The sequence below is a fragment of the Rissa tridactyla genome, chromosome 2 (assembly GCF_028500815.1).
Source record: "Rissa tridactyla isolate bRisTri1 chromosome 2, bRisTri1.patW.cur.20221130, whole genome shotgun sequence".
NCBI lineage: Eukaryota > Metazoa > Chordata > Aves > Charadriiformes > Laridae > Rissa > Rissa tridactyla.
The window spans coordinates 137415681-137487769 of NC_071467.1; the positions used below are offsets into that span (position 1 = coordinate 137415681).

General features: G+C 40.6%; 1 protein-coding gene across 1 annotated transcript; it reads right to left on the reverse strand.

Annotated features, from left to right (window-relative positions):
* Positions 1 to 2144: 2144 nt before the first annotated feature.
* Positions 2145 to 53513, reverse strand: SCIN (scinderin). The gene is made up of 16 exons (XM_054192800.1): positions 53307 to 53513; positions 47450 to 47604; positions 45805 to 45966; positions 34137 to 34286; positions 18609 to 18701; positions 15643 to 15775; positions 13821 to 13909; positions 13394 to 13609; positions 12064 to 12185; positions 11789 to 11879; positions 9176 to 9346; positions 8672 to 8849; positions 8065 to 8186; positions 6242 to 6319; positions 4870 to 4930; positions 2145 to 3915 (listed from the first exon to the last, which is right to left on the reverse strand). The coding sequence occupies exons 1-16, from the start codon at positions 53503 to 53505 to the stop codon at positions 3782 to 3784; spliced, it is 2154 nt and encodes a 717-aa protein (XP_054048775.1). The 5' UTR covers positions 53506 to 53513; the 3' UTR covers positions 2145 to 3781.
* Between the last annotated feature and the right edge of the window lie 18576 nt (positions 53514 to 72089).

Below are 72089 nucleotides of genomic sequence, written 5' to 3' on the forward strand. Positions count from 1 at the left end.
GTAATGAGACATTAAGGACGTGTAGTGGATGAAAGATCTGATTGTGTTTCTAACGAAATCAGAAGTTTCCTTGATTTTAGCAGCAAAAGTCCTAGCCATAAGAAGGGAAAAGTGTATTATTTCTTTATCTATACACAAATTTTTTGTCTTTAAAAAGGAAAAATGTGCTGAGTTGGAAAGTCAGCACATTAAAATATTAGCTAACTCGGCTTTTATGAGATAATAATTTAGTTGTCTTACATACTTACATTTGGTTACATTAAGCCATAAAGGCACAACTTCAGTGGGATGCTTAAGGAAGCATTTGCAGGCTTAGGAAGCATTCTAAGGCAAAGTTTGCAGATTTTTCCCAAGATTTCCTTTAGAGAAGTGGAGTCTGGAGAGCAACTGCAGTCCATGGAAAATAATAAGCTTGTTTTGTTGGGTTTTTTTTTTTCCTTTTTAGATCTGGTAAAAATGAAGACTACAACAAGATCGCAAGATTTCTAACAGTTGTTCCAGTAGCCTGTAGAGGTGCCTGAGCACGCATCCTGTTGTAGTCCAGTGAGCAATATATTTGCTTTATGATTCTTTAGTTCTTCTCTGAGGGTTAGTACCATGATCTCACTGTCTGCCATCTTTATGATTTTCTTCTTATTGCCCATGTGAATCTGAACTGGGGAGAGATCAAACTGTTCAATTGAATTTAGCTGCATTTAACACTCATTTACAGGAGATCTGATGCTATAGACCACCATGTGCTATGGTCAAAATGGGTATTTAGAGCAGCGATTCCGGAGGCTGGCTCCTCTCCTGCATACAATCTGTAGTTATAGTCTAATATTATGGTATTTTATGTAAACTAGCAATACTGTGTATAGTATTATGATGTCCTATTGGCTCTAAGGATTCCTAACGTTATCTTTCTGTTGCAATGAAATTCTATAAAACAAAGATGAAAAATGATGCTGTATTTACAACCAATAGAACATATGACTACTTGCTGTTTGGTAGCATAATGAAACTGCTAAGTCAGGGTCTAATTTTGCCATAACGAATAGACTGAAAATACTATTACTATTTGATAATAACGCAAGATATAGCTTCTTGACTGAACTTGACTGTGCTGCAAACATCTGCATATTTTTTTCTATTCTGAAAATAAGGCAGATGGGTTTGGTACGCGTATTCATAGTTATGTGCTTAAATATTTTCTTGAAAACAGCCTAATGTTTAATATTTCCAAGCACTTACAGTCCATCCTGTCTGTCCTCCCTCCCTCTCTCTCTTCTTCAGAGAGAGAAAGAAATACGTCTTTGTGCGTACTGCACATATACTTATGAAAAATAAACTTCCTCGCTAGCAAGTAAACCCAAGAACAATGTTGCTAGCAGCTGTCGTGCTTATAAAGCCCAGTTGAGAACACTGCTCAGTTATGAGCTCTCAATGCTCTTCTCAACATCAGAAATCAACGTGCCAGGACAATGTATTGTAAACCCAAATGCCCGGGCCAGGAGACCACAAAAGCTCCTCTGTCTTCTGCGAGGGAACTGAAAAGAAGCTTTCATAGCGCTGCAGAATACGCTTGTAGACTGTGCCGCGTTCATAGCCCTCAGCGTTCTGGAAGATGTTTATGTACAAGGAGGGCAAATCTTGTCTAATCCTTGGTTAAGAAGCTACTATAACTGTTATTTTTAAAAATGAGAAGAATCATATGTATGTGTCAAAGACAACCACCAGATAATTACAGGCTGCTCAATGGCTGGATGAAGTGCAGTAGCTCAGGGACTGCAAAGGTCTTTGTGCTCCTTCCAGCAGGAGAAGGACATGTTACCTACCCTCACAAATAAAAAGCAAGACCTATCCTTTAAAAGCATACACCTATTTCCTCCTGCTTTATAAAAGAGTGATTTCTATAGTAAATCATTTTTGCAAGCAGGGAGTTACAAAGCCAAAGATTTTGATAACGACAATGGTAGTTGTTCTTAAAGGTGAAATCATAAGCTAATAAGCACCCAGTTCTTCAGTTTTCACTTAGGTTTGCAACTTTAAGGTTGTTGGGAAGCGTTAGCTCTCCTTTGGGTAAAATGGCACCAAAGTAATAAAAAACCCCAGTCTTCTCATTGCATTGTCCATCTGAAAAGGAAGGTATGCAGTGGGTCTTTTAGGACGTTTTGCTAGACATCAGTGGAAGCACTGAGCAACGGTATGTCAGAGAGAGGAAGATCAGCTCGGCATACAGACTACTGGTTTTTGTAATTTTATTTTAAATGAAATTGCATTCAGATACAGCCCAGATATATTAGCAGAGATTTAAACAAATGTTTAAAGCTAACAGACTCCCGTAATTAATCTCTTAGCTTCACAGTTCTTTTGTCATTGATATGGATTATGAGCTCAGACTAAGTTCACTCTTTTGCATTACTCAGATTCAAAATCGCAAACGTGTTAAAAAAATACAAAAATGTCTAAAATTTCGCTTTCCAACCTAACTTCTAAGAATAATGGAACAGTCGAAATGCCTTCATTAAAAAGCCATGTTGAGATGAATTACAGCTGTACAAATTGTGTTTTAAAACAAGCATTATAGGATAATTGTTCAAAGCAGCGCTAAAGATTTGAAGCAGATTTTCCCACTGCCCTTACGTAGACTTTTCTGGCTAAGCTACAAATAAAAAACACTTTCAAAATGTACTCTTATATTCACCAGAATAAAAAAAATCCCAAATAACTATGTCTGAGAGAAAAGAGAAGGCCATATTCTACAGTGCGTACTCACACTCCCAAATTCTCAGGATGTGGAATGCTACTGATACAAGGGGTTTCCTTGCGCTTGACGTACTTGATATTTGACTAAGACCTGCATAGAAAATGAGTAGAAACACGTCCTGCAGCTGACAAGGTGAGCAGTCCACATGCTGGAAAAGAATTGAGTACCGCTGAGTAAGGCAACCGAGACAAAGCATGGCTTAAGTGCCATGTGGTTAAGGCAGAGTTAAGTATTTTTGAAGCTGTTACTTCTTCTGCTTCCACTTAAAAGCACTAGTGCACTAGAATGTGTCTAAGAGCTTTGGTTAAAAAGACCTGGAGCTGGAGGCTGGTTCACAGAGATAAATCTAAAGAAATCCGTTACAATGAGCTAGACAGTCCCTCAAAAAAAACCATATTCTTAAAACTCTACAGTCCTAAGCTCCAAATGCATGTACTAAGAAGACAAACATGTTAAGCACAGCTTTCTCAAAATGCCCATCCCTTACTTGCCCCCTGCAAGACACAGATCCCACTCTGCATCAGGGATCATCTGAAACTGTACATGAGTGAGTGTGGCAATATTTTGGCCTAGTAAGTAAATCATATCCTGTCCTACCCTCGCAACAGATGTAAAATTAGTCCTTTACCAGGTCAAATTCTGCACAGTATTATGCTGACCTTAATCTAAAGGAATTTCTTTGGCATTAGTTTGGATTTTTAATTGAATGCAGAATTTGGCCCATTTTAATACATTAAAATAAACTGATGCACAGCTTCTGTTTGAAGAATCAATAGATTAAGCGAAGTATTGGCAGCACTTCCCATATTTACTACATGAAAAGGCCCGCTCACCCTATTTGACCAGTTTATGATTATCATTTATCCTTTCCAGTGCTAAGAATTTCTAGGTTATTCTCAAAAATATATCAAACCTTGGGAAACTGTAACAACAGATGCATCATATTGTTGCATAAGCTTATGCTTAAAAATACTAGGAAGTAGCTGGGCTCTGATCATTCTTTGGCTTGAAGCTGAAGCCTCCTTGGATTAATCAGTTCTTCCATTTGTTGGAGTCCCAAGCCAGGAACCAGCCTGTGAATGTCGGGGGTTCGTGCCCCTGCTTCACGATTACAATGGGGGTCCCCTTATCTCTGCCGGAAGGATCCGTTTCAATATAGCGTTTGGCTGAAACCAGAAAGGAAATAAAACATGTAATATATTAGTTCATTCCTTTGGTATAAAAAATACATTAAAAGCCCCAGTGAAAGAGCCCAGGGCTACTATAATACAGTATTCAATTAAATTATTTCAAAGGCAATGAAATGATCAGGTAGTTGCTGATTTCTCCCAGCTGCCAGTGAAAGAATTTTCCACGAGGTTAAAAGAGAGGGATTGTTTCTCTCATCAGTTCATTCCACACAGCTGGGTTTGGCTCTTGAACAGGAGGAAGCATTTGCTGGTGCTGTGCAAAGGGACAAGCTTCATTCCCATTTTTCCCATGTAAAAGACAGTATAGTTGCCCTTGAGACCACAATGTGACATCAGTACACATCGGAAATGCAGCTAGGTAAAATCCTAGCTGATCTAGGGCCACTCCTGCAAGCATTTTTAGCAAAAACTTTGTCAGAACGGCTCAGCTATGTGAACTCACACCAGAGATTACGTGAATTTTCAAGAAGGTGCACTCCATGTAGGTTGTCTTGTTTTGTTCTGCAATTGGAATTTCCTCCTCCAAATTTAACTCAGTGAAGGGTGTCAGTGTAAGGACTTGAGGATTTCTTGGCATTCCTTTGACTATATACATTAGCGTGGGGTGCAGCTCAGAAGGTATCTCCTTTTAAATTCCACCTCTTTTGAGTGCAGTTTTTTTTCACAGAGCTCTCCTATATGCTCCTTAAAAAGCTCTGCAGCCTGGTTGAATAATTTTACTCTTCATAAATTTAGAGATAAGAAAGATACAATGAGCTTTAAATCACATTTAAAGGAGAAAATAATCTTCAGGATTAAATCCCTGATAAGTTCAACAACCCTTTTAGACACTGTAAACATAACTAGATTTCTTCTATATCATCTTTTTTACTTCTTTAATTACTGTTGACGCTATTCCTCTTAGAATTCTGCCAAATCGATTTGATTTACCAGATTTAATGGATTCCCGTCGCTCAGTTTCATTAGCTTCCTTCCCAATCCAGACAAAAACCTGCAAACAGAGGTGAGAAAGATTTAGCTCCCATGCTTTTATAAGGATGTTGTGTACAGCAGGTAAAATACAAAATAGTTAATTCCACTAGGAGAAAGAATACACACTATGAAAAGACTGCAGACATGCACAGCTCTCTCAAACCAGAACTGATGATTTTTATTTTTTCCCTTGCAAGAGACTGTAGCTCTATCCTCTGAAATCTCACCGCTCTCGTGACACTGGAAGGCCAAACCTTTACGCGCTCTGATGAAAGGAACTCAAATTACCTTTTGAATGGATATCTTTTACAAGTTACCGTGGAAATTGCTCTTTAGGTGCAGGTAAAGACACTGATCAGGAGCTGTCTCCAGTTTGAGCTCTGCGTGTGCATCAACACTTGTGCCCTGTGACTGATGCTACCCAGGGTAATGGCTGGAGAAGCCACTGAATAACCCAATATCCAGAGCCTTGATCTGCAATCCCCACTCTTTCTTTTCTCTCAAGGATCTTCTTGGAAACCAGTTACATTTCCCAAGGCTTCTTTCCTTCTTACCTGAGTCCATATGTCACAACCGCTTTCCACCCACCTTCCCCCATCACTCCTTCCCACACGGACCTTGGACGTTCCTTTTCATTTCCAAAAACCTCAGCCTTCTTTCCTTTAGAGTTAGGCTGAAGAAGGCAAGTAAAACATGTGATCTGTGGCCTCCTCCCCCTTTCCCTCCAAGGGAAGAGGAAGGGTAGAGAGATATTCTGTGAGAAACAGATGCACCCTCCACACCTGCAGTAAGTTTGCCTGTCATCCAAAAAGCTTTCAACGTTTTCAGTTTTTGGTGAACCTGGGAAAATGACGGAGGTTGTTTCTGTCACCCTCCACCCAGTTCTTCTGAAAAAATATCTGTGTATGAGTCTAGTATTTGTCCTCTTCTCTAGGAAGAATTTTTATGGGTGCTGCTGTTACATGGATTTTGTGGCTTCTGAATACCTTTTATGGAATAAATGTTTGGGGTTTTTTTAATTAATAAATTTTAGTGATAAATTCAAGAACATTATTGAGAGCCTTTCAGAACACTGCTGGGGCTTTTATCGTGCAACCTCCATTGGTTTTAATGGGAAGTGCCTGCTGTTGTCTCACATTATGCTTGGAAATTCAATCATGTAGCACACCATATAGCTCAAAAAATATAGCTCCCTCTGGTATAATTTAATGAAAACAAAACCTCTTCCATTCTCACAAAGATGATTTTTCCCTCCCATCTTATGATCTAAGTGATTTAGAATAAATTATTTTTGTTACCACAAAAAGCAGTGGTCAAGTACACAGGTTACCTGTTCCCAAGCATCCAGCAACATGACATCATCTTCAGCCAAATCATCCTGAGTGAATTCTCCCGGGACCTCCTCAATCTAAAAAAGGGATATTATGTTATTTTCTTTTTTTTTTTTTTAGTTTTTTCAATTATTTCTTAAGATATTCTGATTTTGGACAGACCAAATATGTTTTAAAAAGAGACAAGTCTAGAAGGTGGTGTGCAATTCTTTTTGCTCCTAAAGGATCAAGGTCCAAACTGATTTGATGAATGTGTCAAGGGTCTTTCACTAAAGGAAACAAATCACATGTCCTATAAAATCAGCTCTCAGTTTGTCAGAATTGCTAGGACATCCTCAGGAGAGGCAGAGGCTTACATTGTAATTGTGACTATTGTAAGTTGGGACTGAGGTCTGCCAGAAGAAAGGCACAGGGAAATTTCCAGAGAGCATGTTGTACCAAGCAAGCTAAATCAAGCAGCTGATATCAGTTGATATATCCACACAGGTTACACTCATTGATAAGGAAAAGAAACTGCTTTGGTTTGCAGTGGGTGAGCTCAGTGATGAAATACACACCCAAGCAAGCTTTCCAGTCACCTGACAATGGGACGTTACAGTTGACGAAGCCATTGAGGATTAGTCCCCAAAGGAAAGGCAGACTGCTTGCTTCTTCCAAGGATGTGCAGGCAGATAGGAAAGGATATCAGATAATCTTATTGTCTATGAGAAGGAGAGGTAATAAGGTATACAGTGGTCAGCCCTCTACTTTTATAGGACTATCAAGGGTTTGGCTAAGCTTGGTCATGTAGGAGTGCTAAAGGAGTGCTAAGCAGACATTGCAAAAGATACTCCTTTCCCCACCCTTTGTTATGGTGGCCAGAAGGTCAGAGTGATCTGACCCACTTCTTCTGGTGAGCTCTAACAGTGGTGATTCTGTTACTAGAGAAATGCTACAGATAAGAGGGGATTTCACAGAATTTGGAGGGAATTTAAAACAAAAACCAAACAAGTGCATAGCTCCCAGCAGACTATTATGGGAGAGGCTGGTTCCTATAACTGTATTTCACAGCAGTGTTTTAGAAGCTTGTTAGAAGAATACCCTTTACTTCTCTCATAGGATTTTAAAGTCCTTATTAAAGGATCTTATTTGTTTTATCTGTCTCCAAATGAGCGGGCTGTGCCTCAAGGAGACTGCAGAGATGGTAGCCAACTATGTCCCCTACCTAAAAATTAGTGCACCCTTGCCAAACGGTGACACAGTGTTGCCCTCCCAGAAAACAGTAAGTAATTAAGCCTGAATCACAGGCTTAATACCCAGTGCACAGGTCTGGGTATTTCTGCTAAGGAAATAAGTCTTCCTACCTCCTTGAGCACGAGCCAATACCTTAGAGGTATAATTACATGTCTTAAATCTCTATGGAAAATTTCAGGCTGATAGGGATTTTTGGCAAGGGACATTTCTTTTCCTCACCACCCCTATCAAACACGAAAGGAGCAAGGCACTGACCTGCACTTTCTCAGCAAAATGATAGCAGTCTGGCAATGCTCTGCAAGAACACAATTGCTTTTGACTGGGCAAACACCTTATCTTTTTGCATCTGCAAGCCTCTAGTCCCAGGCTGGAGCAGGCTCTGCGTGTAAACTTCTGCAGTATTAATTCTTCTGTCCATCTTTTGCATTTGGAATTATATAAAGCACCAAACCTCAGCTCTCTAGCTCTCGCCAAGCACGGCTAACTAAGCCAGATCCCCAAATTCACTTAACGTCTGCTGATTCCCAAGGCAAAATATACCAGAAACTATATAATTAAACAGAGGGGAAAGTATCCCTCATATACTCACAATAAATCTGCCAGTCTTATTAGAACAACCATACAGGCGAGGGGGATGATCTTCAGCCTTTGTCAAGAGTTGTGATGAAGTCTGATATTTTTTTTTACCTCCAAGCGCTTTCCAGAATTCCTCTGAAATACACAATATATAATTTATTCACCAGTGGATTTAACATTTGATGTTTTAGCTTGTTAGATACTGTTTCAAGAATCCCCAAACAATATCTTCTTTGCTGTCTCAAAGATGGGTGCGTTTTCTTACAGTTCTTCCTGCAGCTTGTCAAAATAACAATAAAGATATCACTTGCAGACTTAGACAGGGCGATGCACTGTCTTTCCCCCCTCCTAGGCACTCATGATAAAGAAAGGACCGCATTCTTCTGCAGCTCCTGCTACTGACTCGTCCTACAGACTTGCAGGGCATCGCACTGCGTGTGTATCAGCCAGTTCTGGATAGATCTCCATGGTAAAATGTCACCTTGGATTTTCAAAGAGAGAGAGTGAGCATATGCATCTGCCTACAACATATATGATCACGAAACCCCCGCAGGCTGTGTTTCCATGCAGTGCTGTGTGTTCTCAGTTGCCTATTAGCAACCACATGGCTTCATACTAACCTGGTTCCTGGCCTTCATTAATCTTAGCAGTCTGGCACTTAAGAACACTGGCAATGTATTGAGCTCCTTGTTCCTCTTCTTTGTTTGCTCCTTTTCCTACCCAGGTGTAGCCAGAGTTGTTTGGCAGTTTCAGAACAAAGACATCATTGGAGTTCAGTGACATTGCATCAACATCAACCTAGATCGAGAAGGAAATTGTATTATTCTTCGTATTTGCAAATAATGTGGTCACTATTTTGCATTTGGCAGTAGGAAAGACTATTTCATGTGGGTTGCTGACTTCTCGTCTGTTCTTTGTCAGGTGACAGTGTTAGCTATGCATTTTGTTAGAGTCTGAAACATGGTTGTAGCCAGTTATGGCATATTCCCTTTGATTTATTAGATGGGTTGGTCACCTAGAGCAGTGATTTGATTTGGAGTTCTGTGTTCCTACCACACTATGCAAAAGGATTAGTTGGAGAGGCTCGTGGCAGCTATGGCATGTTCCATAGCAAGTGACCTTACCTCTGCAATCCTGGTAATGGCTGCTAGGTTCCTGCGGACTTGGAAGAGTCGCGTGGATGGAGCAGGTTTCTGACCTTCCTTCTTGGATGTCCCATCCTTGTAAACAATAAGTGGTTTGTTTTTGAACAAGCTCAGTAAATGTGCAGGCTCTTTGCCTTGGCTGACTCGGATCTGTACATACGTAAAGAAATGCAATAAAGGAAACAAAAGGAAAGAGGTAGTTATTTTTGGTCTTTGTTGAATGGCATAGGGGAAGTTAGCCAATAATGTTAAGTATGTTAGCAAGAAAGAGAAGTGGCAAGCTGAGAAGATCTAAAAATATAGTTCCAGACACATTGAAGTTAGAGCATTTGTGAGTTTTTTTTGTCAATCATGCTGACACAAAGACAAGACTCAAACTTCTAACATAACGTTTAGCTGATTAAAATGGCTGCTATTTACTGTAATAAGAAAATTACTCTTTTTCAAAAGAACTGTCATTTCATAGAGTTTTATAGAGTGACTTAATTCCCCTGAAAAACTATCTTGGAAGTTTAGGTGCCCTGTGTTTAAGCAGAAGAGAATAGTTATTCATCCTGTTCATTATTTCTATGTGTATTTTATCTGCAAGAAGCTGAAAAAGATGAGCGTAAATTTACCTTGCAGAGGGTAACATGGATGACAAAAATTAACTTCCATTACAGATGCAAAAAATGTTATTGCAATCTCAGAAAAACACTGAGCTATGAAGAACGACTATTTTTAGGTTAACACATGATGAAAGTTATTTGCATACAACTGTTTATTCTTCCTTTATAACAACACCACATGCCAAGGCAGAGGGCTGTGAATCCCGGCCTTTCACTCCCGGAAAGAAAGGGGGAAGAAAAAGGGACTGAGGCATGCTGTGTACCCAGCAGAGGATGAGAAGTGGGGAGCCCCAGCCCTTTGGCCCTGCCCGGTGAGGCTGGGGGCAGCGAGGAGCCGGGGCCCAGGAGGGGCGGCTGCAGCCGGGCAGCCCAGGGTGGCCAGCAGTGGTCGGTCTGGGGCCCGTGCTTTTGCTTGTCTCACCGCTGGATAGACTGGTACAGTCGCCTGATAAGGATACCCTAGGACACGCATACTTGTAAGAGCCAAACTGCGTCAGGGTTTTACAAATACCAAAAAAAACCCAAAACCAAATCCACAAAAAAAACAAACGCGGAAAAAAACCCCACCACAACCTGCTGAGGGAAACATATTCCTGCAAAACAAATAGAGGAACCACTTTTTAACAGTCATTTGTACTGTAGTGCCATCTAGTGCCCACAAAATAGTACATTTAAACCTTTCAAATAACGCTAATACAAACGTTAAGCACAGGTAATATATTCTAGGTAGCTACATGCATACAAATGTACACATATATATGTATGTGTGTATATATACATACATATATATACACATATATATGCGCTAAAAGTACTTTTAAGTATCATGTCCATCACAGTAAGATGGATCACCTTCAGCTTTAATAAAAAAGCTTGTAAAGCACATTGTTATTGCAGTTCTCAGTAGTAATAGTATTGGCCTTAGGTACGACGCAAGACCATATTGTGCTGAACTTGGTCCAAATATAGAACAGGTGTTAGGAATATTTCAAGGAGTAATGACCTAATCCTTCCTTAATATGATTTCAATCATAAATCATAACTGATTAATAGCTGAAAGTGTGGTCTGCCATCTGAATTAACTGTACCTTTGTGGGTGGGGGAAGCCCTTTACTTTCGTAATTAAGGAATGGGAAGCACGGAATTATCTCCCGCTGCCTAGAAAAATCTCTGCCTGTCCCTAGTCATCCTCCAGCTTTAGCCTTTCTGTGAAAAGAAGAGACCTCTCACCTCTCCACCTACCCACCACTCCTCAGTAGTGATGAAAGGAGAGCACACACCCTCGTCATGCTAGGACCGGCTTATCTCCTCACACCTTTTAGCTGCCAATGTCCTGCGCCTTGCCTTGCACATCCCATTTCTGCAAGTGAGGATGTGCATCCTGCTGTCACGGAGCTGCAAGCACTACGTGATGGGAAAACCCAGGTTATGTTCCTCACTAAGGCAAGGACAAGCCAGACCCTGTGGCCCACAGTTCCAGCAGGCTCTCCCGTTCTGGCTGTTGTGTGGCCTTCATGTCTCCCAGGTTTGGCCCTCTAAACGTAAGGTGTCTTGTCTGGGCTAAACATCACAGCTTCCTCTGTAATCAAAAAGAGACGGGGGAGCTCACACAGGGCTATCGCTCTGTCAGACACCTGCTTCAGAGTGAGTTGCCCTGGGAGGATCTTATCTTTCGGCCTCCGCTGACGCGAGTCTGTAAGGCTAGGCAGGACTAAAACCTAATTTTTAGGTGGTGAAATTCGGAGGAAAGAAAAGGCAGTTTTAGGTTGTCTTATATCTGTGTTCTTTTGGACATCTGCATTCAGGAAGGACGATTCAAATGGGAAATCTCTGGTAACTTTAAAAGGAGCCCATGGTGCTTGGCTCGATACGGACCATGTGCATTTGATATTCCCAGTCTTCAAATGCTACCTCCTCCTTTCAGCTCTCATTGACATTTGCATATATTGCATGCTCTGTTGAATTTTATCAGAAAGACACTAACCTGCACGGCCTGATCGTTCAATAACCGATCCAGCTGAACAGTCAGAAATGCAGACGCAGTCAGTTCATCTTTTGTACTATGGGCTCCCTGCCTGAGGAAGACAAGGAGAAAGACAATGGTTAAGTCCAGTTTCAAAATGATCCAGAGCTTACACTGCATGACAAAGGCACAGTAAACAACCTTGCATTTACATGTGGTTCTACTCAAAAGGACATAATATCAGCATAAAATAATAGCCACATGCTGGAGGTCTGTGCAAAGCCGACCACATATACCATGTATAGATGATCTGCCCTTTAGGGTAGGTGTAGAGGATAATGTAGCAGTCACCACCGTAGAACTGTCCGTAGGTCTCGGGTTCCACAGGAACTCTGCCGCTGCTTTCCACACGCCAGATCTGGAAAAACAGAGAAATCACTGGATAATGTTGAACTTCATCCTGACACTCCTCAAGAAACAATTTACTGTGTCATCCCTTGAGTGACCATTGTTTCTGTTCCCAAGTGTTGTGGAATAAAACTAGGAAGGATTCTTTATGAAGTAGATAGATACACCCTGCGCCCACTGAATGAATGAATAACGACCATCAACAAGCCATTCCAGTACACTTTTCTTTGTCTTGATGCTTTAATGACACATGCTCACTTCATAATGCTATGTTGAGCTTACTTTCTTAACGTCTTAAGATGACGATACGACACGAATGGCACAACATTATGATTCATCACAGAACTATCATATCATTTGGGAGAGGCACACTGCAGTCAGATAACACACTGTTAGGCAGATTTCTTCCTATTTGATTCACTACAGCCCAGTTCAGTTAACAACTGCTCCCCAGAAACATGTTGCTAAAATTATACAGCAAAAAATGCTTCGGATCTAAGCTGCTTTGGCACAAGCCTATGGACTATGGACCGTCCCAAGTATGAGGTTAGAAACCCAGAAAGTACACCAGTGAGACTGTAGGTATTTATCCCTCCTTTGTCTTCCAGAATCACAACTTGCAGACCTGCATTCAACAGGCTGTGTCGGTACAATGCCAAACCAGCCCTGTGTAGTCCAAAGATTTTCCTGCAGTGGGATATGGATATATCTAGAAAGACTGTACAGTTAGTCATCTTTTTCTCCTCAAATCCAGGCTACCTGGGAGATACACTAGGGACAAAAAAGGTTCCTCTAGAAAGCAGACTGGCTACATACATAAAGACACAGAATTAATTCCTGACTCCAAGGGCAGGTTTTCCCATTCCAGATTTCAAGCTGATGTGAAGCTTTTCTTTAGGCTAAGGAGCATATTCAAAGTATATCTTTAAAAGGTACTGTGTAAAAGGGGTAATTTTTCAGCTGTTTGATTTCTACTGGTGACTGGTACAACATCTTTCATAAGCACCAAAAAACCACGACCCAGCATACAGCTGACAAAGAGATTCACTTTCCACTTCAAAGTACCTTTTCCAGTGGTAAAAGTAACGCTGCCACTAATGTAGTATTACTCTACACAGCAGTTTAAATTGCAAAACATAGAGTAGCAGCTTATCCTGTTACAAGTGACAGAAAAGAATTAGGTAGGTGGGATATAATCTATTAAAATACAAAAATTACCTCTACTTTCCCTGAACCGTCATCTACCATGTTATGCTGGGCAGCCATTTGTGGAGACTCATGTAACTTGGTAGCATCAAATTCAATCTGCTCAATTTTAGCCACTCTCTCTGTGACATATACTTTGCCGAAGCCATCACTTTGATCTTTATCCTTCCAGTCTTTGAAAAATTGTTTGAAAATTGGCGTTTCACCTCCTTCGGGAAGGACTTGAATCTGAAATGAAACAAGCCACCACATGAGGTGGAAGGAAAAGAAAACTGATAAAGTTATTAAAATAAAAACTTTTCTCAATTATTTCTTAGTGAGACATTGCCCTTATTGTCTTATAAGCCCTTAATTTTTTAAAATTTTTTTTGCTGATTCAAAAACAAAGCCCTTAACAGAACTAATGTTCTCCTGGTATCATCTTATAAATAGACCACACCTGTGTGTTGGCAGGATAATTCATCTGCTGTATGAATTGTTCAGCATTCTTCATGGCAGCTTTTCTCTCTTGTGGGTTAGCATCTTTGCCTGGTTAAAACAGAAGGATAACAATACATGGGAAAGGGCAATGAGCTCACAGAGCCTGCAAAAACAAGATGTCCTTGAGCCAGGTTCTCCTCAACATTGGTCTTGCCTCAGCCTTGAACAAACACAAATGCTGGACATAGCACAGCAATAAGGTGCACACAAAGTTTAAGGCAGGGGAGAGGAGAGGAGGGGAGGGGAGGGGAGAGGGAGAAAAAAGGGGGCATTGATTTTTGCTTAGTATGCGCATTTCTATCAAAAAATGCTGTTCATAATATCTGCTTGGTTCAAGGTACAAGAAGCACCCTGGCTCTTTTCTCTGAATCTTCTCTTACTGGGCTGGTAAATAAAACTGTTGTCCAGAACTGCCTTCACTTCTTCAAGCAGTGTCACAGTCCAAGTAAAAGAAATTCCCATTTCATCTGGCTGGGCTGTGGAATTTACCACCACCCTTCCCCACCCACTGCTCCTTGTTCAGCAGTGCTCAGTGTTCGACATCTCTGAAAGTCTCTGTGGGATGATATTGGATGTCAGGTCTGTGTCCCAGCTGGCTGCAAATGACTATACTCCAAACACCTCTTAATCTAATAAGATGCTCTGATAAGCTATTAATTGTATTCCGTTTTGAATGAGACTATTAACGAAGTAATTCACACTCAGCTTAGTGGTCTGAACATTTCCAGCAGAGATGATAACTGCAGCCTCCCATTGCAAGGGTGAGACTCACAGATTAATGGTTTTTTTTCCACACATTATTGTTACCAACAGTAGGAAAGTCAGGATGCACAGAGGAGCACATAGGACCACATTCAAAGGTTCTAAATAGTATTTTATTTGTTTTATACCTGATCCTGTTGGCTTGATTCTGCTAGGAGCTGGCAGGTAGAGAATGAAAACCAGGAATCAGGGGGTCAGGTAGACCTAGACCTTAGGCAATCTGAGCACAGTGCTCCCAAAAATGCTCTCTTTTAACAGATTTTTCCCTACCCGCAAATTAAGTTTTCAAGCAAAATGCTTACAATGTTTCCCAGACTGACTTCAGCAGTTTGACAACTGCACTGATTAATTATTTGCTATTGCACATGGTAAAAAGAAATGCAAATGCCACAGAATAATTAATACACTGCCTCAGACAAGAAAGCACTCAGCACTGGATGCAATGGCAGCAGAACAATCCAGCTACAAGGTGTCCAGGCCTAATTCCCCAGTAGTGATATTCCCCTGGGAAATGTTCAGTCATCCTGCAAGCACTGATGATACCACAGAGAAGTATTCACAAAAAAAAAAAAAAAGAAGTGCCAAAGTATTTGTGATCTTATGCTTTTAGTTGATGCCTGGCTCACTCACCTTTCAGTTTCACACTTCTGTGGAGTAATGTATAGAAATATAATATCTACCCATTATCAAACCTCCAGAGTCCGGATTTTGTCCCAGAAGATAGTGATTTGATGTCAATATACAAAACTTGTAGGATTCTTTGTGTTTGCTCTATAATTGCGTTTAAGCACCCAGGCTTACAGATGCCTCAAAAATAGACATGGTCCATAGACAGGACTTGGTCTTGAGGCCTTACTCACATGAGCAATCCTTGTCCATTGACCGCACCAAGGAAGATCTGTCTGCAGGGTTCTGTGTCCAGCCAGCATTAAATTCTCGCTAGTGTCCCAAGGGTGTTGTGTGAACTCCTTAGATATGTCTGTGTAGCTTCTGCATTTGCAACAGAAGTGATCTCTTACCTTTCCACACAAAGATCTTCCTTGCAGCACCGTTGTCCAAAATGAAGCACTCCTCAGACAAAAGCATAGCCATGGAGAAGGGGTTTTCCTCTGCTACCACAGACACCTTCATGGATCCACTTGCATCTGACACCTAAGAAAGCAATCATTTCAAATTTAGATCAACTCTGCCTTTTATAACCAAATTCATTTCTGCTCCCAATATTACTAAAAAAGTCAGTCGCCATTCCTATATAAACGGCTGTATAAAACTTGCGTGCTGCTGGAAAGTAAGGTAGGCTAACGATTACTTTTTTTGTTTCATTTCATTTAACATCCAATAGAGGGAGATGTAGTGTTAATTTTAGTGAGGTTTTTGGACCCCTGTCTCACAACTTCTTAAAATAAATCCATTTCTTTTCCACTTTCAATTCAACTGCTCATGCACTGAACACCTCACAGTTAAAAAAATCTGTATTTTCTTCAGCCCCTCCTATACAGTCAGCCGAACTGGCGGAGTCCCTAGGTGTCATCTTCTGCTACCAAGCAACCCTCACTGAAGCCAAAGGTATACATATATGCTGAACAAGAGCATTTGAAATTATAATAAAATAGTCCTACACTTAGATTAACAAGTGAAATACCTACATTTGTAACCTACAGTTCTTTAATTGGAAACTGTAATATAAGACCTATTGGATAATCTCCTATGTAACCTCTGCCACCACTGTACGTTCATGGAGACCTTTAAAACCTTTTAAAATCCACTCCTGCATGGCTGAAGAGACCAGTTATTACTACTGAAAATAAGTTATTCCTATTGTAATAACTTTTCTGGCAATCTTTATTTCCTTTCACAATTAAATATTAATTTTAAATACACCATTATATCTTATATTGTGTATTATGGAAGCAGAAGATGGAAATCACCACTGCATACAACAAATACAAATCAACCATTATACCTATTGTGAAGCCTCACCGTAGACCTGTCTCTTGACTTTGACACTCGCCATTATATTGCAGCAATTTAAGTTTAGCTAACAGAGCTCTGGTAGTAGAACCCATGTACTTAGAGGAATTTATTAGATATCCACAGAATTTTCTGAGAGTTCTTAGGATTCCAAAACTCACTGGAAGCACTTTTCTCTTCTCTAGTATTGTCTTACTACAATGGTCCTGATCATACCCGCAGGCCCTCTTTTTCTTTTTTTCTTCTTTTTTCCCCCCCTCCCCCCTGAACTACTGCTATAAAGATCATAGAATCATAGAATCTTCATGGTTGGAAACGACCTTTGAGATCACCGAGTCCAACCATATGCACACAAAAAAACCCCCTACAATCTCTGTCACTAGAGCATGCCCTGAAGTGCCAAATCTAGACGTTTCTTAAACACCTCTAGGGATGGTGACTCAACCACCTCCCTGGGCAGGCTGTTCCAGGGCCTGACCACTCTTTCAGTAAAGTCATTCTTCCGAATATCTAATCTAAACCTCCCCTGCCGCAGGGGATTAATATGTGCACAATTTTTTGTCAAGAATAGAATGATTAATGGGAACTGAACACAGCACATAGACAACAAGGACTAAATATGGCCTTTTAGCAAGGATCTCACATAGGCTTCTTGTAAACCCCAGCCACACGTGCGGGCAGGGGAAGGATCACGTAACAGGCAGGGAGAGGGGTGGCTCCATCCTGCTGTGGTCTGTGGGATGCAGGAGCTGCGGAGGGAGTGACTGACCCTCTCTCACACTTCACAGCAGCTTCAAAGCTACTGTAGATGGCACCTAAAAGGTCACACATGGGGATCCAGTAGCACTTAGTGCTGTCAGAGTGTTGCCACTTGTTGACCAAACCCTTCTCGTTACGTGACTATAGGGAAGCGTGTCCATTGTATGCCAGTGGAAGATTCTTTTCTACCACACAAGGCAACCTCATTGCGTGAGCCAGAGCACAAAGTGCTGAAGAGAAAGGTCCAGATCTCAATGCTAATGGGGGCTTATAAAAAAAATACTCTTGCAATCTTCAGAAGAAAATATATTTTTTCTCGGGGTGGGGGAGGGAAGAGGGGACAGGGAATAAATGTCTTTTCTAGATTTCATTAAAAAAATCCCCTTTTTCCAAATACTTCCTCACTTCTTTTCTCAAGTGGGAGAATATGAAAGAAAGGGGATCCGTGGGGGGAAAATAAAAAAAAAAAAAAAGAGAAAATACAGGCCTGGAAATACAGTTCTTCAGTTTTTCAGTTCAGTGGCTTCTTCCAATGAAATGAAATGTCTACACATTTCAATTTTAAAACATTTTTTTTTTTATGAGAAAGGATCAAATACAAAAAAACCAGGTCTGTTTTGGCACTGGTAATGAAGAACACATTTTGGACTACTACTAAAACTAATCACAGTCTTTCTGTTGAATAATGTATTCCATAAATGTAATAATAAAATTCCTACTGATTTAAATGCAGTAAAATATTTATCCATTTTGTTTATAGGTAATTTTTCTGACATTGGCATTGTCCTAGTTGGTGATAAGCAGCTGAGGGAGGAGGAAAAGGGTATTGCAAAAGAAAGGAGTTTTCCGCTCAACTTCTATTGGATTTTGATTAGAAAAATATAACATAACTGTCCATCTCTCAAACTCTGCTAAGAATAATTAAATCATATATGACTACTAAACTCTCACTTTTAAAATTCAAGAAGACAGGAAATATAGTTTAAGACCAGTTAATTCTTCTTTGACCTGCACTGAGTGGTTCATAGGCCATGCTTAACTTGTTTTCTGAGTAAATAGGACTGTAATCCCTTTTTTTTTTCCCAAATTACCTGGGCTGTCCTGATTGACATCCTTTAAGAAACTTGTCCATTGGCTGCAAATCAACTAACACAACTGCAGTTTGGTAACTGAAGGCAGAACTCCATATACGAGGGCACTACGTGCTTGAATACTGTTGAGTGTACCTAACTAAAAAAAAATATAAAATACTTACCATATATAGTTTAGCGCTTCTCCTGTTTGTAATATCGGCCAGCTCATCATCATCATCATCACAGTCGGGAAGCGCTGGCTTGCTCCCTAAAACCTGTACAACAATAACAAATTCAATGCAGAGAGAGAGTAGGTGCTGTAGTATAAATACCTAAACGCTGTAACATGTTGTGCCAGTAATCAGTTAGTCAGGATCATCTTTACACGTAACCCAATCTAAATCCAAACTCATGGATGACCTGTTCACGAATATATGGGTAAGTTTAAATAATTGTCAGATCTCCAGCAGCATTAGATCTACACGCTGTCTTTCCTGCAAGGCAACTTGCTGGTCCTCTATAGACTGGGATAGGAAATGCTGTAGAGAAAAAAGCTTCGAAGGATCTGTACACACACACGTACACAGAACAGAGGTTCACAGGGTCCTGCTCTACGTGTGTGTTTATATGTCTGTCTTCCATTTTTCCTCCCAGTAACTTCTAACTGTCAGCAAGCAAGTCGTATAATTTTTGGAATGACGTTACTCTTAAAATGTTTGAAAATACTGAAATTGAAGTAGACAAAGTGAAATATATGGGTGAAATTACCCTTTAAAAATACTCAATTGTCACTATAAAATATCTGATTAAGAGTTAAAAAATCTAAAAATTGACAGGTTCTTAACCATATTTTAAGGAGGAAAAATTAACTAAGGTCTTGAAAAAAACGTATAGGGTGAGAAAAACTTATTCTTGCTCCACCACCAGTATGTCAATTTTAACACTATGGTAGTTTTACATCACAGTAATTTTACACCATGGGTAACCTTATAACAACTATCACTACAAGAAATTTACAGAGATTCATCATGAATAGATAACAGTCAGGTAGCCACTATTAGATCCTAGTGACTCATTCTTAACGATCTTTCCTTAATGATTCATATATGACCAGATCCAAATGTTACATACAGAATTTTATGTATTTCTATGACATTATGTCCCAGAGTGAAGGCAGTAGTAACTGATATGTCAGAGTAACTAAATCTCAACATCAAGTACAAGGGTAGTGCCAGCCTTCTTATTGACACAGTGCATTTGCATGTAGCATGGAGTCACATGCAAAACCACTGTAAATATTTGATAACAGGGAAGCCTGACAAAGCACACAGCTGCAATTTGGAAAAAAAACACTACAATATAGCCTAAATATTTAATATATATCTGCCATCTGTGGACTCTCCTGCCCTGGTAAAGCCCAGTGAAATACTTGGCCTTGTTAAGTGTGATCACTCCAGTTTAATCTGAAATATTTCATTCGTTGAAAAAGTCATGTCCTGAGTGTTTAAGAAAGATGTTACCAATAGCTTTTCAGTAGCTATCAGTCAGCATTTCCTGAATTTATGCTACGTGGCTGCAGATTTACTAATGTATAGGCCAAGCAGGGCTACATTTTCGTAGCAGAGTGCCACCACGGTGGTGAATGGCTAAAAGCAACAGGTGTATGTGGCATATCAGCACAAGCTTCCTGAAAGCGTTTCCCTTCCTAGGTTTTCACACTAACCAGCAGCCTACACACATGCTGTAGACCACCAAGAACAATGTTGTCTTTGTAATGCAAGGGTCAGAAAATTGCCAATTAATAGGCATGCTTCTTTACCCAAACAGACACTGAATAGGTTTGCGGTATTTATAACGTTTGACTTTCAGCAATGATTAAGATGATAAAGAGACTTGCTAATAAAACTTCCAGAAGTCCACACACTAGTTCTCTGCTTAATTAGGTATTTCCAGCAAAAAAAATACACCAAAAAATTACACAAAAATTGTGATTCCTGATACAGTTAAAGTCAGCATTTTCCCTTACTGTGCATATAGAATACCTGTGGCACCACAATTATTTTGCAGCTTCATTGTAAGATGCTAAAAACAATATAAAAATAAACTGCTCTCAAAATTTTCTGCTTGCCCAGGGGTCTTTGAAAACTATGTGAGTGACATGGAATATTTTTAAACAAGGCTAAATAGTGCCTGTTGGTGTACATGAAAGCATCTTGACAGAAGCAGCCTCTCTATTCACAGCACAATGTGTAGGCACTCCACTCTGGTGAAAATTAAACCAAGCAGCCTCTATAATTTAAAAATTGCGCTTTAAAATCGGCCCCAGCACAGTTTAGATTTCTGGCCTGACCTCTCGGTGCCTTAAAAATGCATGTAGAAATGTTTTTCTGAACTAGATAGAGAATTATTGTCAGACTCTCTAAGTCTTATCTCAAGAAATCTCAGTTCATCAGTACTGGCACAGTGAGGGGGGTCAAAACCTCCTTTGTGCAGGTGCAGTTATAGGTACGAGATGAAATGCCCTGGAAAGGGCAGAGACGTTCTGGTTCTGGGGAAATCCATTCACAATTCACTAAACAGCAGCTTGCACAGTAGCTTCTCTGGCCAAAGCTAGTCCTGCGCTTCAGCATAGGCAAGCAGAAAAGGAACATAACTCATTTTTGTAATTCTTCTGCAGTTTCTCAGAGGAGCCCAAAAATAAATGGAGAAGGGTCTTGAGGGTGCTCCCTTCTCCTGCAGTTGAAGTCACAGTTGCTTGTAGATCCTGGTATTTTGAGGACCCTTGATAAGAAGCGAAAATATGTGCTTCTCCTCCCACCAGATAAAAGAATACAGGATTTAGGAGGGCTGTGCAGCCAACACAGCCATTGGAATAAGCCTTGAGATCAATCACTAACAGGTGTGTATAGCTATGTGTGTTTGGATCAAAACCAGAAGATGATACAAGGTTAAAATGACCTGAGGCATGTGAAGACATCAATTGTGAAGAGATACAGCGTGCCCTATAGATACTTCATATATGAAGTGATATATATGAAATACATATAGTCAGTACGCTTTTGTATTGCTGGGAACAACTTATGTCATTCCCAACATGCATTAATTTCAGCCAGTTTGTCTTACAGACTGGAGGATGAGACAGATCATGGAAGGAAAAATTCTGTGCTTAAACAGAAAGCAATTTATGCTGAAAAAAATGTTATGCTCTGTCTGAAAGAAATGCCTTCCAGAGAAGTTTTCTTTCCTCCTTCTAGGGCAAGCTCCCATGCAATGGCTGAGTCCGTATGCAGCCACACATATGGCTGGATGTTATGACAACAGATAATTTTATCAGTAAGATTACAAAATGTGTATTGAACAACAGCTAACTGCTATGCCGGAATTGGGTTGTGTTGTTACTAAGCATATGGCTGGCTGAGTTGCAGCTCTTCAGGGCACCTCATCTTTATACAAATAATTTTCACGCAATACATCAAAAAGAAAACAAATCGTGCCAGTTGAGTCTATAGCCAAAGGCTCCCAAAGCTTTTCAGCAAGGTTCCCCAATAAAATGACTTAAACCAACAGACAGTTCAAAGGACATTGAGTCTTCTGATTCTTATCTACATATACTCTTAGGTTCACACAAGTCCTGTGGTGGCTATATACACAGGACCTCACTCGTCTAATTCTCCCTATACAGACAGTCAGGCTGCCCAAGTGGGTCCTTATGTCTTATGACCCAGAGCCTAGGCTGGCTCTTCTGGGCTGCTCGGAGGTTCCAGACCCCGGCTCACAAACCTGCCAAGAATTCAGACCCACAAATCCACCCTACACACCTGAAAATAGCAATGCTCTCTCGGGGACACAAAACAGCCTAGCCACACTTTTCCCTGGACGTCCAACCATATTGGCAACTTCAAAGCATACCTCTCATAAATACACAGGTGCAGAGACAGGTTTTGAAAACACTTTTAAAATCATTATTATTATTATTATTCTTTACTGCAGTAGAAATAATCTAAAGAATAATTATGGGTCCTGAAAGCAATACCCATGCCCCAACTTCTTCATTCTGTGGGCTTAGCATCTTTCTTTGCAGCTACTGATTTCCAAGCCACAGAGACTCTTCATATCACTTCACCTTATCTGCCACTGACAGATTAAGGTATCAAACCAGCCCTCATTCTCTGTTGCTCCACCACCGAATGATGTTTACCCTCTCCCCAGCATTGCTTCCTACGTGCAGGTTTATCAGAGTCCTGCAGAAAAGCCTGAGCGGCTCCGGCCTCAGCGAAGGCGCACACAGGCGTAGTGCCGCTGTTCTGCAGCGACTGCTCTAACCTCACGGGCTGCGTGAGGTTGTTTAACCACCTGGGGCTTGATCTGCTTCACAGGTACTTCAGAATAAGACATGCCCATAGCTGGCTATGGCAGAGCCTCGCTTGCTTTACGTGGCTGTAGCCTAATGCCAGCTTATTTCTCAATGAGAGCATCAGGCAGATGAGTTAGTGTTGTTTTAGCAAAAGTATTCATTAACTCCATACCTTTAGATCTTGTCTATGGGGGGGTATAACAGGAAGTCAATCTGCATTAATTTTATAAGTTTTGGTTTTTTAAGTTCTGTTAAACCTTTGTGTTAATGCTCTTGGGTTAGCACAAAGATATCATAGTGGGAACCGACAGAACATCAGTTCTTCTACAACCACTGCCCAAGTTCACTCTTATCTTGGGGAAATGCAATGGAGCTTATTCTGCCTGCAAAACCATAATTCTCTTCCATATTCTCATGTGCATGAGCCCTTCTCTGTAAATATCTGCACCCCCTCAGAGAAGTGCAAAATACAGAGACAAAACTTTTACTGACAAGTGAAATTTCTCTCCCTTGCCCTTAAAAAAGAATAAACGAAATCACAGCCAAAAGGTTTCTAATCTGCAGGAATGTGACAAGGTAAATAACTTAAAATAAACTCATCAAAAGACGAAATTTAGCAAACATTGTCTTCATAACTGGAGAAGCCAGCTCTGCAGCATAATATAGTTGATATTGATTTAATAGGAGCAAGAAGTTTAAAGAGTTCAGTGAGGCTGAAAAATCCAACTAGGAAAACAATACTTGAGGAACACATCAGGTGAAGGTTAATTAAGAGAGAAAACCAGTTTTGTACAGTTTAAGTTGTGTACACTAGCACTGTGTTTGTGTTTCTTTGCACTATAAACAGTTTGGGTTAGGTTTCTGGGTCTGAAACTGAGCTATTTGTTGTGGCTGTGATCCCAAGTGTCAGACCTCAAAACCACTCAAATTCCCCTCTTTATATGCTATGAGCAATGGAAAGAAAAACAGGACATTTACATAGCTTAAAGCTGTCTTGTGGGCCTGACATTTTATCACTTCATACTTTTGGAAAACAATCAGTCTCATCATTTACTTTCTTCAACGCTCTGACGTAAGCAAGTATATCCTGCTCCTGCAAACTCAAGGTACACATGTAGGCTGTGACAGAGAATAAACCCTCCGTGCAGGACAATAGGCCTGAACTATTGGCACAGCGTGAACTCATTGGCAGATAAAGGCTTAGATTTTTATTAACCTCCGAAGCCAAGAAAAGTGTTACAAGGAATGTCTCTCTCAAATAAATACTGCCTCAAATATCTACTCCAGTATCCTGAAAAAGGGAAAAATCCAGCAGAGAGAGGAAAGGGTGAACATGACGCAGGCTAGTAACCACCTGGCTGATGCTGGGTACCGGCACAGACATACACCCTGAGGCTCATTGGGAAAAGGTGGCTTTAGGGCTTTGCTGCTTAAGGAACTGGCCACGGTTTCACTTCTAATCATTTTAGCTTACTGGTTCTCCTGCCGCAGCACAATCACTGCAGAGGATGTTCTGCTCCAGACAAAACTGACTTTTGACATTGGTCAGATTATGAATAGCCGAACATGCTTATTTCACTGCTTATTGTAACCTGGAGCTCTTTCCATCAACCTGAGCAAACATTCATTGTCTTATTACACTTAATTTATAAGTGTAATTTAATTTATTACACTTAATTAATACACATAATTACACTTCCATCAGGAAAAAAAAAATAAAAATCCTTTCGCTAAACTGCTCCCAGGTAGTCAGCAGGATTTCTGCCTGAAATTGCCTCTCACTGGCAATGCCAGCAACAACAGATGTCATTACACTCTCACCTTGAGCAGAAGACCTCCCACCTGCCTAAACAGAGATTGAAAATAAGATGGAAACAGCCATAATGCACTAAGCAGCGGACAAAAGGATGTTTTATGTTAACAAATAGTTCTGGTATGCTGTTAATATTTGAGGGTTTACCATGGAATTTATCAAAAAGACTTTCTGGTATTAAGGTCTAAACCTGATCTATATGCAGTCAGGTTGCTATAAAATAGCAAAAAAGCATCAGTTGCTCATGGCACTTTTGACACAGGAATTATGGCCTACATTTTTAGCCAGTTTCTGTTGTCTCAGGAATTTCAAATGCAAATCATAATTTTATTCATAGCTCTATGCTTAACTTCCTAAAAACAGGACATTAGGCTTAGGCAGCTTTTCACACAATATTTGCAACTTTGCATATCTGTCTGGGATAATTTGAATATAAAGCCTTTACTAGTATGAGAACAATATTCTAACACTGATTTTCTGCTCTGTGAAACAGGCCACAGGTAACATTTTCACAAAAAAAAGTATCTAGATCAGTCTTGAGAGTACACATTGAATGTTTTTCAATAGTTCGCCTCCGAGGTAAAAAAGCCACCTTCTGTCCTGCCGGGACTGCACAGCTGACAGTATCTAAGCTAGCTATTTACACGGAAACTGAGCGTGCATGAAATGAGCTGAGGAAAACCCCAGCCTATGTTATCTTCAAGCGCCTTCAAGATGAACAGCGATCCCACGCTAAAGAAACTAGGGGAGCGACTGGCAGTAACTATGCAAACACAAGACTTTTTGTAACCATTACTGCCACTGAACATCGAGAACTGAGCTGTTCAGCCACCTGCCTACCTGCAGCATAATTAAAAATACAGTAAGTAATCCCCCCTACATCTTTTTTTGCATTTATACTAATCCTTTCTGCCTCATTTTTTAAATCTTACTCCTTTGTTATATACTGCTCTGATACCAGCAGAAGTGTTAGAAATGAGACTCAAATCCTGCAGAGACTTGGATGTATGCTTGAGATGCCTGGTTTTTCTGCTTTACTGGGACATAAAGTCAGGCACACACTGACACCTCTGTAGCTTTGCAGATCTCTGTTTGAAAGCTTTATGGATAAAAAAACCCTGTATGAGCTGCATGACAGTTAATGCATGCTTGTGTGTTGGAAAATAATTAACGGTAATAATTCAAGTAACTATCGCCAACAGGGAGGCTCAGACACTACCTGCTAAAATTCAGAAAACTCCCAGCTTTTTGTTTTGTAAGCACCCATATTTTTGCAGCTGGGCATTTGCGGTGCCACCACGCAGGCTGGTGCCAGGGCTGTGGCAGGCTGGTCTATAGCAATAGTGGGGTGAAAGGAAGAGTATGGCAAATACCCTGTGGAGCTTGAAGCAGCAGGGAGCAAGCTGGAGGAAGCAGCAGGCGATTGGCAACCAACCACCCTGCTAGAAAACCAGTGTTCCCAGGGGAACTAGAGTGGCTGGAGGGAGAAGCAGGCAGCTGTAATACCTAGCAACATCAGAGTGAGCAGAGGGAGCTGCAGCAAGGCGTTTCAGCGCTCAGTCCATGAGATGGGAAGGTGGAAAAAGCTACTCAGGGCACTGAGATATTTTCCCAGTGCACCACTGTCTGTATTCACAAGCTCAGCATTTCCAGTCCCATAGAGCCCAATAGATCAGTTATGCCAGGGGATCCTCTCTGGTATGACACCCAAACTCTTGCGTTCTTGACAGAGCACAGATTTGGGCTCTAATGTTTAAGAGAGCAAACCAGAGATTATTTTGATAAATTTTCTCTAATGCCTCCTGATGAAGCTTGAAATCAATTAAATATTTATTAGGACAGAAAAAGAGCAAGAATGTTGCTTTCCCCTGGTTATATAGGAGATACGTCCTGCTTAGCTCTTTGAAAATCGTTTCCACCTGCTAGTTTAGGTCCACTAACTGATGTCTGTTTTTAAGTTCCTACACCTCCTCAAAATTTATTTAGAGGAGACAATATGCTCAAAGGGGCTTTGATTTACAGCTCTTAAAAAATCAGAACTCGAACCACTGATTACTCCATTTTTTAAATCCATCTCATGTAATTTTATCTACCTCTTATTTTTACAGGCAAAGGCAGGTAGTATCAAAGTCATAGGCAGTTATGGGAGCAAAAGACTTGGCCCTAGTAATCTGCTTTGCAGTAAACACAACAGTTACATTTACATATTTCTTCAGTGTTATACAGTCAGTGGTGGTGGAAATACTGAAACTGATCCCACAACACATTTCTTCTATACCGCTGTTCTTCAACCTTGCCTGGATGTGAGAAGACTTTTGCTCCAGTGTTATATCGCCTGGTTAAGAACAGCAATCCGTGCATATCCAGACTCCTCTGAAAAAACAACCAACCTACAAAAGTTTTCTCCCCTGAGCCCTTCCTGCACTTCAGACCTTCCACTTAAGAAAATTCAAAGGCAACCTTAAGCAGAGATCCCTTAAGAGCTGCTTTGCACAGGGGCTGGGATGAATCAGACCTGTATAAAAACCAAGGAAAAAAAAAAAACACCAAGAAAAAACCCCAACACGCCTTTCAAGGTGTATTTGTCTTGGGGAGATGCTGGATTCCAGGGACAGCATGTCTCCGAGCTCTTTATATAGCAAGGCAATTCTGCCCTTTCAGTTCTTCTGTTGCTAGACAGTACATAGAAATAACTGCTAACAACTCCACTTGGAGATAACTGCTAACAACTCTTTTCTTTGGCCTTGTCTTCTTAATTGTGCTCATTTAATAACTGAAAATTATAGTGGTTTTTCATCAATAGATTTCTTGATAGTCTAGCACAGAAAGGAAAAAAGCCATTACAAACTCCATTAATATTCTAACATGTAATTATAAGATTATAATTGACTAACATGGTAACCCTGCAAGCACTACAGCTGCTGGAGAAAACATAACAAAGATGAGTGGTTTTCCCACCCACAAGAATGCAAACGAGACACGTTATAATTTAATTGCAAGCATTTCCAGAAATTCATTACGATTTTAGAAATTCACTAAAATACCTAGTGCAGAAGCATTTTTCCCAGCACAAGAAAACCATCTATTATTAGAGCTGTTCTTAAACTATGTAGTTCATGCCATGCAGTACGACATGCCTGAACATTTTCTGAAGTAAAATTTCTAATGCAAGCACTGAAATTTGTATTTAGAGACTTAATTAAAAGCCTGACTTTCAGATGTACTTGCCACCTGCAGTTCCTGTTCAGTTCCCTGTCATTTAAGTATGTGGCTTCAGGCATCCAAGATTGAAAACTGCAGCTTGAAGAACATTACGGGTAACTCACAACGTTGCTGAAGATTCCTCCTTACCAGCCTCTGCCATTCTCGGGCAAACCCCCTGCTGATTTACAACCTGGGCCTGGGGAAAACACCGGGCCAAATGCTCAGCTGGTGCAAAGCAGCTAAGCCATACTGAAATCCAGGCCATGCGTGTTTATGTCTGAGTACAGGTGGCATAATTAGTCCTTTAAATGGAAATTTGCATCAAGAAAAAGGACTGTCCTTAATGAAGGAGATACACTCAGTAATTAGAAAGAAAACGGGACGCCTGGTTTTGGCAGCTTGAAACTGGCTCCCTGCAGGGACAAAGGGTTTGTACTTTGTATCCGCATTCATAGCCCATCATAAATTCTAATTTAACGGTGTAATGATTAATAAACTGCCACTCTTCAGATTGGACAGATGTTGCTGTGAAAGGTGCACAAGCATATGTAGTATTTTTCCCCCTAGACTACTTCGAGTTCGTATCCTACAAACTCTCACTGTTCAAAATGGCAAGACCCAAATCATGTTCTTGATGACACCTGCATATATCCCGAACCATTCCAGTAAAGAAGTGTATTTAACTTCCTGAGGGCTAAATTTGACCTATAGTTTGAAGGGAAGGCAGGTACCAAACTGGTGGGGCATGTGCTGCCCTTAAAGCCTTATGCAATGATCCACGTGACAGGACCAGAGACTGCAGGAACCTGCCTAGCTCCTTCAGAGAGGCATGCCCTTGCACTGTTAAACCCATTTATGCTGGTCACAAGTCACAGCAAGCCTTTGTTTTTCCCAACTACCTCACTGCTCTGTGCTGCTCTTAGAAATTATCTTTGTTTTGTATCAAATCATTTTTAGGGGCTTGAATTTAACAAGGAAGAAGGAGGTGGTCCTGCTCTTCTGTCCATATGCCCAGACACGTATCCAGCTAATTTAAGATTTACTGGAGCTTGAGGTTGTAGTGACGTTTACGTTATTTGGGTCTCCTCTGTAACCTACATTTGCAATGGGCTCTTAAATTTCTCCGCCCTTGAGATTTTATCCACATGACTGAGTTGGCACTGTGTAGTGCTACCAGTCCCTTTCCAGTTACAGGTGGAAAGGTGTGACTGGCTGTAATACGACCAAGGCATTCCCATACCTTTGTGCATAGTATTTATTCACACCACAGGCAAAACCAATTATCACTGAACACAATGACATTCAGGAATTGTCAGGATGAAGCATTTCTTAGGAGACTGAAAGAAAAAGGAGGGAGGAGAAAGGCTGCATTATCAGAAAGGAGGAAGAGATTCCCTCTGTTGCTCAATATTTAAACTAGATGAATATTTATACAAGTATTTTATGAGAAGTGAGTTTACATTCTGCTGTTGTAAGGCCACTAGAACTCCAGCAAAACCAGGCTAATGACAAATGAAAATGCTGAGCAAACAAAAGTCGAGCCATTTTTTGTTTAAAGGCAGAAGAATGATTTCAAAGATGAGTACTAACATGATCCTTCATTTTCTTGTGGTTTTAGACCTCAGCAGTCATGTTTCTCAGGTTTCATTATTTCAGCCATGAATATTAAAAATCTTTAAAACAATGAAACAAAAGCCAAAAGCCTCAGCAGTAAAAACTGCAGCAATCACATGCTACCATAAGCTTCAGATTTAAGGGAATAATTTGTAGGGGAACAAGAAAACAGTCCTAAGAATCAGTTTTGTCTGCAGAGAAAACAGAACCATCCTGTTAGCTGAATACTTACGATTAAATAGAAGGGACAAATGCAGGCTCTATACTTAGTTTAGTTAAATATCAGTCTATCCTACCTTTGCATAGGCTCTTATACCCTGCACACAGACTGTCACAGGTGCCTGAGATGCTTAAAATGTATGACAGGGAGATCAATCTATGTAGTCAGAACAGCACTGTAAATCTAAAAATCTTATCGGGTGTCTAATATATTTATTTAATATTTCAAATTACACAAATATAGTAAAACAAGTATAATAAGACTTTCTCTTCTTCTCCTACTTCATCTCTAGATGTATGAAACCAGATCAAGGTGCTGGTACGCTACGCACGGAGGATTGGATGCTTTGCATCGTTCCCTTGGGTGACTCAGAACTGAATTTCTGTGTTTCCTGCATTATTGCAAGCAGTTTCAGCTTGCTGACTGACTAGGAAACTTCACAAAACCAGGTATTTCCAATTCCTTCTTTGGCCTTTACTCTGAAAACAGAAGTGCAGCTTACACATTCACTAGCCAAATAGTGGACAATAACTTCCCTGAAGAAAAGAAAACAGGGTACCTCAGTCAGTCACTCATCCCACTCACCATTTCACACAGTGCTGAGTAATGAGATCATGGGAAACTAAGTTTAAAATTTAGCTTCCCCAGTTTTGTCCTTTCTTCAGAATTAGAGCAGAGGTTCCAGTTAGAAAATTGTCTGCCGTGAGGATGGCTAGGTGTTAACTGTGGCTGCACTCTCAGACCTCAGCCACCTCTTGGGTACACAAACTGCGAGATCTCTGCTCACTGCTGTGCAAGCAGTCAGAAGGACAAGCATCAGTGTCAGTGCTGCCAGCCCAAGAGGGTTTCTGACAGGGCTAGCAACTGACCCTAGAAGGTTTTGGTCCTAGGTTAGCTTTGAAACCATCTATTTAGTGCTTCTTTTGGTCAAAGAAAAAAAAAAAAAGCAGCATTGTTAGCTCTAACACTAACATGGTCACTCTAGAGCAATCAAACTGACTCATGCATTGCTAAGACCTATTTTTGGATTGGTCCCATGCAGATGAAAAACCTCCTGCAACACAATTTGAACACTCGGGCCTAAGATTCAGCAGAATGAGTAAGTCTGTTCAGCTGTTTACCTGTGAAAATCAGCAGAGTTGGCCTCTGGTGGATTTTACTATGGGCATCTGCAACTGTGGAGACCAGTCACAGTCACTGAGCAGCAGCAGCAGCAATTCGTCCAAGGTGGTCAGCTTAATTTTTAAATTTCCAAGGCAGCAACCCTATACAGCACTGCTTATTTAAACCTGCCAGTCAGTACCTCACCTAAAGTGCAAACGCAGAGGTGAAACCAGCTAGGCTGAGTACTTGTGATGTGCTTGCACAGAAAGTTTCTGTCTCATCTTCGCAGTCGGAGAGTTCTAGTGATTCCTGAAGTATCTTAAGAGATACGTGCACGTGCACCCACCGCAGGTCTGAGCTTTCCAGACACGCCGCATTTCCTGAGCGCGAGCACAGGACGGACCCTGTGTGTTCCCAAGTGGCCTCTGGTCACTACAGCAGATGAAAACAGAGCTTGCTGCTGTCAAAACTGCTGCTGTTTCTAGCCACTCTGCTTTCCCAGGGTGAACGAGCTGCATCTTGCTGGCCTACCACTGCAGTCCATCCAGCCCTACAGCGTGCTCCAGACAGCTCTCTCCCATGGGGAAATTGTTCAAGCAGTGCCAGCCTGTCCCCAGTTCTTGCTAAAAATGGTAGTTGGGAGCAGGCAAGCACCCTTGTCAGACTAGTTCACCTCACCCGCAGCTGCCCAGCTCTCAACAGGAAAGCAGGCTGGCTGGGAAACACCAGCCCGGCATGGCCACTGCTGCCTCTGCTAATCCCACGGCAAGGTTTGTTGAATCAGCCTGTGCCTTGCCTCCACGGTGGGGTGTAGGCACAGCGCTCTTGCTTTACTGCCTGGGAGTGACAACTCTGTGCTTAGAGAGTAGGGATAAGATCACTATTAACTCTTTCCATTGGTACTTGTGATGGGTATGTCAGCCCCTGCCTGGTGAAGACTTTTCTAGCAGTGCCGCACGAGCAAGTTTAGCCACTGATACGGAAGCAGATTTCGAGCTCACAGGAGGGGGAATCATTCCTGACATTTATCAGAGGAGGTAATTTTAGGAAATCTCATTCTGATTTCAGTGGCATACTGGGTGACAAAATGAATATCTAAAGTACATAATTCTTTTCCCTAGAAAATAAATCAACCTTTTTCTAAGAAAGCCAGAGATTGCAAAAATCCGGCCTTCCTGATGCGGAGGGAAGAAACAGGCACAATGCTGGATTCAGAGCAGTCAGCCCCAGCAAATGCTACAGCAAGTTAGAGACAATTTTGTGGGAGCAAGGAAAAATCAAAATGAAGAGCACCAGGGACTAGATACAATTTGAGCAGGAATTGGGATTAATAGCTTTTACATATTTGTGAGGTTAACTAGCTTCCCAGCTTATTAGCAGCACATTTCACAGCTTGGACTGCGGAAGCCACGGCCAAGCTGCAAATGCCATTATGTGAGTAGCACTTCCAAAAGCATATTTTCCTAGGATGATACAGACTAGAAGGTAAGCCCTGGTTGCTGACAAACTCACTCAAATCAGGCTCATTACGGTGGCGGCGATAAAAGCCACGAACCTACTTGCACTGAACTACCCATTTTTCTTACCTCTGCATTCACAATCCAAAAGGAAAAGCAGAAACTTCTTCATACACTGCTCAGCAAGTGAAAAAAAAGTCTTACTCCCTGATGCAATAACAATGCACTGCAGGATCAAAATGCAGCCTTGGCGTTTTTCCTGCTCTTAATCATGTGTCAAGGTTGCTACAAAACAACAGTTGCACTCAGCTGGAAAAAAAAAATCTGGCAAAGAGATGCAGGGGTGAGGCCAGCATATCTGTGTGGCTTATAGCCTGTCAGGGGGAGGAGGCAGCTGGCCGCCTGACGGCCGTCCCTGCAGTGGCACAGCAGGCTGACTTCCCATCTGCATCTGTACCTTAGGCAAGAGGTACAAAGTGCAGCTGTTCTGATCAATGCTCCCGAACTCACACGTGAGCTTATCAGAAGTCCCGTGCAGAGCCTGGAGCAGTAACCCTGGGATGGGCTGGGCCCTGGGAGGCTGCTGCCAGGGGACCTTGCCAGCAGGTTCCCACAGTGGCACCCAGCCGCGGGCTGCAACACAATACCGTGATTCAATTAAGGAGCAGGAGGTTGGGCTCTAATTGCCAACTTGTGCTCTTTTCACAGAAGTTTTAGGTGTAAAATGTGTGCCACATCAGAACCTGTGTGAGAAGTCTGTACACGGAAGCAAAAGCCAGATAGAGGATTGGTTGGTTTCGTTTTGTTTTGTTTTGTTTTGTTTTTTCTTCCTTCAAAAATCTCTGGTGCACTGGGTGCCACCTCCCCTACTTCTAAGCACAGCCACATCTGTACTCACACCCACAGGCAAAAAGTCTTTGCCAGCAGAGGGACAGATTATCCAAAGGCGTCACCACAGCTAGCATGGCCACGGGCTGGCAGCTCAACACCTGGCATGTTTTGCTGCTTAGGCCGTAACTAGTTATAGTTTGTGTGACAAAACCAAGTGTAAGCACTATCAAAAATAATGGCATACCTGCATGCACCATTAGCATTACTTCCTGAAGTTAATCCGAAGTACAAGATAACATTCAAATTGTACATTTTCCATTTTATTGAGGGACTGCTCTATGACCCTGCTTCCCTTGTGCTTTTTTAGAGGATGAATGGAAGAAGCTTAAATTAGCACACAAATGCCAAGTGACAATGCTTTTATTAGTATGCAGCCTGCAACAACACATCAGTACTCAATTTTTTCAAGTTCTGACAACTCCATAAATTGGGGTATATTTTGTTTTTCAATCTACTTTGATAGACTGAGTTATGAAATCTAAATTCTGGTGTTTAAGAAAATGGTTAAATTTTCTAAACATACGAGGAATGGGCTCAGTAGGGTTACTAGGGGTTAGGTGCACAGGAGATCATAATAGAAGTAGTGATGCAAAGCGGTGTGCTTGGCCCCATGCATCTCCATGCAATTTGCTACGTTTGTTGACATCCTAGGCACAGTAATTCTATGTACGTCCTCTGGTTCGGTGCTGGCTCACCTCAATGCTTCTCTTCCCTCATACGGAGTAGATAGCGTGGTTCGGGTACGAGCTGTGCTGTTAATTCAGTCACCCTATGGCTAAGTCAATCACCCTATGTCTAATCCAAAAGCACAAAATTTAGTACTTGAAAAAGTATTCTCAGATGGTTAATTATCTCAGACTCTACTGCCCAATAAACTTAACACTGCTTGGATAAGGAGGGAAAAGTAGTATAAACTGGCCTACCATAACCTAAATCTGACTTCCTGGAGTCCTTAAAGAACACAAGGCTTGAGCCCAATCCTATTTAAGTTCCTGAGGTGTAAAAACATTTTATTCACAGCTATTTTAGTAACTGGTATGCATATTACAATACCTTTGTGAGCTGGTATGGTTCACTCCCTTCTTCCACGGTAATTAATTTAGACCTTCCATTTCGTTCATTGTCCCGAATGCCAATAGCAACTTGAGTAGCCTTCAACCGCTCGTATTTATTGCATGATGAGCCACACCACTGATAGATTTCCTAAAATAATTAAAAGCACACACACATTAGCAATAAGATTAAACACTGAGCAAAATTATTATTTTATTAATAATTATCTTACTGAATCTAAACCACCAGAACATCAGTGAAGCTATATCTTTCAGAATTAACTTTCCAGAAGAGTTTTGCTAAATCACCTAGATATTTGCAATATGCAAGATATTTACGTAATGTAATTTAGCATCTGCATCTTAGGAGAGCACTCAGTCTCAGAATAGTAAGAGTTTTGGTTTGACTGAGTTTTATCCTAAATACAGATACATCTTCAGCTATCTAAAGAACCTGAAACTCCTGAATTTGCTACTGCAAATTGTTTTTATTTTATACCTGTTCCTCTTCTATGCTACTTCAGCAGTGCTGGTTCTCTTCTGTGGCAAGAAACAAAGTAATTTCAAAATCTCAAGGAAAACTCTGACTGTATCTGCTACTCAAAGGTAAAGTTAGATTTTTCAATCCAGTTTTTATTGTGGTGACTTTTTGCTGTATAAAGATATTTAGCATACACTCTGCTGCATCAAACCACAAAAACAGCTCAACTGCCGACAGATGACACAGGTGTTTTCAATAAAAAGTCTTCTTCACTGGAAGATTTTTCCTCAGTGTACAGCTGATCCAATGCTCACAAACGTTTATTAAGCTCAGATTAATGCAAGCCCTTCCAAGCGTAGTTATCACAAAAGTCTTTATAAATTACTTCTAAAGATGTGAGGAATACACAGTTTTTCTGGTCACTTAAACCACCAAGTTCCTCCCCAGCAGAAGATGGACACATACCTGGTCCCCCTTCCTGCCTCAGGAACTGACTAAAATAAAGACAAGAGACACATCTGTAAAAGAAGCCTCCATTCAGGAAAGATAGCACCTAGGAGTAAGCTGCTGCCACAGGTGCAGTCAACCCCATCAGAGCTGCCACCTTTACAAGGTGTTCCTCAGACACTGCAGCAGTGGCTCTTCATGTTGATGAGCAAGGGCTCTGGTGGCATGAACCCACTCCTAGATTCCATCTTGCAGGCCTTCAAGGCCTTCCTTTCATCTGGCTGAATAGGTAGTGAATGGGTACGCCCTGCACATGACCAGGAAAGAACGATTTAACCGGAACGGAGCATATTCCCAAGGCACTTCTTAGAAAGGAGGGCCACCATAACCGGCCTAAGACAGGTAACCTAATCCAGTCACACTACAGACCAAGCACCACCAGTTTTGGCAAGTCCCATTATTCATCCTGAATGCAAAGCATTTCAAAATAAAGAATTTAGATTTCAGTCTTGATTAAAATTACTAAGAAGAGGCAGAACATAAGATGCAGAGCCACTAGAGGCTGAGCTGGAAGGAGCTAGTCAAAGGAAATTAATCAACTTGGCTGGTTGTTTTTTTATCCCCTCCCTTCTTCTGGAAGAAAGTAATTTGATTCTTCTTCATATGATTCTATCAAATAGTCCAAATAGTACAGCAAGAAAAGGACATAGTTGTTTTCAACTTTAAAAAAAGGTTGAACTGGTTTGTGTTCATCTACAATGCAAACAACAAGGACTTAATCAGAGCCCTCACTGAGCAAATTATTGGGGTCTTAGTTTTACTATGTGTATACAAACGTATAAAACTTAGATTTGAGATTAAAACCGGTTTCATTCAAAAAAAGTTTTTTAAGCTAATTCTGCTGACCACTGCTGTTATTTAATAGTACTTGAAATGGTGGCTTGAGACAAGTGAGAGATGAAGTGTAGCTTCTCAGTACTAGCAGATGCAAACTTTTAGAAGACAGCTGACATTGATGCCATCTGCATGCAAAACAGTGCTGATACCTTCTGATATTTACTTTTCACCATCTTGGACACAAAAAAAATAAAATAAAACCAAACTCAGTGATCTCACAGCCAAGTTCCCTTCACTTCCCTTTGGAAGCATCCTTCAAAGACAAAACTTTAAGCTTACGTCAGGATTACACAGATTCCCAGAACTGGATCCCTTTCAACTTGCAGATGTTATGCAATGAAAGCTGTGAGATTTTCAGCTTGCCTTTACCAAACTGACTGTAGGCTTAAGACAAGGAAGGAAAAAAAAAAAAAAAAGAAGCTTCCAAGTTCTAGTTTAAGTACTGTCAGCTTACTAAGTATCCAGAATCTGGAGACATACTTGGCTTCAGGTCTGAACCTTATCTTAAATCTGACTTTCAACATTTACACAGGAAAAAAAAATAATATCTGTGCATACTTGGAGAAACAAAATTTTCTGAAGAATTAATGAAAGACTGCCTTGAGTGTGTAGAAAGTCAAACATTTCAATTTAAGCACATTTCTTTATATAGTTATTATAGGCATGCACTGCTTCAGCCGTCTTCTCCCAAATTTTGGGAGACTTCCCAAAACACAGACGCCTTCAGTTTCCGAGAATTTTGGCACTCGAACTTACCCATTCTGATCTTGGCTTACCTCCTACTAATTGATCTTATTTGAAATTATGTGAGAAAACAGGAGTCACTAGAGATATAGCAGCAATAAACAGGAACTCTTTCTTTAACAGAGTCTACAGAAGCAATAAGGAAGAAGACATATAGAGAATTAGCTGAAGAGGTTAAGCAGCTCAGCATGCATGCTGCAATTCATGGCGATTAGTCGTTCAAAAAGGTTAAAAGTTCAGTTTCAGTTGTATGAGTCAGCCTTCTCTTGGTCTTTTGGTAACTGACCACGCAACCTCAAACAAGTATTCTCATCTACAAAATGAATAGTATTTACTGTACTGACCACAAAGGATATTGTGAGACTTAAATTGTCACTGCAAATTACAAAGACCTTTACTTCTCAGACAATAAATTCACATTTTCTTTTCTCAGCATCTCCTAAAGGTCCCACTGCACAGCGCGCCCTGGCTACCCTGCATTCACAGTGTATTCTCCCACTTTGCCTTCAGTCTGCAAGTGACTAGACTGAGCTCTCCAACAATCCACTGGCTCTAGGCTGAAAATCAGCCTGAGGAAGGAGAAAGGCCTTTGAAAATCTACAGTAATGGATTTCATATTTTTGATTTGCAGACTTCATTATTTTCCTTATGGAGTCCACCTTCCAGAACTACAGAAACATTCCCACAAAATGATGTGGTCTAAATACTTTTGTCCTAAAATAAAATAATTACATATGAAATTTTGTTATCTGTAACCTTGAGAAACCTTGTGTGGTAAGGTTTTTTCCTGCTGCATAAAAAACCCCACCTGAATCAACAAGCAGTGTCTGAAAACATCCTTGATCTGGACTTCACATGGATGACCCATACCATTCCTATAAGCTCCATGTTCCCTAGTTATTTAAAAAATAGTGATTTTAAAAGGTAGAGAAACAAGAACCTGATTCCTTTCGGCACTAGATATCAAAGACAGCATTCTTTTTTAAAACACTGACAGCTAAACTTCACATACTGTGTAATTTAATAGAAGGAAGTGAGCAGCCACAAGTCATGAAAGTGTCCCAGAGTAGATAACATTTCGTTATATTTACTATGAGCACTAAACAAATACCTTAAGCATTCAGTGCTACAAGCCTTCAGGAGCTTAGATTCAGTTAATTCTCTCTTCCGAAGTCAAATCTTCTCAATTGTTTTTAAATGTATCTAATTTTGAGGCCTCATGGTAGACATTCAGCTGGATATTTACAAGTTTGTCTTCCTGATGCAACTTACCCATTTCATTCTCCACACAGATTGGTTTTCTAACAATTTAAAGCCAGAAAAAGATATTTTTAAAAGTTAAAGCCACAAGGCTAATATTTAGATCTGGATTTAACTGAAATACAGTCAGCTAATTATCTAACCATGTCCAACAGACCTGAGGCACCCGAGGCACTGAGCCTTTGGCTTGTATTTTATTACTCATGTATTTATTTTTAGACATATATGTAGTGCTCAACTAGGGACATAATAAGGTATTCAGCTTTAGCTCACTCAGTGCTTTCACAATTTCTTAGCTGTACTACACCTTCACTATTTTTAGGCTTGTTTTGCTAACCTTATTTTGAATTGGCCAGCTGACAAAAAAATGTTTCCAATAAAATGAAAATAGAATAGAAATGTTCACTCCCCTCAAAAAAAAAAAAGGAACTTCATTCATCAGTAATTCCTGTGACAAGCCCAGTTTATTTTCAGAAGTTTGTACTAGCAGTATTTATTTTTCGTAATCTCTTTAACAGAGTTTGAGAGATGCTATGAAGAGTCCCATTCTGCTACCCGATATTAATGGTTGTTGATATCAATATCCTTGTTGGATCACAGTGGAACAATTAGCAGCTTAGAGTGAGAAAATGTTGTCATGAATAATCACAATGACTGCTCCAGAGTTCCTGAGGAAGGTTGGGAAGGCAAACCGGGTCTGTGATGTGCAGACTGTGGTCATATTGAGGTCTCTCCTCATCTGAACGTCTCGTGGTCTTTGGGGCATGCAGTTTGGTTTTCCAGTTCTAAAGTATCAGGAGTCACTACTTTTATTCTTAATAGCTCAGTTGCTGAGGCACGGCTATGGAAACAGAGGTTCTTAGTGCAAAAAAGACCTTCAGCTAAACCCCCCTCACTCATGTGAAACACCACATTCTCTTTACCCCCACAACTCCTACAAAAGGGTGAAAAGCAAGAAAAGAGGGTTTTTAAAGTTATTACTTCCTTAATTCCTCTCTTCTCTTTGGCTTAGCTGCCTCTGTTTATTAGAATCAGATCAGAGGCTGGGCAAATAACCACATCACAGAAAGCCACAGCTTCTGTGGTTCACTGGTTTCACAGTAGGTAGGTAGAAGAAAGGCTTGTAAAGAAAGGTGGGTCAGGAGGAGAGGAGCTGTGATACAGGAGTGCCCAAAGGACCCACACATGCGAGTGAACTTAAGACATCACTCTCCTTGAGGGAAGTAGAAAAAAGAAAACCTATCGAAGTTATGGGCAAATTGAACATGCATGAGTATTAGCAAAGCTTTTATATGTATGTTATCATGCTCCTGTGTTTGTATCGGAATACTTGGCATGTGCTTAGCTGAAACTGCATTCATTCTCTTCATGGTCATTACTAAACAGCTGTTCTGATAAGGCACAAGTTCATTCTAGCTGAAACTGGTTTTGTTAAAGTCTAGTCTCTAAAATTAACAGATTTAAAGGAAAATGCCAATACAAAATGCAGAGAGACTTGCAAAAAAAGCTTTTATATGAACTGCAAGCAACAGAAATACTTCCAGTGCCTTCAGTTCTGTAAATAAAAGTATTTGTAAACTAATGCGCTTTACCTTGGAGTTTATAATTCAAATACCAAGTTCTTGGAAACTAAATGGAGACCCCTAAAGCAAGAATGTAGAGCTTTTTGTGCTAAATCAAGAAAACAGAGTGTAAATGTTGGGGAAAATAACTGAACAGTAAAACTGAATAAAAGTGACTAGGATACAGTACTTTTTGTCAGTTCACTGATATTCAGTTTTTTAGGAACTGACATGTATATTAAGAAGAATGTTTGGATTGAACCAGGTTAATATAGACCTCTGGAGACATTTTTCTCCTTAAATTATTCAGTGTTTTTTTTTTCTTTATTGGCTGTTAAATTCTTGATATAGGCAGGGAAAAGAAAAAAATAATTTCACATATTCATCAAATCTGCCTTTTAACATTTGTTGAAACTGTAATACAGTGACCCATTGAAAGTTGTGGAGTTTTGATAATCCAAAACAAACTCTGAATTCATTCAGCCAGAACACTGCTGAGGCCACCACAAGCCTGGCCCTGGTATAATTACAATAGTGTCTTTGTAATCAGTCTTGAAGTCTCCCAGTTGATTCAACTGGAACAAATTGCCAGAATAAAAATAAGTCAGATGTACCACAGTCATACACTTACTACGTTCATTTTTCCTCTCACACCTGTTTTGCTAGTATATTCTGGGAATAGCTGTTGCTACTAGGAGGATATTTATTCTAAATAAGAGCAGCTCAAGCAGCAAAACGTCTGGATTTCCCATAGCATCAGAAAGACAAGTAACCTAACTAAATCCTTGTGCATATATGTATGTCCCATCCACCTGAACCTTTAATGGTGGTCTCTGTTTCAGCCACTTTTCTGTGTACAAGTGGGGGTGAGGAGAAGCTTTCCTGTCCATAGGGTAAGAAGGAAAACTACATACCCTGAATACTCTAACTGAAGTGGGCAAAAAAAAGGCTTGTTATTTATTTTTCTCCATCTAATGACCCAGGGACTACAACAATTTCCAGAATGCTGGAGTTCACACTACTGGAGCTGTCAAAGTGATTGGTTCACAGACTTACTGAAAAACGAGATGCTTGCTTACTAAGATACACTGTGCATAGCTGTAATCACATTTTTAAACTATTAATAAGTCCATAAAGTTAATGAAGAACTAAAGCAGTTTAGTTCTTCCAAGCTCTGCCACTTGTTTGGCAGCTCCCTGCTACAGCAGGGCAATAGTTTAACTCAGCTGGGGGAAACTGGGGAAGAGGTTAGTTGTAGGAGAAACATGTGAATGAAAAACATGGAAAAAGGACACGACTAGTCAGCTGTTAGTGCCAGAGAAAGCAACTAGAAGAGAAACTTAACAGTGATGAACTCCATCATGCAAGAATCTGCTCTTCCATTCCTGTTTACACCCAAACAGTGATTTTATTAAAGTGCTGACTGTGAACTGGTTTCTCTAAAGGAAGAGAAGCAAAGGCACCTAGAAGAGATAGTGCAGGCAAGAAGGCAGGGAGATTACAGAAGCAAGGAAAATTTCAACTTTGTTTAAGGTTGCAATGTGATGCTGAGTCATACCCTGTAGTCATAACCATAAAGCAAGTATCTGTCCTCTTGATCCTTTACTGTTAAAAAGCAGAAGTTAATTTTTTTGTAAACATAACAATCTATAGCAAGTTAACAGTTTTTTATAAAAAGCAGCTGTGAATAAAAAAAAAACCAGCCTTTTTTGCTTGGTGAATTTTTTCCCAGGTCTTCATGAAAGACAGCAATCTTTTTCCTTTTGACATAATACCTAAGTCAGGAGTTCAAGTAGGAACATACTGACAATATGCTGACATATAAAAGCATCACAATAGCTTTATTCAGTCTCACACTTTTGAGTTCTAACATCATAATATTCACTTGTGATTCATGGAGCCCTTGAGATGTACTTATGTTGATTGCCGGATGGCACAAGTTGTTTTTAAGCACATCGCAGGCTCTTAAATTTCAAACCAGCAACCCCGTGTCTGTTTATAAATCAGTTTATAAGCACCCCTATGGGAATGGGAAGGATGGACAACTGCATGCAGTTTACCTTCAGTCTTCACTTAACTTGAGACATAGTTAACACCTCAACATCTGCATTCTTCCTTTGGGAAGAAGGGTAACATTTTATTAGCAGAGCTTTGTACTGACAAAACTTTCCAGCCTCGATCAGGCCCAAGCTCAGAACTGCTTGTTACTTATCACAAACCTTATTTTACCAAGGGTCTCCTAATTCCTTCCAGGAGGCTGAGTGGTACACTGCCCTCTTCCTGCCCCCTGCAGTCACTTGACTCATAGCACTGCTGCTGCCTCCCATCAAGAGGGAAGTCAGCCAGACAGAACCAAGTCTTACATTTTACAAAGCTCTATCTGAACAAACGTGTAGAGAATATTTAAAGGATACAACTATAGACAGCCTTCATACAGCAGAGCTTCCCAAACAGAGTTGAGAAGCGTTCAGTAAAATCAGCTGGTTACTTCATGCTGTTTTATTGTATTGCTACTCCCATTACTTCTGCTCCATGTTTTGATAACCAGCCAAATAATCAACAGGTCCCAACATTCACATTTTGTACATCACCAGTGTATACCAATGCACGTAGAGTGAATTTCACAATACTGAAAAGTTTCCTTCCCACTTTAAACCAATCACTAAGAAAGTTGACAAAAGAGATTAAAATCTTTAGCACATCTTATCAGAAATATACATATATAAGATATATTAACATATGCATCTGGATAATACTAAAATAGCCTGGGGAACAGCATGTATGTTATTCACTGAGTGGCACAATGATTAATCTATTTCCTTCCTTCCCATTTTCCATGCCCTCTTTTGCTCCTTGCTCTTTTGAGAATTTGTCTTGGTGATGGAGGAAGAAAGAGGGATGTGGCTGGAGGATGGGGTGGTGCAGGGAGAGCTGCATCTGGAGGTAAAGGGGACAGCACAGACCAAGGACAGACAGTTTATAGCCACCAAGAACTGCCAAACCCATCCTGGTGCTTCTCAGGTGGGACACCAGGAAGAGCTCAGCACCCTCCAACCAAAAGGATGGAATGGGAAGTGAGGCAGAAGACCATGGCTTCTGGGAGGACTTGAGCACAGCTACGCCAGGACAGGACGCACCAAGCGGCACCTGACAAGGTAAAGTGTGCTTTACTCCAGGCCTGTACAAAACCTTCTCAGCAACTGCCTTGCACTTGTCTTGCCTGCCCTGTCCCAAGGGCTCCCTTACAGGGAGATTCTCAGGTTCATCAAGGACATGTCATGGAAATCCCTTGTAGAAAAAAATTAAAAAATAAAATCATAAATCTGGGTCTGGCACTCCAGGCACCCTCCTGGATCACTCATTGCACTGGAACATCAGTCTGGTGGTCACAGCGCTCATGTGATGGTCTTACAGGAGACTGAATAAAAGGTCTTTACACATTACATACAGGTAATGACTCCACTCATATCAAAGACAGTGTTTTCTCTGCCATCTGCAGCTATTTTCTATTCCAGCCTAGAGAGTTCAAAGGAGGCAAGATAAGACCTGGGCAGGATATTTGAAGTGCTGTAGATGTGGTTTAGTACCATATCTAGGTATGAGGTAACCATCAGAACCTGAACTGTAAATATACGAACCTAGCTGGAAATGCACATAAACGCTTTTTACTTAAGGCATTTTCACTGGGAAGGAAACCTTAGTGACTTTAATGATTTTATTCCTGATCATTATTATCTTTCTTAATTTTCCCTTATCTGTTCAAACCACAGGTTTCAAATACTGCTGTAATTGAGCTCAGTGGGAAATCTTATATGATTTTTCATTATATTAGGTAAAGCGGCTTGATAAAACGTAACAGCAAATGGACTGCATAAGCGGTTTTGCAGTGCCATGGAGACCATCCTTCTGGTTAGCTAAGACATTGGGGAAAGTAAGTCTTGGAAATTCATCTTATTTGACATGCTACAATAATTTGATATTAAAAGCACTGACCATAAGCTCATTATTTTATGCAATTACTGCCCATTATTCTCAGACAATGATTCAGTAGTGCCCTGCAATAAATCCCAAGACTCAAGAGCAACCCTATTTAAGATTAATTTTATTTCAATTAAGGAATCTACTTGAGCCAAAATCTTTTTTTTTCTTTTTTTAAAGGATCCCTAAATTCAATTAAGAGCTCCTGTAAACCCATTTATAATGAACCTCTAGTCATGGACCCATGGAAAATTTCAATCTGAAATACAGTTAATTCAGCTTGAAATATAGTTCATAGAAAATACACTGTCACAGTAGAAATTGTGAGCAAGTTTTACACCACACCTATTTCACTATTGAAAGTTACTAGACTTACATATTTTCATCTTGAAGTATGTCACGCATTGCCTTTTCATCCCCCACAGAAAAGGTCTGGTTTATATCCTAACCTATGATGAAGTTACTACAAATGTCTGGATGCTGAAAGACTTTTTTCCTTAACACATCCAAGGAAACACATCCCACGTATACCACTGACACGGCAAGACCAAAGAACTGTTGTTAGTCATGTGATTTGACTGATATTTCCCATAGCGTGGTAAAGAAGATATCTAGATGTTCACGTCTAATCTTTCTTCCTGCAAAGGCACAGTGTTGCATTGCTGCTTAACCTCTGTCTTATCAAACAGGAAATCAGAAACCAGAGCGATGTTATACTAAAAAAAAAAAGAAAAAGGCTCATAATGTATGTTCAGTATTAGAAATCAAGACTTTAAAGCCATATTACGTTTGAATTACTTAGTGACAGTGCTGTCCTCTCGACAAGTCTCATCAAAAGGGATGAACCCCAAGCTATACACATAATATCACTATTACCTATAGTGTGTTTCATCAGTGTCATTGCCACCTCTGTGGTGGGACCTGAGTATTAGGTGAACTGGGTAACTGTGGCACAATGAGGATCAGGACAAACCAAATTAATGGAGTACCCCCAGTTCCATGGGGTGTCCATGGGAGGTTAACTCCAAACCAGAAAACTCAAGCCCTGTGACAGCCTCACTGCAAACGCAGCATTTGCTATCAATGTTTAGTTCCAACTTTCCCATTTCCCGTGGGTTAACTCTGAAAGGGAATAGATGATTGAGTCTTCTATGCATTCTTAGTACAAAGTGTCATTGAGAGATAGCTGTTTGGATACTGATGACTTGGTTGTTTCGGATGATTAGACCACAGTGCCAAAGGATAAATGGGGATAATGTTAGGAAAACATTGGTTGTTGTTCTATCTGAAGGCTGCTAAGCATGATAAAATTCTAACAGACAATCAATATAGCTACTTCATACCAATATCTTCAATCATCACACCAGAGGATGCTTTTCAGAAGAAACAGCCAAACCCGTAACATGAGTTCAGAACTCCTTTTTCAATAGGTCATGGAACTCTTCTCTGAAATCTTGCTGAAATAGCTGACCACTTCCTTGTGAAGCATTACAATTAAGACCAACTGCAGTTGCTGTCTTGCAAATGAACTGGTTTTTTCTCATACACTCTTAGTTTTATACATGTCAGCATATCAGGCAGGGGAATACTTTCAAAGTGATAACTATCATCTAATAGCACAGACTACATCCCAGCTGCTACTTTTAGAATTAATTTTAAGACTTTGATACTAAGGTGACAGTACTATACTTTAAGTCATCTGGAGCGAGCAAAATTATCTTATCTGTCCACATGCTTCTGTGCAAAGTCTCTCTACTTGCTTTCAGCAGAAAGCCTTGAAGTATGGGATGGCTTCTCAAGTGACCTCTTGAAATACTGAAGTAGTTTTATAACATATTGTATGATAAGTTTATTATGACAACTTTTACAGCTTTTTTTTAGCGTGAATTGTCATGATCAAAGTTTTATGAGTATCAAGAAATGCTCTTAAGGGAAAGGTCCAATCTGTGTTCTGCTCTGAAGCCTAGCACTGATCCCATTCAGCTGGCAGACAGTGTCAAAGTCAGACAGGACTTACTGTGAACAGCTTAAGGTTCAAACATGAGTAGTAAAAAATGCCAATGCCTTGAGCGGGAAAGAGAACTGCTTACCGAAGGATAATCTGTGCATACTTCAGAAAACATTTAGGGCAGTTTTGAACCTTCAAAGTGTTGTGACACTAAAACTGATTTACTAAAGCAGATTCTTGTCAGTTTGTGTGAGTGACAAAATCAGTTGCACGGTTTAGGGGATGATTCAGACCTTAGAAGGGATGCTGCATCTCTTACTTTTCAGTGTGTTTTGCTCTAGGAAATACTTACAGTTCCAAGGTCAATAATGAAACAATCTCCTCTGTTGAAGCTGGTCCAAGCCAGGGGGACTTCTGTGGCTCTTACAACTCTCCGGCCCTTGATATGCAGAAGCCTCTGAGCACTCAGATCATTAGTAACAACATGATTAAATCCAGAAGCAACACCACCTGCCTGAGTAAAACAAAACAACAAAGCAGCAAGCTTTATTTTAGTTTGATTTCTCAAATTTACTGTTTTGCTACAGCTGAGGAGCTAGCAGGGCTAAAACATAGTTTATGCAGTGAGAGGTTAGCCAAAATAATATACTGTTTAACAGTGCTGGCCACAGACCAGACAGACTTGGGAAACACTGCTGCTGCTGAACTCTCAGGTGTGAGCCTTTGAGGAAGAAGATGTCACCCCACTTCAAAAGGTTTTCAGATGAATGGGGAAAGGGAAAGCACATTCCTGCATCATCCAGATAAGGTAATGCTGAACGACACTGTTAGGACAAAAGTCAGTAGGTTATCAAGTAAGGACTGAGGGAAAGCAGAGGGATATGGAGCTTCTGTACAAGTTTTCACAACTTCCTTAAATTCAATAGGTCTGGGTGTTTTAGTGCCTGGTTACGTGTAGAGGGAGGAGGCATTCCACAGCAGCTCTGTGATTTTCTGAAAAGAATATTTGCAACTTAAGAGGCAAGTTAGCAAAAAGCACCAAACTTGGGTAAGCGAGACCAAACTATTGATTTACAATCTATAAAGTGTAAATTTAAGCCTCATGTATTTCTGTAAACTGGTTCGTGAGGCTCTGTGAGGCAGTATTCTCCACTCCTCCACAAGAGGCAGATCTTGGGTTGGAATAGAAAATGTCTCTTGAAATTACAAAGAAAAAAAGTTATGTAAAGGAGTGGGCAGGTCACTGTCAAACTCTTATGCAAGCAGAGTTAAAAGCTTCAAACTGGTTTTGTAGACAAACCTACATAATGGGAAAAAGGCTGACTGAGCAATAGCTCCCAGAGCTCCTGCTGCAAGGAGACTGTCAGTACATGCATTATTTTATTCTTAAACACAGATGTCTCAAAAAATTTCCTTCCAAAGATTCTGTTTCTGGAAGTGGCACAACAAGGAGTCTGACAGTACAGCTTTTTAAAACATTTAACAAGTTTAGTGAAAAGTATTTGGGAGTATTTTTACCTACCTCAAAGAAAAAAATTGCAGTAGGACTGCAAAAGCACCATTTTTAGACTAAAATGAGGTTTTGGTCTTTTCCACTCTGCTCGTGTTTTTAACCACTTAAGCACACTGGGTTCTGCATTTGAACAAAATGATTCAGTCTACAACCTAAAATGGTTTCTGTGAAATTTGCTGCCTCCCGAACACAAAGAGTCCCTATGGTGAGCGCCCTTAGGCACACAAGTATGAAAACTCAGGATAGCTTGATGGGGGTGGGATGAAAGCGGGGCAGGGGGGAAAATCATTGGGAAAGCTGCTGCTTTCTGTACAAGTACTGGGACTCCTATAGTTTAGGATAGGTAGTTCAGATCTGAAACCACTAAAAATTAAGAAACAATTTTAAAACTTTCAGTAACAGATACAAAGTAAAAGATTTGTTTTTACTCGGAAGACAGTGTTACATACATTTTTAGAATATATTTTGACAGCTGGCACTTTACCTTGTATTTAATTCCTCCTTTGAAGTAGCCCACAAACTCAGTAGACTCATATCCTTGAATTTCTCTACTCTGCACAGGCTTTCCTCCTAAATAGTCATCCATTTGAACAGCAAAGATAGCTGCAGCTGTGCTTTCATCCTGGGTACATTCTTTCCCTGAAATAATATGAAATATTATGTCTATAAAGCACTAATGTAACTTTGAATTCTGCTGGAGAAATCATTTCTGTGACAATCAGGCACTGCCTTCAGCAGGTTGTAGAGCCCTTGTATGTTGCAACAAAACACTACACCGTAACCTTTTTCACCACCCAATGCATGATCATCCACACCATTTCTTAACTACTTGTAGAACTGCCTTCATAAGCAAAAAAAATGAAAGATAGCCAGGTTCGTCTTCTCTCAGTCTCTTTGAACAAGAGAATATTTTAATTAAGTTTAGCATGGCAAGTGTCTGCTGTAACGATTTTTGGACTTCGAGTTGAAGTGCAAAGACTAAGGAAGGTCATGTTAAAGGACTGATTAGATGGCAAACCATATATTTATGCTAAAAGCAACTCGCCAAGCCATAAAGTTAAAATCAGAAGCAGTCCTCTGGACACTATAATGAAGCAATGGGCATTTTGCATAGATAGCTTTTATTAGATCACCTGGTACAGCTGGGAGAAAGAAAAGCAGCTTTGGGGCTCAGATATTTACTTCATGAGGTCACACATCGTTTCGTACCTTTCAAAGATTAGCCTCTTCTCAGGAATGTGGCAAAATGGGCCCTTTAACTAGTGTGTTGATGGCCTAATCACACTGCAAAGCAGGTTGTATATTAAAACAAAACTTCTAGCATGGGCCCATACAGTTTTGATGAACATTTTCAGCAGTTTTGATTGTTTCAAGAGCAGTGCAAGTAGGATTGAGTCTCAAAAAACTAGCTTCTCAAGAACTTTTGAAGAGTGAGGAAAGGCAAGGTTTGCCGTTTGGTTTTTATTTGTTCTTTCTAAATAAGAGGAAGAAGCTGGTATACAAGCAACAGTTCTCAAGGGCAGCTTCTCACTTGCATTAACCATTTCTTTGCTTCTAGGTGACTGAGTGGAAAAATAGCACAGAGCTCCAGGCAGCCCAGACAGAGATACCTCTCTCAGGCTGTGGGAGAATGGGAAGTGTGTAGTGCGGTGTTGGTGTCACCTCAGGGTGTAATGAGTCATTGTTGTCACAGGAAGCCTGTCAGTAAGGCATTAGGAAAGAATAAAGCCTGGGGAAGGGGGGACAGGGATGCCTAAGTGGATCACCAAGATAGCTCCTCAGAGGGACAATAAATATGCTATTCATGGCCCAGCAGTGCAAATGCCACAAGACAACTCCCACTGCCCCCCAACAACTGTGCTTCTCTGAGAAGCAGTGCCACCACTGCCACCACCACAGCTTCTGTGGGGACACAGGTGCAATAGAAGCCTCCAGAAAGCAGCAAGGATGAAACAGGGAAGGGATCCAAAGAATAATGGAGACAGGGGGAAGAGAAAAGCATGAGGCCTTACCCAAAATGGTAAAAAAAAATAAGTTACTGAAAGGGGATAACACAAGAAGCTCTGAAAAAAATATCCCCATCACTCAAGTGACAGAAGAATTTGCTATGTGATAATACGCTTTCTTAGAACTGGGTACTTCCTTGAAGTTGGTGGCAAAGTTTTGTTCGCTTTTTGGTTTGTTTTTTTTTTTTTTTTAGGGTTAGTCATGCCCATTAGGACTAGATCCTTCAGGTTTATTGCTTGTAATTATACAGCAGGGTTCAGGGCTGAAGAAAATTGGTTTTGGAACAGTGTTAGAGATAAGAACAACCACCAGACTCAGTCTCTGAGCTGCTGTGCAGTAAAGTAGTCAGTGAAACCCTATTTAAATAAAGTGAGCATCAATCCAAATGTAGGTCATTCAAGCAGTATGGAAAACAGATTTACCTTATAGTTTGAGGCACAAACAACTATAAATAAGCCAGAATACAAAGCCAGACTGGATAAATCTTATCACTTAATCTCTGGGGACAAGGGTTAAAAAAATAGTTAAAAGTCCCATGCATGATTTTATTAAAGATATTAAGTGGGATAGAGTCAGGCTTACTCCCACAAGTGGCTTCATAGTGCCATTTCCACTAGTTATAATTTCAAGTCAAGACAGCTCCCTTCAGTTTAGTTTAGCTGCTAAGATATCCCTCAAGTGCCAGTGCAGACATCCAAATCAGGATCTCTAAGCAAAGGTAAAAATGGATACAGCTACCATGACAGACCCATATTGATTGCTTGGCCATGCCAACGTCACTGCAGCACCTGAGTTGGCTTGTTCAGAAACTACCTGACCTGGACAGCACTTCACCATATGTGAGGTAAAACATTGGCTTTCGCATAGGAAGCTTCAAGCCAATGGAACAACTGTGATAGTGGGAACAAAGGCAGGCCCAGAACCTCAGAGTAACCAGTGGTGGTTTGCTTAGATGCCCAGAGAAGCATTGCTGCCCTTAGGCATGGTTTTAGGATACTCAGGGATAAGTTTTACTAAGCAAAAAGCTGTGAAGGGGACTGTTAGGTAAGTCAAGTTGCATAATGTTTGAAATCCTTTCCTAAAAGTAACCTTCTATTGTAACAGTGGTCACCCATGTCTGAACTTTATACTAAAATAGTTGGTGTACTGGAACGATTTGAGTAGAAAGTTTTAAGTATTAGGTGACAAAAATCAGATTAAACAAGGATTTGTTGTCCCCTAGGACTCTGGTCTCAGGTAGTAATGAGACACATTTGGTGAAGAAATTCTGTAATTTGCTTTCTTTAGAAGTTTTTTTCCTAATTAGTTATTATTAGTTAATTCCAAATTCTCAAAACTTTTTTCTTTTGCAAATTCACATGTACTGTTGGTAAGGACAAAGTACCATGCAGGCTGTAGTTTCACAGCTGATAGACAGAAAAGGTGTGAAGTAATCCTCCCTCAGAGATCACTGTATGTTTCACCAGGAGTAAAAGAAATTCAGGTGCCTCCCTGCCCTCCATGGTCTTTAAAAAAGGCTCTTTCACTGTACACATTCCAGAGAAAATATTTCTCCTGTATAGCTTTCATATATTGTTGTAAATAGGTGTGGAAAGCTGTACATTTATCGAGTTCTTTAGCAACAACTTTAGTTTTATTAACCGAGAAAGGCAAAGTTTAACAACTTCAGAGACACAGTTCATTTATCAATATTTTTTCATACTGAACTATATGTTAAGAGAGAGAATACATTTAAGATAAAGCTTGCATTGCACTGAGTTAAAAAAAAATAAACCCCACACTAATCCTAGGATACAGTGCTAGTAAAGACTCTAACTTGCAAAGTAAAGGGGCAGAGATTTAGCATCCAAATTGTAACCAGAGATTCTGCATATTAGTCACATCTGTCTACATTTTAGTTTTCTGAAGAAACACTTTGGAAACACGTTCACCTCTGTTTAAAGAGAAGTCAAAAGGGGAGGAAGGAGACAGTTCAGCTGTTTGCATGGGACTGTGCCATTCACCCTGCTAGCTGAAGAGCCGGCCTGGGCTGTTAAAAACATACACAGAGATAAAAGCCAGAGAGGGATGAGGGAGAAGAGCTATTCTGAGAGTGTAGGGTGTACCTTGGGAGAGCTAACCCATCACTCATCTCCTGGCTGTTTACATCCTGCCCAGGTGTGAGAATTTGTACAGTTTGGTCACTTTAACCCTAGGATGCCAGTCACAGCACAAGACTGCATCAAGGTCACAGACCATCCTCCCATAGTCTAGACTTCCTATGGGTATACCCAAGGGTACCCTACCTACCCCATGGGTATACCCAAGCTAGGTATTAGGACGACTTTTACCACTATATAATATGAAAATTCAATGGTCTGCTTTTATTATGAATTGGGGATCTTTTTTGGTAAAGTCAGAATCTGTTCAGGCTCAAAGCTACCACATGAGACCACAATAACACACACCACATGACAGTCAGGGGTAGTGACAGTGTCGCCAAATCACAAGTCCCTTGTTAAGTATCAAAGTCCAAAGCGTGCAGGTTTTCCATCAATCTCATTTCACAAAAGTTCTTTGCATCCCAAAGTCTGACTGTAATTACTGCTGTTACCGTTCAGAGACTGCTTATGGGAAGTCTTTAGAAAAACCCTACTGAGGTCTTCCTGGCCCACAGGTTATAAAACCTTTGCTCATGAGAGATAAGTTTGGTGTATGTAACAGTAGTGAGAATCAGTCATCAAAAAATACCAAAATTATTTCAATTCCTACTCTGAATGTGCTGCCCTTCCCCATACACCATGTATGAAGTCCTGATCTCCTGTTATTAAGCTTGCAGCAGTGTTTGAGCACCTCCGCCCCAATACTAGAATATCTTGCATGCAGAAAGGCATTTCCCAGCAGTTCAGCACTCTGCTGCCAACCTGCTAGTTGCATAAAAGAACGATGTGTGCCCTGAGTACCTGAAGCTATTTACAATATCTGGATATCACCCCACCAGCACGAGATGTGCATCAGCACATACAACTAAAGGTCTTCAGCCAACAGCAAAGAGGTTTTAATTAGTGCAAATATCAGTCACTTTTTACTTCACTTCCAGTTGCAAGAACTCTTCACATCTTTCCCTAGGAAGTATCTAATATACCTTAACTACTACATAAATAGTTCTAACTTCATTAACGAAGGTCTAAATAGCCAAACCCTGCTATTGACTAGCAGTGCTGTTGACATAAGAACATCTGCCAGAAATTCATTTATACTGCCATCTATGATTATACTCATCAGAGACAGACACTATCCCACATGCCAGCTGGATAACTCATAACACATGCAAAACTAAACAAGCTTCAAACATTTAGGCAAGAACAATCCCAGCTTTATCTGCTATTCTTTTTCAATGCATTCAAAAGTACAATGAGAACCACAGCAACTCAAACACATTAATGTTAATACACATTGACCTGTCTTTATGTGCATTCACCGAGATAATTGCCTACAAACACAAACCTTGTGATGGTGAAACAAGAACAAAGTAATAGATCTCAGGCGGCTACACCAGCAACTACTGTGGTCAGATGACTTGGTGACCAGGCAAGGAAGAGCCTCAAGAAAGCTACAAAAGATGAGGAAGTCACCTAAAATGCATCCTTATGTCAGACTCCTGTTTTTCTGTAAACACTCTGCTAGTCAAGGCTGAAGGCAAAAGACATCAATCCAATTCAGGTGTTCCCAGTTGCTTCAGGAAGGGCTTTGCTAGGCTGTCAGACTGATATTAAAGAGGTTTTACAGAAAACCTGGTGACTTTGCCTCCAACTTCTGTATCATCAGAAAGCAAAATTAGTCTACCTGAAAAAGGCAACATCTGGACACAAAACAGTGCAAGAATGCCACAGGGAGATGACATAGATGACATTTTGGTCCTAGTGGAAACAAAGGCAAGAAAACTCTTCATCTGAATGACGGCAGGATTTCACTTGCGAATCTTGGTTGGATGCAGCCAAGACTTGATTTTAACCCTTCCCCGCTTTTCCAAACTAACATCACAAAGCAAGCAAATGTTCACCTTTCTGTCATACCCCACCTTCTCATCCCCAGACCCCCTCTGCACCACCGCATCAGAAGTGGCAAGGCTTGGCATCGCCCAGATGCTTGGCCATAGCCCTACTTCTCTTATTAAGTGCCTCAACTCAGAGGCTTCACGCACGCAGTACTTCTGAAAAGGGAAGCGGAGGGGGGAAAAATCAGCTCCCGATTCCCTTTGGAACCCAGCAAGAAACTTCAGGAAGAGCCCGGGCACACACTGCCGACCGGCGCTGCCCCCCGGCCCCGAGCCCCCCGGCCCCCCCACTGCCTACCGAGCCAGTAGTGGAGGCGGTAGGCGGCGGCGGCGGGGCGGCGGACGGTGTGAAGCACCAGGTAGGCGTCCCCCACGAAGAAGTCGCCGTGGTGGCTGGGGGACACCGGCACCAGCTCCAGCCGCTCGACCCGCCACACCTGCAGCCCGTTCTGCCGCCCGGCTTCGGCGAAGGCAGGCGGGGGCCGGTCCGGGGCCATGGTGGCGAGCAAAGATGCAGCACCGCCGGCTCGCCCGCATCGCCTTTATAGGGCTCCGGCCCGGCCCCCCGGGCGGAGCGGGGCCGGCCCCGCCCGGCAGTCGGAGCCCGGCGAGGGGAGCCGCCGGTCCCCGCGGGGCAGCGGGATGCGCCGTCCCGTCCCGGCTCCCGCCGGCGGCCCCGGTGCAGGCTGGCTGAAGTTTTGTTCATTTTTTCGTTTCTAACACGCTGTTACGGTTTGAGAAACCCACAACAACTTATTGTCGTTTAGACAATTATTCCATCACTCCTCTGATCCCTCCCCACCCGGGAAGGGGAATCGGGGAAAAGCAAGGAAACACGAGGGTTGAAATACGTATAGATTGAATAGGATAGGACTAAATAATTCACATTAATAATACTAAACAACCAGTCTTGATCCCGATACCAATACAAAATATACAAGATCATACTCAGCCCGTTCTATCAGCAGGAAGCTGTGCACTCCCAGCAGGGGACAGCAAATGTGGGACACTGTGAGCGCCGTGGCTTCGGGAGGAAGGGAAGGGCTCAGGGGTCCGACACGGGGGCAAGAAGTTCTCTAGACCACCGCCATCAAGGGAGAGAGAGCACTTGGCAGCAAGCTTTCTAATTTATGTTGAATGTGACTTTCATGGTATGAAATAATCCTGTTGGCCAGATTGGGTCTCATCTCCGTCTCACTCCTCCTCATCCCGGCAGCTGGCGAGCACAAAAACACCAAGATCTTGAAACCCACATAGCATAGATGGCTATAAAGTAAATATTTTCACAAATTCAGACACTGAAGTCTTCTAGAAGTGCAGTTTTCCCAAGCGTTAGAAGAGAAATTAGTCCTGTGTCGCTTAAATCAGGACACATGCCTACAGAACTCACCCAGCACACCTTTTCTTTCTGTGCCCCAGAGCCGGTGCAGAGGTGTTATTAAAAAATCAGCCTTCCTTGCTGCAAATGGATCATTTTTCTCTATTCTAAAATGAGAAGGAAAAAAAATAAGTTAAGAAAGCAAAGCACAACCAGCCTAATTCAGTAGCTATGGGTGTTATCGTGCTGTGTATTTTGCCTATATAATTATCACATCTGCCTTGTTTTTGTAAGCTGTTCATATCAGAATACAAATAGTTTTTAGAGCTTGCACTCGCTGCTGGGCTCTTTTTTTTACCCCGTGTTGGAATGGCAAACCACAACTCTCATTCCCCATCCAGTAATTTCATTCTGTTTGTCCAATATTGCCATAAATCTTTTTGTAGGGGGAAAATTTTTGTATCTTTTTGAAGATTACAAATGAAGCCCAGAATTTGTATAAATTTCCCTTTCTCAGAAAATGTAAAGCATTGTGCTGGTGTTTTTCCAACATCATGCAACAGCAACCCAAAAAGGTTAAACTTACTTCCTCCTTGTCCTTTATAAATGGTTGGTACATCATCCTAACATGTCATTACAACATGAAAATTATAGGAAATCACTGCTTTCATCTGATATTGTAGGAGGTAGGTTAATCTGGATAGGATACAGATAGGTACAGCTCAAGCTGTCTATATATTTCAGAGAGGGTTGTGTTTACGTCCATTATTTTATCCACCTGGATTAATTTTGAGGCTCGTGATTTGCCCACTAGTTTGTTTCAGCAAGTTAATACAAGCAGAGTGCAATTATTCACCTGCAGGTGGATTGGGGCTACCTCAATAAGGAGGGAGAGGCACTGCTAAATGCAACAGATGGAGAGCATCTTCTCTGGCAAAAAGTTAAAAAAAGCACCACATCTAAGAAATCCTTTTAACTATCTTCCCTGCCTTCTTTTTATACTGTCTGGTGTACAGTTTAGCTATTGAGGGGAAAGATGCCATTACACAATATGTACCTACCACCACTTCCCATTTTGGTGAGCACCCTGTCATCAGCTTGTCAGACAGAGGCGTACAGGCACCCTAAACTCTACCCCCACTGTTTAAAAAAGGAACCTGCTGGTGCTCTGCTTTGCCCAAGGTCCAGCTGAACATGTTACAGCTCACCTTCAGCAGTTCATGGCCAAGCATTTTATCCTTCATCCCTCAGCCAGGGCTGAGGACTTGATGAGGCTGAGCCTGCGTGATAAAGCACTATGCCTCCTGGATGAAATTCTTTTCTTCAGATCGTTCACCATGTGAAGAACAAAAAAAAGTTTAGAAAGAGCAGCCAAAACATTACAGCAGTTCCAGTTTCAATATGGTATCAGATGTTTCAAAATGGTATCAGATGTTTCAAAATATTTGTAAGTGATTTCTCGGATTTACCCTCCCAGTAAAAGTATTCTTTTCACTTTTACTCACTTAACTACACCAAGCAGTTTTTCTTTCTCTCATTGCATGCCTTTTGCACTCTTGTGCATTAGTTAGTGCAGGTAGAACTTACCGCATACTCTATAATTGTATGGATTTACTGTTTCTTCTGAAGTTGGCAAGTTGCACCCACTTTGGATTGTGCTGGGTTTTGCCCATACATGAGCTCAAACCAGCCCGGTGTTATGCAGCCTCATGTCTCCTACCTGTTCTGCCTGTCTTGCCAAGCTACGATGGTTTGTGCACAGATTGCACAGGCCAGTTGAGTCAAATTTACATCTCCTTATTCTAGCTTTAAATTTTCAATCGACAGGCCAAATACTACTCTCAGCTGTATCCCTGTTTCTGTCCTGAGATACACACTAATGCTATTTGCTCAGCATTGACCGTGCCCAGTATCACACACCAACGGACAAAGGTTAAAGACACAAGAACAGTTTAATTGTTTTGTCTTGGAGTCTGTGGCACTACTCAGACACAAAAGATGTTAGTACTGACAGCAGAGTTTTCTCATTCCCAAGTTTGTCTTACTAGGATTATGTACTATATAATCACTTACTGGCTGCTAGCAAAGAAGATCTTGGGTTGAAGCTTGTATAGTACGTGCCAGGAGATTTGTTTGTACTCTTCAACATTAATTTTTGTCTGTTTGCAAATCTCGCTTTTGCAATCCACTCCTGTTGTGTATGTCTGTCTTCTTATGAAAGTTGTATTGTCTTCTGCCTTGATTCATTTCCATCTATTTTTTTGTAGCAAAAATAAGCACTGACATTGTTAACATCGCATAGATTTTCATAACATTTTAAATAATCAAAAGCTTTCTAACATGCAGATTCAAAAGTTAAATTTTGGAGAAAGAAAATTAGAAATATCCTAGGATTTGCATATTCAGAAAGAATATTTAAAATTACTTTTTATGTGTTTTTGCATGTTGTTTGATGTAGTAATTGAAGTGGAGGGGACTACAAAACAACATTGGTTTTGTGACTCAGAAGTCCCGGGTCAAACTGTAATCACTACACTCATTAGAAATTGCACTAGAATGGAATTTCAGACTACCAGCACATTTCAAAGAATTCTGTTCTAATATCCTAAAGATTATATTTTGCTAATAAACTATGTCTTCCTCAAAAGGACGGCAAAGGCCTACTGCTGTTTTAGCTTTGGAGTAACACAGAGAAATAGTTTTGCCTCACACCCTTTCCTCAGGGGGAGGTTGGATACAGCAGTCGGCTGCTGTTGCAGACCAGGAACACAGTCATAGAGTAAAGATGTAGATTTCTACCTGCTTGCCTGCCCTGTCTGAGGTATGGTCATCTTTAAATGCCTGCTTTTTTTTCCGAGTTGCTGATAGGTCACACAGGAGTGTCAGAAGTTGTTCCTGTTCTTCATCTAGTCCTTAAAACAGTAGAGATTCAAACTTGTACTGAGTTTAAAGCTTTGATATGAGTCAGAGAATTCGAGGACTTATGAAAAACTTTGCCATTTAATTTTGCTAATATCCTTCCAAAGTCTTTTTTTGGGTAATGTTTAAGCGGTCTTTTTCCCTTCAAGTGTTGTTGTCATATACTGCATATATGCAGGGTGGCGTGTGTGTATATGCATATGAAAAACCAGAATACAATGTAGTGAGTTCTGATTTTTGTCCCAGTCAGGGATAAGCATTGCAACAAAACAAGGTGGTTTTTCCAGATGATATACACAAGGAACCCAAAAGGCCTTCCAGGAGCTGAGTTCCAGCATTCCCAGGAGGAATATCTTTCAGTATGTGTTGTTTAAGTCTAAGGTTGAAGTCCTTCTTCAAGGCTGATGCCCAGCCTTGAATTAGAGTTTCAGGAACTAACAATGGAAGGAAAGAGGAGGGAATGTGAGGAGAGAACATTTTCAAATGTCACGAGTGTTTTCCTTCTATGAAGCTTATTTCTTCTTCCCCACATATACCAAATACCCTCATGAACTCTATGACCCTACCTCAACAATAGGATTACAGATGTTTAGTTTTTCCCCCAGTTTCACATTACAAAGTTTGCTGTACACAGAGTATGTGTGTCAAGAGTATGTGTGTCTTGTCCAAACAGTCACAGAGGTCAATCCCTGTTCTCATCTGTTCTGTTGCTGAATTACGAATCAGTAGTTATTTCAGATTTACACCAAATACAGTAAGACAGTTCATAGATCGGAGCTAAATTCTTGTTTGCAATATACTTCTAAAAAAAAAAAAATAAAAATTCACTGTTACTGTATGAGCAGAAGGATAATTAGACCAAACAGCTTTAAGAAACGAGTTATCAAAGCCAGGCTACAGAGTTATTTTACCGCTTGCTAATTCTCTCCATTCTCTCATGATCCCTCAAACCACCCTGCCTGGTAGCCCAGCTTCAACAAGAGAGCCTTTAGCAAAGCCAAAAAGTGCTGAAGAAAGACCAAAACCTAGCTTTCCTCCTTACTGGCAAAGTTTGAGTCATGAGGGTACGAGATGAGAGGTATGTAGAATCCCAGGCAGTCCCCTGACATAAAAGTAATAAGTCCTCCTTAAAAGTAATAAGTCTCTCCTTCAAGAAAGGAGTCTGGTTTTAATCCTCTTCAGTTCAGTGCAAATAAAGGGCCTCAGTGTGTAGCTTTGAGGCAGGTATCTGCGGCATAGAGAGGGTAAGGATCACAGCTACACTATGTGCTCCGCTTGGCAACTGGCTGGCTCCTACCTACGTCCTGCTCTGCTTGCCCTGGCATTCTTTCATTCTCTATGGCAGTGTCTGTGCTCCCGGTACAGGCAATGAGGGGTTCTTCAGTGGCACCCACCACTCTCAGCCGTGCGGGTAAGGATGCTGCATGCCCAGCAGCTGGGACGCTCCGACTTTCCAAATTCATTCTTCAGCAATGGTGCCAACTAAGCAGGGCATGCAGAGGAAGCAATCCAATTGTTGGTTTCAGTCAAAGAAGCTAGGAAAATGTTTTTGACACTGAGCTAGTGAGAAGTATTAATTATTAAGTATATTACAGCTCCCTGTATTCTTCATATGTTCTTCCCCTGAAATATTCAATGAGCAGCATAAAAGTTTAATCAAGAAGTTCTGATTATATGTTCATCCCAAGCCACAATATATTATTTCTCAGGGAGTCAGAGAGAGGGAATTGAAGCACTCCTTCAGCAATCCCTGTCTTCCAAGAGATAGAAGGTTTCCTTTATGTTTATGTGACATGCCATTTCATTGCATGGTCATGGGAGTAGACAAGATTCAGAAAAACATCCTCAGACTCACCATTTTACCCACCTTGGCTACCTACACAGAGAAATACTGCCATTATTCACACCAATGATTTACCAGCCAGTCCACGTTTCCTGCTTATTTGGTCTACCATAGGAATAAATCATGCTGTTCTCTACGGATACATGGCTCAGTAAGTTTCACCAAAATTATCCCAATGATCCTTAAGTTTACTTCCTTATATTCCTTATATATATCTGCACAAACCAGTGGTTCTTCTAGACATCTGCTCACAAAGGGGGAAGGGGGAACAATCAAATCTGTAGAAAAGTGGTAAAAAGCAAAACTGCTGGTAGTTATCTACACTGAGGTACAGTTTCTGTTTAATTTATTTCATTGCATTCTTCAAATGGTAATTATTTCCTTCATTAATTCCTTGATACTGATTCATCTGAGAGAGTTACTAAATTTAATATAAAAAGGAACAATTTTTGTGAGACATTAAACTAAGATCCTAAGGAAAGGATATTTTTCCCAAGATTCTAATTGCAGGTGTATTTTGAAATAAAGTTATTCTCAGACAGCTTTTTCTCTTGAATGAAGATAATATGTTAATGCCTTCAGGTGTTTAAAGGCAGTGTGTGTGAAAAGCAGAGTACGCAAAGTATGTGCATCCTCTACCCCCATTTAGCAAGTAGTGCCTCTGAATTCTCAGAGAAGGAATAAACTCCTTCATTGTAGCTGATTGCAGTGGTAGACATCCATGGAGTATTCTCTATTCCAGGCAAAACAGTTGTAAGATTAATTTAACCGTGAATAAAAATAGGCTTTGAGCTTCTTTACATTTTCAGAGTAACACAGATCACTGTAGTGGTATGGCTGCTTTTTAAATACAGAGTAGCTCCTCATTAAAAGGTATCTGCAAGTATTGAGCTGAGTACTTAAAATTACATTTTTCATCAAATCTCACATATAACTTCATTCTGGATTTGGAAACAATATATTGAAACTATTTTTTTTCAAAACATTCATTGACCTTCACATAAAATTTGAAACACGTTCTAACAATTTTTTCAGTTTTTAATTCACCGAGCCTGAACACTTACCTAACTCACTCAAATATCTGAAACAGAAAAGAAGGGAAGGGAAATGTGGGAATGAAGGGGAAGACTTTCTGTTTTCTAACTTTTTGAAAAATATCTGTTTGAAATTTTCTTGAATTTGACACACTAGCCTGGGAAAATAAACATTTTCTAGATTGTTCAAAACATTCAGTTCTTACCGAGCTCATATAGGAGAGTATTTATGCCTCCCACTTCTTTTCTTAAAGCACAAGTATATTGTTATACTTCAACTAATGAAAGGCTAAGGTGGTTTCAAACTCTCCGAGAAGAAAACATTTGAGAATTATGAATTTTGTTATGGTATGTCAGCTTTTATGCATTAGCCAAATTTAATTATACCAGCACAAAACACTAAGATCACTAACAAGAGTCCTGTCACAGCATTTTAAAGCTAATACTCTCAGCATTACTTCAGTTTGAAGAGGGCAGGAAAGTTTCCTTGATCAGCCTTCCCAAATAAAGTGAATAGTTTCTAAAATCACCGACATTTGTCGGGGATCTACCCATTGAGTTTAGCAGATCTATATGCAAAGCTGTCTGAAGGAGAACAGAGACATCCATGAATTTGTTTCTACATCAGGATCACCAGAGTTATAAAATTAATTTCTTCCTTTTCTCTGAAATATTGAAAGTGTACTAATTCACAAAAAAGCTGCTGAGATCTGCAAACCTGCTGGAGGCAGCTTCTAAAATAGTTATCTTTTGGTAGCGCATGTTCAAGATGGGGTCTTGATGTTGCTCAAGAGGTCTACAGAAAGATCTATTTTTAGTCAAAGCTTGGTACTGATTCCTGTTTCAAGAGTCTGAGACATACTTACTGGAAAAGGACCCAACCTCTATGTTTTCTGATTAGCACTAGAAAGCACAGAGGTGCCTTGACATTAAAAGTTATACCGTCAACATAACATTTATTTCAAAGTTGATTTCATAAATCTAAGTGACAAGGAAACACACAGAACAATATTTGGTTAGGTTTTTTGCCACTCATCTGGAACAAGTTTTTTTCATGAGAAAGTCTGAAGAACCATGACATTTCATGTCAACTCAAGTCTGATTAGCAAATCATGCCAGTCCCTCAGCCCTAGACTCCAAGGAAAAAATTAAGCTTATGAGAATAAATACATTTCCTTAATGTTTTGTTTTAAGGAGCCTATTGTTCTACAGAAGGCATGTCCTCAGGGACACAAGTGTATTATCATTGCAGAGCCTGTTCTCCTGAATCCTATTCCAATTTGTTTGTCCACTGACAAATGGCAGATACCAGATAAAATAAAGTGTGAGGCAAAATGCGTAATTGATGTGAGACAGTGAAGTGCGCACATTATTTACACACCCTCAATCCTAGCTAGCATTAGGCATAGTTCCCAGAACAAATGAACCCTCTGGCTGTAAAAAGAGAGCTAACGTCTCATTTCCTTTGTCTCTCCTCATTTCCTTCATGTCAATAATCCTGTACATACTTGTGCTCCCAAACAGAACTACAGCATTCACTCCTTCCAGAATAAAACTGTTGAACAGCTACAAAGCACCCTTTAGCTTCTCCCCCAAATCAGTAGTTTAGATTCCTCATTTTCCTGGGTCTCCAGTTTATCCTGCTAATGTAAATCCCATCCCACCATCCTGGTGCATTGCTCTGAGGTCTCTGGCACTGTCCTCTCCCATGTTTCCAAGGTCCTGAGCCTTCCTAACTAGATCTGTCTAGAAGCCAAACATAAATGTTACCTCTATCCCAACCATTCTCCCTTCCTTGCTTTATATATATATGACTTCTGAGAGTATATTTCTCTAATTTCTACTTTTAAAAATAAAATCCTGAACAGCACTAAAGAAGACTGGGGGATGCCCACTCTTATGGGATCTACAATGTTGTGAAACTGTGATAAACTGTGTGGTCCTAGAAAAAATAAAAAAAACACCGCCCCAGCCCACAAAAACCCCAGATCAATAAATTCAATAAATAAATTTGATAAATTTTGTGCTCTTTTTTCTTCAAAGACCCAGCGACACAGCAACACAGCACTACGTGCATAGACTGTGTGCTTGAAATTCCAGATCTGGAAGTCACTTAAGGCTTTGTCCAACTCTTCCTGGATTCAAGAGAAACTTTTTCCTTACTGAGTAGGAAAGGTAGCCAGTATTGTGTGATGACACAGCCTCTGTGTGCTTGGGCTCATGTTTCATACAGGACATCCCAGCCAGCTCTTAGAGTCATGATCAGAGAGAAGGGTGCATATTGATATACTATTTTAAAATACACCAGGCCATTATATTCCCTTTCCTTCTTTGCCTTTTCCACGAGGCCAGAAAATTTCCTCTGTTGGGAAAAGAAAAATCCCTTTGGTGTCCTTGGACTTTCTCTGTTTCTAGTTATTTTCACTAGTAACACTGTTTGATATTTATTTTCAAAGGTACATAACCATCAACAAGAGCAATTATCCTCGCAGGAAAACACGTACAGGAACGCATCTGTTTATGGCTCTGTGGTTTGACTGTCCACTGGCTGCCAGGTGATTGAAGTTTTCCTATCTATCTCTTGAGGTGAACATTCAAAGAATATCACCACTACTTAGCTACTATCTCCTTCAACTATGTAGGAAGCAAGTGAAAATAAACTGATTCTCTTCACAAAGTAAAAGATGATAGCTAAAGAGTCTGCTGAGGAACATGCTATTACAGTTGAGTTTATTGTGCTAAGTATAATTTTAGTACAACATACATAACAGGAGCTTCCTTGTTTTATTTTTCCAACTAAGCAAAGGCCTCTGTGGAGGAAAAGTAGCACTTCAATGTTTATAAAGCTTTACGTTTTAAACAGTCACAGAATAGACCTTGTGTGTTTCACACACTGCCTGTTGGTTTGTAACTTGAGGAAATCCCATGGTACTAAAACTGAACTGGCTCTTTATTAAAAGAAGCGTGTGCAGGCGTCCTGCAGCAACAGCAGCCTTTCTGGCTGCGTGCATCCTGCTGCCTCCTCCGAGGCCCTCTCCCCACGGATCCCTACCCTGCTTCTCTCCAGTGTCCTCTGCTTGTTGTCCTTCGCCACGATGTGCACAAAATTCAGCCAGAACACTCCCAGCACTTCCTGAGCTGTTACAGACATTGCTGGCCAAGTAAAAGAGGGCCTTAGTCTTATCTAAATGAAAAGAGGCATCCCAGAACATTTTTAATTTGGTCTTCACTCTTTTATTTAGCACTGCACAGTTCTCCTACGTGTCTTTGTGGATGCAGTTAGTGCCTTTTTAAAAAGAGTCCCTTATTTAAAACAAATTAATATTTTCTTCCTTATATGACTGAAACAGCACAGTGTTAGCTAACTGCACTTGTGTTATTAAGGTAAAAAAATTACCCTACTGCTATCACCATAACACATTATAACGATAAGTTATAATGCAATGCTCAAAGCAGTGTTTAATGGAGCAGAGAAGTATCTGGCAGAAAATTATTCTTTGCATTTTTTCCAGTATGTTAATTTTAATTGTGGTCAATATGAGTTTTTTTTCATTGCAAACAAATCGGCTCTCTTTACCAGGTTTTGTAAATCAGGTCTCAGAAAGATCTTAATAAATTAATAATAATTCGTTAAACTTTAGGTTGTTAGTCTATTGTTAGTCGGGTTGATTGTTTCATGTCTTTTTAAGATTTTGTTCCACTGGAAAGGCATAAAATTTGGTATTTCAAAGGTTTAGTGTGACAAGGATATTAACACTTTCAGCACAAACAGTATGATCCTGGGACCATTTACAGTACCTAAAATTTGCTGACCACCTGAGTACTCCACGTGTATGTGCTTAATTTTTCAAATGTATGGGTTTGCGATGGAGGGAGGATATAGAGAAGTGTCTTTTAGTTGAACTTGGGCATAAATTCATGGCAAATAAATAATAAAGTTATAGAAATGTGACAGAACTTAGATTGGGAGTCCTGTGTATAATTCAAACACTGATTTTAATCTGCGTGGTAATCATTCACAAGTAGGATCTCAGTTCAAGAAATCACAGGACACATGGCTAAATCTAGCCCAAAGTACAACAGCTTTAGAGATAACATTGAATTTGAAGGTGGGGGGGAGGAGGTCCTGAACAGAGACCTTGAAATCTTTCTGTCTGTTTTATAATAAAGATGTAGGTTAAGTTCTACACATACACAAAACAGCAGTATTAACTTTCAGAATCTACTCATTTGTCTTTATGGAGTAAGCATGTGTGGGTGGCACATCTAAATATACTTTCGTGCAACACTTGCTTCTCCTAGTCATTTGTAAGATCACGGTATTTACAGTTAACCGATAAGCCTGCTTCTTCCTTTTAGCATTTCAGAAAGTATCCAAATTTACTCTCTGCATTTATACAAGATGTAGAGGTTTTTATAAAGTGATTCTAAAGGAACAATCCAATAGTGCTGCCTAGAACAAAAGAATTCACCTCCGTAAGCCTGTTCCAAAATACAGCAGTCAATGTAAAAATACTGATTGACTGGAACAGATTTTAGATCAGCGACATTTTTGGTAATGGATACTGGTCATTTCTCTGGGCTAAGAGGTGTCCACGCTGCAGTTGACTGTGTGCCTAAATGGCTGACAGGGCTGTCAGCAAGATTTACAGTGTGTTTGCACCCCCGCAAAGAGAATGCAAAAGTAAAAAGGATGAAAAGATTTTGCATGTATCTCCAACTGCTGAGACATGAGAACATTACTTTAGCCGGTCCTTGATACAAAAACTACACTCCGCTTTCTCTGAAGTTTAAAAGCTTTGTGAAGCAAGTCAGAGGAGATGGAGATCAGCCTGAATGGCAGACATCTCTGAGGGGGGATCTCAGGCCTCTTTGGACCCTGAAAGAACTCGGGTGTGCAACAGAGGGACGAGGAGATGTTAAGCTTGTGCCAGTGTGAAGAGCTGCCACAGCACTCTGCTCGGGTGCTGCACTTCTTCCATGTGCATCTATAAACCATTGCCATGGGCAATGGTACACAGACACATAGCAAAAGGCCGGTGACCCTGTGCTCCGGCTGGGCTCTGCTGAATGCTGGAGTGCACCAAGCCGACCTTGCAGCAGAGGCAGAACCACTCTCCAGAGAGCACCTAAATGTCCACATTGTATGGCAGCGTCACCAGCTTCTTCAGACCAAGCTACTGCATTATACTGGTAAGCCTGGGAGGGTAACAGGGGCTTCTAGCTGCACAGCTGCCCAGCAGCACTGCATCTGCCTCTCACAAAAGGTACAGCTGGGTGTCACAGCCCTGCGGGAATTTGGAAGCAAGATATCTGTCCTGTCAGTAGCAGTAATGCTCTTTAAGATGCTTCCTAGCAAGGATGTGGTGTTGGAGAAAAAAAAAACTTTATACTTCTTCATAGTGTTCTTAACAGGAAGAGTTGTTTTTTCTTACTTATATATATTGCATATGGTAAAGGTATATAGTATATGTAATAATTACATAAAAGTAGGTGAACAAACTGAGACAGCATTTTCAAGGAACTCTTAGGTTTGTAACTCTCAGTTTGCATTCTTATGTTATCTCTTATTGTATATTTGGCAATAAAAGCATTATACATGCATAGAATTAATGCAGGTACTGTAGTTTCCTTAATAACCCCTGTACCCCAGAGGCTCTAGCGACTTGCACTCTCCTCACTGCAGAGCAGCCCTGTGGTTTTTTCCCAGCTCCTCTAATGAAAGAGTGAAATTGCCCAAGTCAGGAAATGAGTGTCTGTAACATGCATGTCTCACTCCCCACTGCAAGAAAGTACAAGGGGCTTCCTCCATCTTTTGGGTCAGAATGAAGATATATCTCTGTCATCTACATTTTTAAAGATGAGGTGTCATGCACAGAGGTTAAAGACAAGTTCATTCCTCTTTTCCTCAGGAACACTGGAAATACACCCACATTTGTTATAAGAGATCAAGTTTACCTGCGAGAGTTTGCCTGAAAGAGCCTGAGAGTTTGCCTGAGAGTTTGCCCTTCCCTCATGCTTTTGGTGTAATTCATTTGCCTCCTCTGTGCCTCTTTTTTCCCATCTGTAAAAACACAAAGTCAATAGCATTCCTTCGAAGGACTGCTATGTGCTTCACTTCATTACACTGTGTCTCCTAATACTATGGGGAGGCCTAGCTAAAATTTTATCATTATCCATGATTAGCACAGATGCAATGCTATTATGTTATGATTATGTCTACCAACAAGAGCTCCAGATCCTAACAACTTCTGAAATCGTATTTGTCCTGAGTCTTTCATTTGCCATGCACAGAGAAAGCATCATTCGCAGGGCTCAGTTTGTCTGGCATTCAGAAAATGGGGAATTTCCAGGCAGACTGGGGACTTTATTCTTTCCAAACCCAAATTAGGGGAACCACAAACTTCCAACAAGTGTCTGGAGATGCAGTGCAATTGCTCCCTGACTGATAGGATGCTCTCTTTAACAAAAGATACACTCTTTTTAGTGTTAACATCTTACACAATTTTTTTCTTTTCACTAAGTGTTGCATCTGGGAAATCCTGGAGAAATGCCAAACTCCACAACAGTGCACACAGAGCTATGAGATCATTGCTTAAGGGATTCTTACTAGTGTCCCAATCCAATATGTCATTTTCTTATGCTAAATCACTATTTGGGGTGCATTTACTGTGCAGCTTACTTACAGTTTAAATCTAGAGATTTGAGTCCAAACCTATCTCTGGATATACCTCCAATGCCCTCAGCTATGCAGACTATGACTAAAAAGTGCTTCCCCCTGTTTATAAAAGGAATTGAAACTACCTGACCATGTTGAGCTTTCAGCAGCCAATGCCATAGTAATTAGAGTCAAGATTAAAGCAGCTGTCCCTATCAAAGGAAGAGGAACCATGGGAGGTTTCATTTTGGCACAGCCTGCTGGTCACCAGCTCTTGAGTGGAGAGGACAGGGATTTTCCAAAGTAAGCTCATGACAGCACTCAGCCTCTCAAGTTCTCAGAAGTGTGGTGGGCTGTGCCATTTCTTTTACCTCCAGATGACTGAGGTCATTCTAGAGAAAAGAATTAATGAATTGAAAGACTCAAGAGGAATTTATTAAGTAGAAAGAGATAATAATGCTGTCTTACATGTTATTTCAGCAATCAGGGTGTAAGAGAAAGAGGTGAAATACTCACTAATCCATTTAGTGTGTTTCTCTTTCACTCTGGTATTTACAGTAAAAAAAAAAAAGCAGACATTTTGATGAAATATTTGAACATCATTGATAAAGGGGGCTCTCTGTGCCAGTTTTTGTATTGTTTGAAGCATCTAGGCCTGCTTCATTACAGTGGCTCATACCTGACCTCACAGGACAGACAAAAGACCAGCTCAGGACCACTAGTGTCTTCCATAACATGTGCAGATGAACACATTTCTTGGGACCAGAAGTCTGGTGCATTAGCATGGGTAATGGTGTGGAGTCCCTATCACATTGCTTTCTCCTCAGCACCATGCTGTTTAGTCTGGGGTTCCTGTGAAAGGAAAAACATTGTCATTTAAATACAGTCATCACCCTATAAGGTCACATCGGGCCATCAAACATGACGGAAAAAAATGCAGTTTTACAGGAAACTGGTTTCATCAGTGAGAAGATCAAGATTTTCCTCTGTGAGAAGTTTGTTCTAGACAAGATGGAAGCAAAAAATGGTGTATTTCATAGACATTTTTCTCTTCCTCCCAGCACTCTGTCAGCTAGGCATGGGGTTGATGTTGGAGGGCACTGTAAAGTGTCAGCAGCCCAGGAACATTGAAGGAGAGATATGTTGGAAGCTAAAAAATTGTCTCCTAACACATTAAAAAGCAGTCCTACTTTCCACCTGCCTTAGATGCCACCCAACATGGCCCTTCTTTGAGTGGGGGTTATTCCCCAAGAGTAATCTCATTCAAGAGATTTGACAACCAGAAATACAGAGCATCCTGGCTATAGCAGCAGAGGAGTCTGCTCAGGCAAGTGTATTTTTCCAAGAAGCACAAGCTGGTCCAGCGAAGGTCAGTGACGTGACCAGCACATTTTCATTGCTTCCTCTCACTCAGATTATCACCACTGTAGCGCAGACTCGGAGACAATGCTGCATTTTCTGCATGGATACACTGAGCCCATGTACGCCAGGGTCATCCCGGATGCTGCAAGGATCTCACTTGATAGCAACCTTTCCCCGGTGCAAGCCAGCATGGGGAAAGGCCAGCCAAACTCTCTGCATTTTTAACTCTGGTCTCAAAGAAAGATTTGGGCCTATTCAGTTTACTTGGGTGTCAGTGTCCTCCTGACCCTCCTGAGCCAATGGAATTATGACTTCTCCCAGCACCTATCAATCTTTTCTCATCTAAGACCACAGGAGACCAAAGTCATGTTTGCCCTCTGAAAGAGACTAGATCCGATGTCCCTACTGTAGCAGAATCTCCAGCAGAGTGAACACTCTTGTCTCTGCCTGCGTCTCCCTGCTGCAGCCGGCGCAGCTTTTCCTCCATGCAATCCAAGAACACAGTGGGAGCACCACCACACCACCACATGTACCTCTGAGAGCAGAGAAGTAGAGGTACACTAGAGCTACAAAACGGAACAGGAGGGGCTGTCATGAGAATGATCTTTGACAGGTTCATCAAAGAACTCATTCTCAGATGTGTTTCAGACTTGAATCAGAGCACAACATGTCAAAATGCCTAGAGACATTTGTGTTCAGCCAATTCTTGTGCTTGTGTTTTACAAATGTGCATGTTGACTTGCTGCTATTCAGTAGAGTTATGTTCACAACTTGGAATCTGTTATCACCTACACTGATTCCCTAAACAATTTATTTTCCCCTCAACTCACTATTTGTTAATCTTCAATAATGTTAATGGGAGCTGTTTTAGAATGAAAATAGAGACATTCTCTTTTTGGAGATCTCTACATTTCAGTGTTTGATATATATTTATAAACCATCAAAGCATCCACCCAGTCTCTGTATATTCTGAAATAGTCCATGTCTTTGAACAGTTTAATATGGACACCTTAGTTCCTACAAATGAATTGCCATGTGCAGTGCTCTATAATTTTCTGCTAAAGGCTGAAATAAGAGTGTGTTCTCCAAGATAATATTTTTCCAGACTCCATCAAAGTCACCACGAGCTGGAAACAGACTTATATTCCTGAAAAGCTAAAGGAAATTGTTGGTCCATGTCCCTAGATCTCCAGTACAGTGACATTTCCCTTAGGACATGCCAGCTGTGCCCCTCAAGTTCAGATATTGCATGATCCAAAACACTTTGAAATAAATGTAATTCAGAATTAGTAGCAGTAGTAGCAGCAGTAGTAGTAGTAGTAGTAATAATAATAATTTTTTAAAAGATTTTGATGTAGAGAAAAGCAGGGAGTTATCTTTTAATCTAACTAACTGTAAATGAATCAGATTTTGGTGGCCAGGGATTCTTTGGTAGTAGCAGCCGTGGATCCCATTTGCTTTCACAAGGCTTGTATGTAAGAAATCTCCTATCAGAATCCTTTTGCTTTCCTCTCAGTGGGTCAAGTCCAGGATCTGAAAATATTAAGCAAACTATGGGACAAACTGTCTGGACTCTAGGATTTGAAAAGCTATGTTTATTGTTAATCAGATAGGATTCCAAAAAAGGAGCACCCAGACATATGTGGTAAAGATTATAAGCAAAAAAATATTCTGTCCATGGCCTTGCTGTGAATGTACAAAGTAAGTCGCGTTTTATGATACATAGTAGGTGTGTGTGTGTACTTTAACTAATGTGTAGTTAATTATTTTCAAATAAGCTATTCTTATAAGAGGTGAAGCTACAGAAACCACACTAAAGGGCAGACATCCCATTATGGGCAACCCACCACAGTAGGAATGCAGGTATGGACTATTGTATCTACAATGAGGACAGCAGACATTGGACTTGATTCAGTTTCCTGGGAATAAACCACCATTACAAGGTTGAAATTCCAGTCTTATCAGCAAATCTACATTGGCAAGCAGATTTTTGAGCTAATAATCCTGCTTGTATCTGGTATCCTTAAAACTGAGCGTCTTTGCATGAGTGAACTAGTGTATTTTCTGTGATCTGAGTCTGTTATTTAGACCTGGGAAGCATACTTTCTCTGATACTGAAACTTAGGGGAAAACATTGCTGTTTGGTTGTTCATCTTCATCTGAGGTCACTTATGCCAGCTGCATGGCAGTAGAGGGGTTCTGCGCTCTTACTCTTGCTGGCTGCTGTTCACGTACTGAATCCTAATTTCTTTAACACAGTGAATGCGCAGGTTGTGCAAGGACTTACCTATGTTTAAATCCTGTGATCTTAACTTCAGATTTAAAGGATGTCTGGAGTAACTTGTCACAAGATTTGGTAAATTAGCTGTATACTGCACCTGAAGAGGAAAATACATTGTGACGTCAGATAAGTCATCATGCCTAGAACAAGGAACATTGAAGTTAATTGAAGAGTAAACTTTACATGTTGGATTTAGGTAAGGTAAAAAATATACCTGTAACATTTCTGTTCAAAAAAAAAGGAAGATTTAGGAGATTTAATTAACTGTTAATTAACTTGTTAACCTGTCAAGCTGTTGAGATGACAAGAGTTACGGTTTTCCGTGACCTTAAAGTTCCTTTATTTACACAACTCCTATCACCATGGTCCTGATCTCAAATGAGTCCAGTGGCCTCCTATTACAATACAGATAAGGAATAATAATGTAAACAGAACACCCTTCTAGAGAAAGGAGCTGTGATACTAAAACCACAGGGGATGCAATTTCTTGATATAAATATGTTGCATACTTTGGAGTTATTTGCATGAAGTAATTTGTGTTATTTCTCAAACCTTTCCAGTGGATTTAATTAATCATTAACATACCCCGCAGTCATCTGCATTATGATGAGCTTAAGAGTTTTCTGTTGCTGGAGAACTTATGAGAGGTTGAAAGCAAGGCTGAAACAAGGGGGTCATTTAAAATCAATGACATAACATTTTTTAGATATGAATTCTCATTGTTTAGAAGCAAAAGTGATTTTGCATTCAAAGTGGGTAGGATTTTAAAAAGCTGGTAATGTTTTTTGCCAGTTGCAAAAGGAAATCCTGAGTTTGACTGCTGGTAGTGCTGCTCTTCACCAAACCACATTTTGCAGAGTCAGATAAGTGTAGGACAAGATATGACACCAGTACATTGGTCTTAAAATCTTTCCGAGACACAGTGTTTTAAAAGGGTGAGTTTGCTCCATCATCCCATTCTTGAAAAGCAATTTGCTTCTTCCTCTAGAATATGACTGACAGTTTTCCCTGATCTGCACAGTTTGAAATGGATATCATAAACCAGTTGATTTCTTGTGAATTACAAGATAAAAAAATCTATAACCGTGATGTTCTGGAGATGTCAGTATCATCTGCATGAATAGAAAGATATGTTTCTTTGATTAACTGAACAAGATAAAATCAAAATGGGGGGGTTAGGCAGCAGGACAAGAACGTACCCTGTGAAATCAGGGAGGGAACATAACGGTGCATGAAGTTACATGTTGAAAACTTGGTGGTAATGAATGTTTAACTGTGGATTGATGGGTGTGGTGCATCTTATAAGTGTCTAGGAGAGAATGCCACAAGGAGAAGGAAACACTGTGCACTAGTAATTTACATATCTTACTTGTTGCCTTTCACTCAATATAACTCTTTCTTATTTTTTTTTCTGAGTTCTGGTTTCCATTTGATGAAGCATTTCTCATTGGCCTGAATGGTGAAAAGGGGACTTCACATCTAAGTGAACACAGAAATTGCCTCTTTTTATCTGTGTAAGTCCAAGTCTATATTTAAGAATTTTGGACCAGTGCAGCTAGTCCTTAGGCACATTTTTATTTAGCAATCTTGCACTGGGATTGCTCATTTCCTTTTAAACTCCTGACAACATATCATTAAGGTTTCTCCCCAGGGGACATTTTAGTGG

Excerpts from the sequence above, each read along its gene's own strand:
- SCIN (XM_054192800.1), bottom strand. The coding sequence starts at position 53,505 with ATGGCCCCGGACCGGCCCCCGCCTGCCTTCGCCGAAGCCGGGCGGCAG. Across the intron at positions 18,702-34,136 it reads AACCATACCAGCTCACAAAG|GTTTTAGGGAGCAAGCCAGC; the intron begins GTATTGTAATAT and ends ATTGTTGTACAG. Across the intron at positions 13,610-13,820 it reads ATTATCCTGCCAACACACAG|ATTCAAGTCCTTCCCGAAGG; the intron begins GTGTGGTCTATT and ends GTTTCATTTCAG.